This window comes from Bufo bufo, chromosome 2, assembly GCF_905171765.1.
Source record: "Bufo bufo chromosome 2, aBufBuf1.1, whole genome shotgun sequence".
Lineage (NCBI taxonomy): Eukaryota > Metazoa > Chordata > Amphibia > Anura > Bufonidae > Bufo > Bufo bufo.
This window is the reverse complement of record NC_053390.1, coordinates 526,616,778-526,688,866: the sequence shown is the minus strand read 5'-3', so window position 1 is coordinate 526,688,866 and position 72,089 is coordinate 526,616,778. Positions and strand designations below refer to the sequence as shown.

At 45.0% G+C, this 72,089-nt stretch overlaps 1 protein-coding gene across 1 annotated transcript; it reads left to right on the top strand.

The window, feature by feature from the left end:
• Positions 1–43,270: 43,270 nt before the first annotated feature.
• LOC120990957 (myb-related transcription factor, partner of profilin-like) lies at positions 43,271–69,917 on the top strand. Its single transcript, XM_040419847.1, has 4 exons — positions 43,271–43,679; positions 43,789–43,943; positions 44,337–44,600; positions 69,825–69,917. The coding sequence occupies exons 1-4, from the start codon at positions 43,271–43,273 to the stop codon at positions 69,915–69,917; spliced, it is 921 nt and encodes a 306-aa protein (XP_040275781.1).
• Positions 69,918–72,089: the final 2,172 nt, after the last annotated feature.

The following is a 72,089-nucleotide window of genomic DNA, read 5'->3' as shown; positions in this document are numbered from 1 at the left end:
GTCACTGTGAAAGACAAGCTTGAAATACTTCAATAATTTTATGGTTTAAAAAAACACCAATTTTGGACAAAAAACAACATTTGCAGCCTTTGCTGCATCTGTCAGTGTGAAATACAGGCATTAGATATTGGTGTTCTATTCTGTTATTAAAAAAAATACCCATTTTGGGCAAAAATATTAATTTGCAGCCTTTGCTGCATCAGTCAGTGTGAGATACACGCTAGAAATACTGCAATAATATTCTGGGTTTAAAAAAACACTTAGTTTAGGCAATACCCAACATCTGATGCCTTTGCAGAATGTGTCAGTGTGAAAGAGAAGCTTGAACTACTTCAATAATTTTCTGTGTTTAAAAATATACAAATTTTGGACAAAAAACTAAATTTTCAGCCTTTGCTGCATCTGTCAGTGTGAAATACAAGCTTGAAATACTGCAATAATATTCTGGGTTTAAAAAAACACCCATTTTTGGCAATACCCTACATCTGGGGCCTATGCTGCATTTGTTAGTGTGACATACAAGCTTGAAATACTGCAATAATATTCTGGGTTTAAAAAAACACCCAGTTTAGGCAATACCCAACATCTGATGCCTTTGCAGCATGTGTCAGTGTGAAAGAGAAGCTTGAAATACTTCAATAATTTTCTATCTTTAAAAATATACCAATTTTGGACAAAAAACTAAATTTGCAGCCTTTGCTGCATCTGTCAGTGTCAGATACAAGCTTGAAATACTGCAATAATATTCTGGGTTTAAAAAAACACCAATTTTTGGCAATCCTCTACATATGGGGCCTATGCTGCATTTGTTAGTGTGACATACAAGCTTGAAATACTGCAATAATATTCTGGGTTAAATAAAACACCCATTCTTCACAATACCCTACATCAGGGGCCTATGCTTCATCTTTTAGTGTGAGATACATGCATTAGATACTGGTGTTCTATTCTGTTATTAAAAAAAGACCCATTTTGGGCAAAATAAAAAAATCTGCAGCCTTTGCTGCATCTGTCAGTGTGAAATACACGCATTAGATACTGGTGTTCTATTATGTTATTAAAAAAACACCCATTTTGGGCAAAAAAAACTACATTTGCGGCCTTTGCTGCATCTGTCAGTGTGAGATACACGCGTTAGATACTGCTGTTATATTCTGTTATTAAAAAAACAGCCATTTTGGGCAAGATCCTACATTTACGAAATATGAGGAGAGCATCAAATAAGGGACGTGGCCCCGGTCTTGGTGCTGCTGGTGGAGCTCCTGTTGCAGGGAGGGTACGTGCCAGCTACACGCACAAGTGAAACACCTTCCTCAGGTGCAAGTAGGCGATAGAACCTTCAGCGGTATTTGGTCGGGCCTAATGCAGCTCTACGAATGATGAGGCCAGAACAAGTACAGGCGTTAGTAGATTGGGTTGCTGACAGTGCCTCCAGTTCCTTCACATTGTCTCCCACCCAGTCTCCTGCTGAAAGATCAGAGTTGGCACCTGCAGCCGATGTCCATCAGTCTTTCACCTCACCCCCTTGCAAATCAGCCAAGCAGTCTGAGCCCCAAGTCATGCAGCAGTCTCTTCTGCTTTTTGATGACTCTGCTAGCAGGGTTTCCCAGGGCCATCCACCTAGCCCTGCCCCAGAAGTGGAAGAGATTGAATGCACCGATGCCCAACCACTTATGTTTCAAGATGAGTACATGGGAGGACCACCGCAGCACATCTCGGATGATGAAACACAGGTGCCAGCTGCTGTGTGCAGACCGACAAGGGGGGCGGTAGTCGCACAGAGCCACCAGCACAGCAGAAGAGGGAGAAGGGTGCAAAAGCGGAGTGGACGTCCCCTAGACAGTACGCCTGCTACTGCCCACCGCAGCAAGGGACCGAGCACACCAAAGCCAGCTCCAAGGAGTTCCCTGGCGTGGCAGTTCTTTAGACAATGTGCTGACGACAAGACACCAGTGGTTTGCACGCTGTGCAATCAGAGCCTGAAGCGAGGCATAAATGTTCAACCTGAGCACAACCTGCATGACCAGGCATCTAAGTGCAAAGCATGAGCTGCAGTGGAGTAGACACCTCAAAAACCAAGAAAGGTCTCTGGCAACTCCTGCTTCCTCTTCTGCTGCAGTCTCTGCCTCTTCATCCACACTGCCACCTGCCATCCTGCAAACAGAGGATCTGCCAGCAACACCACCACCTGGGTCACCAAGAATCTCCACAATGTCCCACGGAAGCGTTCAGCTCTCCATTTCCCAAACACTGGAGCGGAAGAGGAAGTACCCCCCTACCCACCCGCGATCCTTGGCCCTGAATGCCAGCATTTCAAAATTACTGGCCTTTGAAATCCTGTCATTCCGTTTGGTGGAGACGGAGAGTGGCTGTCCCACAGTACGTCGTGCCCAGCCGTCACTACTTTTCTAGGCGTGCCATCCTTTCCCTGCACAACCAAGTGGGGGACAAAATCAGGTGTGCACTGTGCAACACCATCTGTGGCAAGGTCCACCTAACTACGGATACGTGGACCAGTAAGCACGGTCAGGGACGTTATATCCCCCTAACAGACACTAGGTAAATGCAGTGGCGGCTGGGCCTGAGGCGGATGGCAGTTTGGCGCATGTCCTTCCACCACCGAGGATTGCAGGGCGCTTCAGTTTGCCTCCTGTTGCTTCCTCCTCCTACTCCACTTCCTCATTCTCTACCGGCTCCTCATCCGGTCAGCATAACACCTTCACCACCAACTTCAGCACAGCCAGGGGTAAACGACAGCAGGCAGTTTTAAAACTTAAATGTTTGGGGGACAAACCCCACACCGTGCAGAAGCTGTGGACGGGCCTTGAACAACAGATCAATGAATGGTTGGTGCCAGTGAGCCTCAAGCCCGGCCTGGTGGTGTGCGATAATGGGCGAAATCTCGTAGCAGCTCTGGGACTAGCCGGTTTGACGCACATCCCTTGCCTGGCGCATGTGCTGAATTTGGTGGTGCAGAGATTCCTTAAAAATTACCCCGATATATCAGAGCTGCCGCATAAAGTGCGCGCCGTCTGTACGCGATTTCGGCGTTCTCACTCTGCTGCTGCTCGCCTGTCAGCGCTGCAGCGTAACTTCAGCCTTCCAGCTCACTGCTTCATATGCGACGTGCCCACTTCACCACCAATGACTGGGCCTCCATGCGAGACCTGTGTTTCTTGTTGCGCTGTTTTGAGTACTCCACCAACATGGCCAGTGCCGATAATGCCGTTCTCAGCGTTACTATCCCGATTCTATGCCTCCTTGAAAAAACGATTCGGGCGATGAAGGAAGAGGATGTGGCACAGGAGAAGGAGGAGAAAGATAGATCATTTCATAGGGTTTCTGGCCAGTCATTCACAAGTGGCTCCGAGGGTGGGTTCCTGCACCCACAAACGCCAGGTACACAATTGTCCATCCAGGGCACAGTTCTGGAGGATGAGGAGGTAGAGGGTGAGAAGGAGGAGGAACTGTGTTCACAGCAGAGTGGCACCCAAACCAGCTCATGGCCATCACTGGTGCGCGGCTGGGGGGATACAGAGGACACAGACAATACACCTCCCACAGAGGAAAGCTTTTCATTGCCTCTGGGCAGCCTGCCACACATGAGCGATTACATGCTGCAGTGTCTTCGCAACGACCGCCGAGTTGCCCACATTCTAACTTGTGCTGATTACTGGGTGGCCACGCTGCTGGATCCTCGTTACGTGGACAACCTACCGTCCTTAATTCCCTCACTGGAGCGTGATCGTAAGATGCCGAGTACAAGCGCACGCTGGTAGATGCGCTGCTGGTGGCATTCCCACCTGACAGCAGGGGCACAGTGGAATCACAAGGCGAAGGTAGAGGAGGAGGAAGAAGTCGCCAACGCAGCTGGGGAACCTCCAGCACCTCAAAAGGCAGGGTTAGCATGGTCGAAATGTGGAAAAGCTTTGTCAGCACGCCACAACAACCAGCACCACCAGCTGATATGGAACATCTTAGCAGGAGGCAGCATTTCACCAACACGGTGGAGCAGTATGTGTGCACACGCCTACACGTACTGAATAACGGGTCTGCTCCCTTCAACTTCTGGGTCTCCAAATTGGGCACATGGCCTGAGCTTGCCCTTTACGCCTTGGAGGTGCTGGCCTGCCCTGCAGCCAGTGTATTGTCTGAATGTTTGTTTAGCATGGCTGGAGGGGGTTATCACAGGTTATATTTCCCAATGTTTTGGGGTGTACCCTAATTTAAAAAAATTAAAATAAATTTCAAATCAAAAACCTGTGTAGGCTAACTCCTCCTCCTCCACCGCCGCTTCCACCTACACCGCCACATCCACTGCCTCCTCAACCTCCTACTCCATATGGACCTTGTCCTCCTAGATCAAGATTATTATTTTAAATTTTTATGTATTTTATGTTATTTGAAGTCATTTCCCTATCCACATTTGTTTTTGCAGAGCACTTGCCATGCTCTTAACCACATTTTGCTGGCATTTGCAGCCCTCTAGCCCTTTCCATGACATTTTTATTGCCATTTTAGTGCTCAAAAGTTCGTGTCCCTATTGACTTCAATGAGGTTCGAGTTCAGGGTCAAGTTCAGGTCAAGTTCGGCTCCCAAACTCAAACTTTTTTGTGAAGTTCTGCCGAACCCGTCGAACCCGAACATCCAGGTGTACGTTCAACTTTACTTATGGCGACTGAGCTGGCTGTCCAAAACTAATGCAAATCCAACCTCGGCAATCACTTAGTGCCGTCACAAGAATATCAAAAGGGACCCTCTTTTTTTTTTTTTCAGCACTCTGATGTAACTCCTCTCAGTAGTAGATATATATAGATTGTGTATACTTAAACAGCACACTGGTTCGGGTTCTCGTCACCCTCTGATCCACAGCAGGTTTTGTCCTCTCCTCAGTCAGATGCAGCACCCAATCTCAGTTACACGCCACCCCTGCCACACAGTGTGGTTTCCAGCTTGCACTCTGTGTATCAAAGTCAGGACACAAGGTCTGAAGACCTCCACACCATGCTTGCCTCCACTCCGCTCCACTGGTAGAGATAGAGGTGCCCTTTCTGCCTCAGGCGGTGGACCCACAGCAAGCACTAATAGCCGCTGCTGCACTCTTCCTGCAGTTCTCCATCCGCCACTGCCGGATGAGGCCTACATGCCCCCCATGAGGTTTAGAAAGTAAAGAGAGACTGAAGTCCCAGCCTCAGTACATGGCGTGCATCTCGCTCTCAGCGGGTCTCGGTGGTCCCGGAAGCGTCGCTACGTCACGACACTCACATGCGCCTCCTTTGCATTTTCAACGAAATCTCTTCTTTGACCACAGGAAATCTATTTAACTGCATTCTGCAGCAGCATGACACTAATACAACTGACAAACTTTCTGGGGTATGTTATGCTTAATTTTTCTTGTTTTTTGGGTTTAGTGGCTCTTTACATGAAAACATGGGCAACCCCTGTAAATGTGCTAAAATAACAAAATATACTTACTTCTTTTCTCCCCTGCTTCCTTCTGCACTATTTTCCAGACCTCTTCACAGATCTTCCTGGCTTCAGTGGTGACATTATGTGCATAGAGGTTACAATGCAACAAATGACTGACATCAGTAGCACATGGGACATCACTGCTGAGGCCAGTGACTGGTGGCCTGTGTGCACTAAACATCATTGTCAAACCCTGGAAAACAAACAGCAGTGGGGAGGACTGGAGCGCAGCGCAGGAAATGGCAGGGGTAATTATATCTTCTTTTGTTATTTTACCACATTTACTGGGACTGTTTTTATTGACCTCAGACAACCCAGTTAAAGATTGTGCCTACTTTACCACCCAAAATAAATTGAATAAAAAGTGTTCAAAAAGGCGTGCAGCCGCCAAATGGTATTAAAAATATAGATTAGCCAGCAAAAATTTATAATTGAGAATTTTTTTCTAGCTTCCCCCTACATTGTAACATAAAATTGTGCCATTAGAAAGTACAATGGAAAAAAAACTACGAAAAAATAAAAATGCTATGTTTCCTAGAAGGCTGAGAGAAAAAAAAAATTTAAACAGAAAATATGTTTTTTTCTGAGATGACATGATTATCTTTTTGGTAACTCTGAACATGACGTGTCACTTCATTAGAGTATTTGTCAGTTTACTGTAGCTAGGAAATTCTAGTCACATCCGTTATGTAAATTGTGTAATTTGTTTCACATCTTCTGTAAAACCACATCTATCACATGTACTCTATATCATGACATCAACAGCAAAATATGTTGGAAATATATGAGGCATACTGAGCTGTTGTAATGACCGGCGTCACGCAAAGGGAGGGAAATGGGAAGGCCCTGTCCAAGGGAGAGGGAAAGGTGGTGACCCCTGACTCACCTTGCGGCTGGCACCTGACTGCCCTGACGTCCCTAGACGGGTTCCTCACCCGTACGCCGATCACGTGCCTAAACCCTGGCTTTCCCTAAGATGAACCCTGTGTAGTGAACAGGGCGGTGGGATCACTAGTCCGCACCACTGACACTAAGAGGAAAACACCAAGGAGAGGACAGACAATACAGACAAACATATAATCCCAGGTGGGCGACAACAGCAGACCACCAAGGCCCAACAGGGATCCGGAGGGTAACACTCTGGAACAACAACCAGGGATCTCAGCTACTCAGCTCCAGTGTGTCAGTATAGAAGTCCAGGCAGGAAGCTCTATATCTGGCAACCAGAGAAGTGGGAGATGGGAATATAAGGAGGTTGGGATTGCTGGACAAGAAACAGCTGAGGAGGAGAAGCTACGGATCCCTGAGTGAGCCAAAAAGGATTGCAAGGCAAACCCAGAAAGCTACCATTACGAAACAGCACTGTCTTTGTACATCGAACGCGCAGCCACCCGCTGCGACTTCCTGACCCCGGGTATAACGGAGTCAGACGTGGCTCTTGACACCCTCGTGACAGCTGTGCACTGTTGGAAATAAGAAGACAAAACATGAAAGGGGTAATGGTACACTATTTGGTGCCCTAGGAAGAGCAGGCAAATTGTATCCCAACTCCCTCCCCGAATTAATTCACTTTGACCCAAATTTCTAATAAAGAGATTTAAAAATCTCTTATATACTGTATATAAAAATTAGTTTCTGTCTGTCTGTCTGTTCTTCACCAGATTTGGCACACAGGTACATCAGGTGTCCGGGAAGGTTTTAGACTGAGTTTCAGCTCTCTAGGATGTACAGTTCCTGAGATATTCCCCAAAAATGACCCACATTAGCCAATACAAGCCTGCAAGTCTTTCTCTTCAAATACCAACTGCCATAAACAAGGTTTTACTCCAGGTTTCCATAACAACCCAGCCATTAGCGGTCACTGTTAAAGTCACTGTTAAAGGGGTGGGCACTAGGAAGGTCACTGTTAAAGGGGTGGCCACTATGAAGGTCACTTTTAAAGGAGTGGTAAATGCTAAAGGGGCGGTCACTGTTAAAGGGGTGGGCACTGTGGAGGTCACTGTTAAAGGGGCGGCCACTGTGGCCAAAGGAAAGCTTATTGGATCTTAACATCAGGAATACTGATGTATTTTTATTAATTGCTGTTAGTTCTTATTATCTCATGTTTTGGTTTATATTATAATTCAATATTTGCCTTAGTCATTGTACTGTTTTTCACAATATGCTTCACTTGAAAACCTCAATCTAGTTTCTCTCTTTTTTATCCTATTCACACTATGCGGTAATTTCTTTTTATGTACCTGCTGATGTCATTTAAATATACATTCGCAATACATTCGCAATAGGCGGTTTTATATAATGCAGGTCATTGACGCATAGATGCATAGTATATATCTATATCTATATATAGGAGGAAACGGACAGCACTTCCAGTAGAAAAAATCGTGTTTTATTCAGCCACAGTGGCACAGTGAGGCAACGTTTCGGCTCGCAGAGCCTTTCTCAAGCATCAAACATAAGTGTAACACAAAGTATAAATAGGCAAACATGATTAGAGGGTGGAGCAATCAATGAACATGATCGTTACAGTTAAAAATTTATAAAAAGTTTAAATTTCGCGGGAGTTCCAAAGATCGCGGGAGTTGCCACTCTGTTCCGCAATTTCCTTTGGTGCAGCTTTCGACGATAAGAATAGTTAATCCATTACTGTAGAGATTTTCTTCTGTATGGCCATACAATATTATCGGAGGCTTTTCAATGCAGATACATCACTTGTTTCACCATGCGCGTTACGGGTAGATTCACTCTCCCTTCCTCAGTGTACCTGCATTGAAAAGCCTCCGATAATATTGTATGGCCATACAGAAGAAAATCTCTACAGTAAAGGATTAACTATTCTTATCGTCGAAAGCTGCACCAAAGGAAATTGCGGAACAGAGTGGCAACTCCCGCGATCTTTGGAACTCCCGCAAAATTTAAACCAGCTTGCTGTATGGAGCGACTGAATAAGCCGGCAAATATTTAAAGCTCCATTGAAGCAATAGGGAGACAGCAGACGCTAGACGGTAAGCCAAACATCGATTTAAAGTTTTCTTCAATCCAAAGCTCATATCGAGCTTGAAAGGATATGCTATAAGAGACTTTTCACATTATCAGGATTCCTGTGGACACTTTATGAACATGTTGCGCTCCCAGTGAATACACCTACAACATTTTCAGTGACATTCAGTTTCCCAAATTGGGATAGAGCGCTAGAAGATAATACCCCCTCTTTCCCAAATAACAGCATATACTTTAAGTTTTTTGGTGAGATATATATTATTCAATTTATCGACTCTATTGAGTCATATGAATATAGTGTCGATCATATCTACCATAATATATGTGACTGTAATGTTATTGTTCTTATAAATTTTAAACGGAAAATGCAAATGTGATCGCACACTACATCCAGCACTCTGCCCTCCATGCTGGATGAGACATTGGTTTATATTTTGGCCAAAGCATAGTAAGCCACTCACCGCGTCAAGGTCGTCTCATGAGTGGTCCCTAACTCTTGTTCCTACCTGTTCATGGGCCATGACAGCCACATAAAATCCAGGGAATGCAGGTCAGCATGCAAGCCAAGTACACTTTGCTTGTAACCCCGTCCGGTGCCATTACAGCTTTCATCGGATCCAGGGATGCAAGTACCAACATGCATGCTGAACCCACCATATACTTCTCCTGGAGCCAGATGGCTAATGGTAGGTTCTATACAAGCAGACTCAGTTTTATACTGACTTTAAAACCAGCCTCAAGGACAGATTAACTGGTCAGGTGTGCAATGACTCCAAGGAGATCGCCACGCCTCCAATATATACTACATATTTTTTTTATTATTATTATTTTTTTTTTTCTTATAAATTTTATTACTTGTATTTTATGGGGATTTGATAAATATTTTCTGCACATGTCAATCTGGTTGCCAAGTGTATGAGTGCTCGCTCATTTTCCTATTACTACATTTGCCTTTTAAGAGAGGGTGGGGTGATTCCCTCTATATGAGCTTGCAGCACCATACCTTAACTACTTGCTAGTGAGCCACCACAACCTACCACTATTCATTAACAGATTTATTTAACCAATCACTGGCAACAGGAGTCGTCCCAGAAGATTGGAAATTAGCAAATGTTGTGCCGATTCACAAGAAAGGTAGTAGGGAGGAATCGGGCAACTATAGGCCAGTAAGTCTGACATCAATAGTGGGGAAATTAATGGAAACCATACTTAAGGAGAGGATTGATGAAAAACAGCATGGGTTTACTTCAGGGAGATCATGTCAAACTAATCTTATTGATTTTTTTGATTGGGTGACTAAAACAATAGATGGCGGAGGTGCAGTAGACATTGCTTATCTAGACTTCAGTAAGGCTTTCGATACTGTCCCACACAGAAGGCTTATCAATACATTGCAGTCTTTGGGCTTGGACTCCCATATTGTTGAATGGATTAGGCAGTGGCTGAGGGACAGGCAACAGAGGGTTGTAGTCAATAGAGTATATTCAGACCAAGGTCTTGTTACCAGTGGGGTACCTCAGGGATCTGTTCTGGAACCCATATTGTTTAATATCTTTATCAGCGAAATTGCAGAAGGCCTCGATGGTAAGGTGTGTCTTTTTGCTGATGACACAAAGATTTGTAACAGGGTTGATGTTCCTGGAGGGATACACCAAATGGAAAAGGATTTAGGAAAACTAGAGGAATGGTCAAAAATCTGGCAACTAAAATTTAATGTGGATAAGTGCAAAATAATGCACCTGGGGCGTAAAAACCCAAGAGCAGAATATAAAATCAGTGATACAGTCCTAACCTCAGTATCTGAGGAAAGGGATTTAGGGGTCATTATTTCAGAAGACTTAAAGGTAGGCAGACAATGTCATAGAGCAGCAGGAAATGCTAGCAGAATGCTTGGGTGTATAGGGAGAGGCATTACTAGTAGAAAGAGGGAGGTACTCATGCCGCTCTACAGAGCACCAGTGAGACCTCATTTGGAGTATCGTGCTCAGTACTGGAGACCATATCTCCAGAAGGATATTGATACTTTGGAGAGAGTTCAGAGAAGAGCTACTAAACAGGTACATGGATTTCAGGATAAAACTTACCAGGAAAGATTAAAGGACCTTAACATGTATAGCTTGGAAGAAAGACGAGACAGAGGGGATATGATAGAAACTTTTAAATACATAAAGGGAATCAACAAGGTAAAAGAGGAGATAATATTTAAAAGAAGAAAAACTGCTACAAGAGGACATAGTTTTAAATTAGAGGGGCAAAGGTTTAAAAGTAATATCAGGAAGTATTACTTTACTGAGAGAGTAGTGGATGCATGGAATAGCCTTCCTGCAGAAGTGGTAGCTGCAAATACAGTGAAGGAGTTTAAGCATGCATGGGATAGGCATAAGGCCATCCTTCATATAAGATAGGGCCAGGGGCTATCCATAGTACTCAGTATATTGGGCAGACTAGATGGGCCAAATGGTTCTTATCTGCCGACACATTCTATGTTTCTATGTTTCTATACATCCACATGCGGTCAATGGCCAAACTTGGCGTCTATCACCTACCAATGTGCAGGCGTCAGGTTGCGTCTCAACAGTGTGATGTCATGCCGTGCCCGAGGTAGACGTCCCGCACATCACCTCCCCATTCGGACACAGTGAGACCGGAAGTAACTGCCGGTATTCCAACGCACATGCCCACATGAAATCATGTCCGAAAGCGCCATGTTGGATACTGGCAAAGTCACCCAAAGTTGTACAATTCTTGTAATAACGGCCCGCAGGAAGCAAAGAAGGACGTGGACACTCCTATTCAAGGGGGTACAACATCCTAATAATGGGCATGCAGTATAAGCCCGATCGACACTACCGTGTCAATCGTGTACTCAGGCGCCGCCCCATACATGCCTCCTGCCACAGCCAAAAACAGGGTTCTCCTGACAACTTGGGATATGTTCTACAACTTATAGAAATATCTATCGAGGCTCAAACTGGGCCATAGCACAAACAAAAGAAAATAGCTATAACATAGTAATACTGGACAGGCATGGGATAACGATGTTTATCCATATAGTATGCTATTATCTTCTCCATATTGTTCCCGTTCTTGTATCAAAAATTCTTTAAAAGAAAAAGAATAGGATCATGAGTAAGATCTTATATGAACACTTATGTATAACATCCATCACCACTACAGGACTAAAACAGAACAGAAAATACAAAAAGACATTATGGGGCAAACCAACCCCTTACGAATAAACCCCTAAGTTATAATCTATATTCAGACCATGGGGTCTCAAGGTATTTAATGTGTGTATCCAAAATAATTCCTTCTTTTTTAATAGCAAGATTATATTACCTCCACGTCTGGGTAGGGGAATATGGTCAACGAACCAACATTTTAATTGTTTCTCAGAATGATTCATCTCTACAAAGTGTTTGGGAATGGGTAAATCCTGGCGTTTCTTCCTGATAGTGAATCGGTGGTTATTTAAACGTTTTTTGAGATCAGTTGATCAGTTTGAGATCAAGATCACTGTTATATATTGTATTGTGCTACGTCACATTATATTCACTTTTTATACATTTTTAACTGTAATGATCATGTTCATTGATTGCCTATTTATACTTTGTGTTACACTTATGTTTGATGCTTGAGAAAGGCTCTGCGAGCCGAAACGTTGCCTCACTGTGCCACTGTGGCTGAATAAAACACGATTTTTTCTACTGGAAGTGCTGTCCGTTTCCTCCTACATTCTCTGGGTAAGCAGTGACACCCTTGGACATAGCACCCGCCATCATCTGTGAATTGGTGCTGCCATACAGTTTCTTTTTATACACCTTTTTGAATGTGATTTCAGGATTGACAGGATGATTGGTGCCCCACCCGGTAACTGAAGTTTGTACCCGCCCCCTCCCCTGTGGCTGAGGGATGGGTCCAGAATACAAAACTTCTGTATCCGGCATTACATCCAGTTACGGTTAATAACTTAACTGTCCGAGAAGCGTCAACTGCACTGGTATGGTTGGATGTGTCCTTCCTTATGTGTTAATTTGTTACCTTGATTAAAGAAAGAGCAACACCACAACAACAAGAGTGCTGGAACTAATCTTTATTGTTTATGATCTCAGGTCTGACCTGTTTTGCTCCGTGCACGAGGGGTTACAAGTTTAAGATGAGCTGGATTTTCACACATGAATCTGATATTTATATGATCTATTGGCATATTTAATGACCTTCATATTTATCATATGCATTATGCTTATGGTTGCCACCCGTACGGGATTGACCCGGACAGTCCGGGTTTGTAATCCTGTGCCTGGGTACAAGCCTTTCTCAGACCCGGGCACAGGATTCATTTCAAACTGCAGTGCAGACTGTCTGACTTGCTCGCTCAGGGTCCTGACAGCTGGCGGTGAGTGGCGGTGAGCTGTGACCGGCTCGAACCTGAAGAGGATGAGGCCGCCGGTCAGGATGTATTGGAAGCCGGATAGCTGGGGGCTGCGGGTGGTCAGGAGCACGAAGACGCTGCTGAAGGAGAGCAGCAAACCCTCGCCCCACAGCATGGCGGCCACCCGGGACTGAGCTGCTCTCACTCCCAGATCAGGCTGGATAACAATGAGACGAGCTGCGGGCCTGTGCTCCTCCCGTCCCTGGCTCTTCTGCTGCGCTCCTTTTCTATCACGACACCTCCCCTTTTCGCCGGTCTCCAATACCGGGCTCAGAAAAGCTGCCGGACTCTCACACAACACTCTACGGTCCGGGAGATGAGGGCCATAATCCTCTAACTGGGGGTCACTAATGGAGGCATTATTCTTAATGGGTGCCACTAATGGGGGTATTACTCTTACTGGGGGGCACTAATAGGGGGCATTATTAATTCTGGGGCGCACTAATAGGGCCATTACTCTTACTGTGGCACACTAATGGGGGCATTACTATTACTGAGGGGGGAGGTCTCACATATATTTCATTTGAGACTCCCTGGTTTGCTGTGTGTTTTTTAATTTATTTTATAATTGTCCAATAAAGCTATATTTTGTTATGGTGTGCATCGGTTATGGCATGTACTCTTTTATTGGTCCTACCTCACATCTAAAACTGATGAAACATTAAAGGGAACCTGCCACCATAAAAATGCAGTGTAATCTTATAGTAGTTCGGCTCTCCGCTGGTTTAGGATTAGGTAAACAGTAAACTGACTGTTCTATCATTGGTCACTAAACACCCGGCCCTAGGTCAGACACACCTAAAGCATAAAAATAGTGGACTAGTGAGCAGGATATGTACCTGATATTCAAGTTCAAAGCATTGTGCCCGGGTAAGTTGTCAGATATATGGACATCCACCACAGTCCATGGGTCGATCTGTTTCATTCTGCAGCCCAAGGTATGCTGGTGATTAGTATGTCTTTTAGTCTAATTAGTTAATTAGTATATATATACACTCACCTAAAGAATTATTAGGAACACCTGTTCTATTTCTCATTAATGCAATTATCTAGTCAACCAATCACATGGCAGTTGCTTCAATGCATTTAGGGGTGTGGTCCTGGTCAAGACAATCTCCTGAACTCCAAACTGAATGTCAGAATGGGAAAGAAAGGTGATTTAAGCAATTTTGAGTTTGGCATGGTTGTTGGTGCCAGACGGGCCGGTCTGAGTATTTCATAATCTGCTCAGTTACTGGGATTTTCAAGCACAACCATTTCTAGGGTTTACAAAGAATGGTGTGAAAAGGGAAAAACATCCAGTATGCGGCAGTCCTGTGGGCAAAAATGCCTTGTGGATGCTAGAGGTCAGAGGAGAATGGGCCGACTGATTCAAGCTGATAGAAGAGCAACGTTGACTGAAATAACCACTCATTACAACCGAGGTATGCAGCAAAGCATTTGTGAAGCCACAACACGCACAACCTTGAGGCGGATGGGCTACAACAGCAAAAGACCCCACCGGGTACCACTCATCTCCACTACAAATAGGAAAAAGAGGCTACAATTTGCACGAGCTGACCAAAATTGGACTGTTAAAGACTGGAAAAATGTTGCCTGGTCTGATGAGTCTCGATTTCTGTTGAGACATTCAAATGGTAGAGTCCGAATTTGGCGTAAACAGAATGAGAACATGTATCCATCCTCTGATGGCTACTTCCAGCAGGATAATGCACCATGTCACAAAGCTCGAATCATTTCAAATTGGTTTCTTGAACATGACAATGAGTTCACTGTACTAAAATGGCCCCCACAGTCACCAGATCTCAACCCAATAGAGCATCTTTGGGATGTGGTGGAACAGGAGTTTCGTGCCCTGGATGTGCATCCCTCAAATCTCCATTAACTGCAAGATGCTATCCTATCAATATGGGCCAACATTTCTAAAGAATGCTATCAGCACCTTGTTGAATCAATGCCACGTAGAATTAAGGCAGTTCTGAAGGCAAAGGGGGGTCCAACACCGTATTAGTATGGTGTTTCTAATAATTCTTTAGGTGAGTGTGTATATACAGTACAGACCAAAAGTTTGGACACACCTTCTCATTCAAAGAGTTTTCTTTATTTTCATGACTATGAAGGCATCAAAACTATGAATTAACACATGTGGAATTATATAAATAACAAACAAGTGTGAAACAACTGAAAATATTTAGACAAAAATTTGTTTTTGCAAACAGTCGGTTGCTGCTGTGTATAGGGTTTCCACCCCGGGTAGTATATTAGCAAAAATCACAGCAGATAAGTAAGATATTCTTTCTGTTTCTTTTTTTATTTTTTGTTTCAAAAATAAAGTATAATAACATACGGCAGTACGTGTGTAAACGTTTTCGGCTATGCAAAGCCTTCCTCAGACACTGTGCCGCAGTGAGATGTGGATATGATGGTGAAGAGAGGGTAAAGTTTGTGCCAATGGAAACGGAGCTATGCTCCAAATACACCAAAATTTTGGTGTACTTGGAGCATAGCTCCGTTTCCATTGGCACAAACTTTACCCTCTCTTCACCATCATATCCACATTTCACTGCGGCACAGTGTCTGAGGAAGGCTTTGCATAGCCGAAAACGTTTACACACGTACTGCCGTATGTTATTATACTTTATTTTTGAAACAAAAAAGAAAAAAAGAAACAGAAAGAATATCTTACTTATCTGCTGTGATTTTTGCTAATATACAACTGAAAATATGTCATATTCTAGGTTCTTCAAAATAGCCACCTTTTGCTTTGATTACTGCTTTGCACACTCTTTGCATTCTCTTGATGAGCTTCAAGAGGTAGTCCCCTGAAATGGTCTTCCAACAGTCTTGAAGGAGTTCCCAGAGATGCTTAGCACTTGTTGGCCCTTTTGCCTTCACTCTGCGGTCCAGCTCACCCCAAACCATCTCGATTGGGTTTAGGTCCGGTGACTGTGGAGGCCAGGTCATCTGGCGCTGCACCCCATCACTCTCCTTCATGGTCAAATAGCCCTTACTTTCAAAGTTTTCCCAATTTTTCAGCTGACTGACTTACCTTCATTTCTTAAAGTAATGATGGCCACTCGTTTTTCTTTACTTAGCTGCTTTTTTCTTGCCATAATACAAATTCTAACAGTCTATTCAGTAGGACTATCAGCTGTGTATCCACCTGACTTCTCCTCAACGCAACTGATGGTCCAAACCCCATTTATAAGGCAAGAAATCCCACTTATTAAACCTGACAGGGCACACCTGTGAAGTGAAAACCATTTCAGGGGACTACCTCTTGAAGCTCATCAAGAGAATGCTAAGAGTGTGCAAAGCAGTAATCAAAGCAAAAGGTGGCTACTTTGAAGAACCTAGAATATGACATATTTTCTGTTGTTTCACACTTGTTTGTTATGAATATAATTCCACATGTGTTAATTCATAGTTTTGATGCCTTCAGTGTGAATCTACAATTTTCATAGTCATGAAAATAAAGAAAACTCTTTGAATGAGAAGGTGTGTCCAAACTTTTGGTCTGTACTGTACAGGGAGTGCAGAATTATTAGGCAAGTTGTATTTTTGAGCATTAATTTTATTATTGAACAACAACCATGTTTTCAATGAACCCAAAAAACTCATTAATATCAAAGCTGAATATTTTTGGAAGTAGTTTTTAATTTGTTTTTAGTTTTAGCTATTTTAGGGGGATATCTGTGTGTGCAGGTGACTATTACTGTGCATAATTATTAGGCAACTTAACAAAAAACAAATATATACCCATTTCAATTATTTATTTTTACCAGTGAAACCAATATAACATCTCAACATTCACAAATATACATTTCTGACATTCAAAAACAAAACAAAAACAAATCATTGACCAATATAGCCACCTTTCTTTGCAAGGACAATCAAAAGCCTGCCATCCATGGATTCTGTCAGTGTTTTGATCTGTTCACCATCAACATTGCGTGCAGCAGCAACCACAGCCTCCCAGACACTGTTCAGAGAGGTGTACTGTTTTCCCTCCTTGTAAATCTCACATTTGATGATGGACCACAGGTTCTCAATGGGGTTCAGATCAGGTGAACAAGGAGGCCATGTCATTAGATTTTCTTCTTTTATACCCTTTCTTGCCAGCCACGCTGTGGAGTACTTGGACGCGTGTGATGGGGCATTGTCCTGCATGAAAATCATGTTTTTCTTGAAGGATGCAGACTTCTTCCTGTACCACTGCTTGAAGAAGGTGTCTTCCAGAAACTGGCAGTAGGACTGGGAGTTGAGCTTGACTCCATCCTCAACCCGAAAAGGCCCCACAAGCTCATCTTTGATGATACCAGCCCAAACCAGTACTCCACCTCCACCTTGCTGGCGTCTGAGTCGGACTGGAGCTCTCTGCCCTTTACCAATCCAGCCACGGGCCCATCCATCTGGCCCATCAAGACTCACTCTCATTTCATCAGTCCATAAAACCTTAGAAAAATCAGTCTTGAGATATTTCTTGGCCCAGCCTTGACGTTTCAGCTTGTGTGTCTTGTTCAGTGGTGGTCGTCTTTCAGCCTTTCTTACCTTGGCCATGTCTCTGAGTATTGCACACCTTGTGCTTTTGGGCACTCCAGTGATGTTGCAGCTCTGAAATATGGCCAAACTGGTGGCAAGTGGCATCTTGGCAGCTGCACGCTTGACTTTTCTCAGTTCATGGGCAGTTATTTTGCGCCTTGGTTTTTCCACACGCTTCTTGCGACCCTGTTGACTATTTTGAATGAAACGCTTGATTGTTCGATGATCACGCTTCAGAAGCTTTGCAATTTTAAGAGTGCTGCATCCCTCTGCAAGATATCTCACTATTTTTGACTTTTCTGAGCCTGTCAAGTCCTTCTTTTGACCCATTTTGCCAAAGGAAAGGAAGTTGCCTAATAATTATGCACACCTAATATAGGGTGTTGATGTCATTAGACCACACCCCTTCTCATTACAGAGATGCACATCACCTAATATGCTTAATTGGTAGTAGGCTTTCGAGCCTATATAGCTTGGAGTAAGACAACATGCATAAAGAGGATGATGTGGTCAAAATACTCATTTGCCTAATAATTCTGCACGCAGTGTATATATATATATATGTTATATATATATTATAATGAGCAAATTTAGGACAAAGCCTGGGTAAGGTTTTATAATAACTAAATAACTAATGCCAACCAAGGCAATGAGACCTATCTTGACCCAGGTGTTACTTAAAACTTCACATTTATTTCTGAATGTACTAAAACCTAAATCACAATAGGTGAATGAAAAAGCTTGTCTTTATTAATTTCCTACAAATCAAAAACCTAAGGTTAAAATTACAGTCTCAACTTCACAGGAATGGACTGGATGACATTGAGGAGGAACGGGAGAGTGCACTATCTCCCACCTTCTCACTAGTAAATCACAGTGTCGCCGTCTGCAGGGCTGATATTAGCTCTATACTGCTGTCTTAGGCAGTGTAAAGCAGAGGGGACAAAAGTGACATCAACCCTCTGTATAGGGAGAACAATGGCTCCCACACACACAGCTAATCAGCTGAAACAGCCAAAAGCACCACAGTTTCGGCAGACACTATTAGATGTGTATCATGATTGATTGATTGATAACTGTGCTATTAGAACAGCCACAGTTTAACCACTATGAGAACAGAGACCGCACATTAAAACAACAAACTGCCCCCCGACATGTTTCGCCAGATAACTGGCTTCTTCAGGGGAAATGGGCAGGAAAATGAAGGGCATGAAAACCTTTTGCTGCCCATTTCCCCTGAAGAAGCCAGCTATCTGGCTCCCGTTCCTCCTCAATGTCATCCAGTCCATTCCTGTGAAGTTGAGACTGTAATTTTAACCTTAGGTTTTTGATTTGTAGGAAATTAATAAAGACATGCTTTTTCATTTACCTATTGTGATTTAGGTTTTAGTACATTCAGAAATAAATGTGAAGTTTTAAGTAGCACCTGGGTCAAGATAGGTCTCATTGCCTTGGTTGGCGTTATTTTTATATACAGTCGTGGCCAAAAGTTTCGAGAATGACACAAATATTAGTTTTCATAAAGCTTGCTGCTAAACTGCTTTTAGATCTTTGTTTGAGTTGTTTCTGTGATGTAGTGAAATATAATTACACGCACTTCATACGTTTCAAAAGCTTTTATCGACAATTACATGACATTTATGCAAAGAGTCAGTATTTGCAGTGTTGGCCCTTCTTTTTCAGGACCTCTGCAATTCGACTGGGCATGCTCTCAATCAACTTCTGGGCCTATTCCTGACTGATAGCAACCCATTCTTTCATAATTACTTCTTGGAGTTTGTCAGAATTAGTGGGTTTTTGTTTGTCCACCCGCCTCTTGAGGATTGAACACAAGTTCTCAATGGGATTAAGATCTGGGGAGTTTCCAGGCCATGGACCCAAAATGTTAACGTTTTGGTCCCCGAGCCACTTAGTTATCACTTTTGCCTTATGGCACGGTGCTCCATCGTGCTGGAAAATGCATTGTTCTTCATCAAACTGTTGTTGGATTGTTGGAAGAAGTTACTGTTGGAGGGTGTTTTGGTACCATTCTTTATTCATGGCTGTGTTTTTGGGCAAAATTGTGAGTGAGCCCACTCCCTTGGATGAGAAGCAACCCCACACATGAATGGTCTCAGGATGCTTTACTGTTGGCATGACACAGGACTGATGGTAGCGCTCACCTTTTCTTCTCCGGACAAGCCTTTTTCCAGATGCCCCAAACAATCGGAAAGAGGCTTCATCGGAGAATATGACTTTGCCCCAGTCCTCAGCAGTCCATTTACCATACTTTCTGCAGAAGATCAATCTGTCTCTGATGTTTTTTTTGGAGAGAAGTGGCTTCTTTGCTGCCCTTCTTGACACCAGGCCATCGTCCAAAAGTCTTCGCCTCACTGTGCGTGCAGATGCGCTCACACCTGCCTGCTGCCATTCCTGAGCAAGCTCTGCACTGGTGGCACTTCGATCCCGCAGCTGAATCCTCTTTAGGAGACGATCCTGGCGCTTGCTAGACTTTCTTGGACGCCCTGAAGCCTTCCTAACAAGAATTTAACCTCTTTCCTTGAAGTTCTTGATGATCCTATAAATTGTTGATTGAGGTGCAATCTTAGTAGCCACAACATCTTTGCCTGTGAAGCCATTTTTATGCAACGCAATGATGGCTGCATGCGATCCTTTGGAGGTCACCATGGTTAACAATGGAAGAACAATGATTTTAAGCATCACCCTCCTTTTAACATGTCAAGTCTGCCATTTTAACCCAATCAGCCTGACATAATGATCTCCAGCCTTGTGCTCGTCAACATTCTCACCTGAGTTAACAAGACAATTACTGAAATGATCTGAGCAGGTCCTTTAATGACAGCAATGAAATGCAGTGGAAAGTTTTTTTTGGGATTAAGTTAATTTTCATGGCAAAGAAGGACTATGCAATTCATCTGATCCCTCTTCATAACATTCTGGAGTATATGCAAATTGCTATTATAAAAACTTAAGCATCAACTTTTACAATTTCCAATATTTATGTAATTCTCAAAACTTTTGGCCACGACTGTATATATATTATATATATTATATTTATGGTCAGAGCTAGAGATAGCGAGGAGCGGGGAAGAGGGAACCCTAACCCTGACCATAGTGGCTGGGGTGTGCCGGGAGCCACGACCGCGGGTACGCCAAGTAAAGGGGGCATACCCAAAAGGTGAGAGTGAAAGAAAGGGGAGGGAGGGAGGGGCACACCGCAGAAACGCCAGGCTGAAGGGAGGCTAGCGCGGGGCTAAATACTGCATGCCCCTCCCACAAATACAGGCTGAAGCCTCATCCTTAACTATTTATGGTCAGAGCTAGAGATAGCGAGGAGCGGGGAAGAGGGAACCCTAACCCTGACCATAGTGGCTGGGGTGTGCCGGGAGCCACGACCGCGGGTATGCCAAGTAAAAAGGCCAAAGACTCAGAATAGGTGAAAATAGATTTATTTGAAACATTACAAGGCTAATGTACAGAAAGCCTGGGAAATTTCTGACTGAGGATCTGGTATATATCGGGCAAAACAAGACGAACGCCAACGCCCCATGCAGCGGATAACATGTGCGGGGACATGATGTTTAGAAGCCGCCGTCGCTGCCCCAATGCGGAAAGAATGACCTGAAATAGATCTTGGGTCGTGACCCAAACCCTGCATCAGAGACCGAATGAGGGACAGGAATTTTGATGTGGTAAGCGGCTTACTTCCACAAGGCAGAAGAGGGGAGTCTAGCGGAGAGTCCATGAAGCAGGAAGACATCTGCCACAGAACCTTGACCGGGCACCATTGATTATTGGAAGGGAAAAACCTAATCTCCGTAGGTGGACCAGTCTGGTTGGTTTTGGAGGACAGGAGATAGAGGACAAAATGGTCATTGTTCCAGACAAGGCGGCGAAAAAGCTAATGAGAGGGGGAACGAAGCTGAAGGAGCGAGCGAAGGAAACAGCCGAGAATGAAGAAGAAAAGCGAGAGTAATGAGACAAATCAAGATACTTACCAGATGAAGCCTAAGACCAAAGAACTGGAGATGCGATTCCGCTTGCGGACCGGCAAGCTAGAGAAAAAGACCCAGACCTTCAGAAGAGAAGAAACGGAACACCGCCCTCAGAGGGACCGAGCTTAACCTGAACTTACCTTAGAGAGGATTTTAACCCTCGACTGAACTCAAGATGAAAACGGACCGAACCTACGATCTGAAGATAACGCACATGAGGACCAGTTAACCGACAGCTGGGAAGAAAACGGGAGGCTATCTCCCGAAAAGAAGCAGCGACAGGTGAAGACACAGAAGAGGACCATAATGACAGTCGACCCTGCCGGCCCAGGGAGCAACGCGAGCCTGGAACGTGACCTGGGGGCTCAGAGTCATACTGACTGAAAAACAAGAAGCATAGACAACCCGCACCCGTGACCCACAGGGTGATCCAGGAGAAAATATGGACCCTAGGCGAACTAGGGAAACAGAACCTGGGTGACCCAGGAGGAAAGAAGAACCCTAGGCGAACTAGGGAAACAGGACCTGGGCGATCCAGGAGGAAAGAAGGACCCTAGGCGAACTAGGGAAACAGAACCTGGGCGACCCAGGAGGAAAGAAGAACCCTAGGCGAACTAGGGAAACAGGACCTGGGCGATCCAGGAGGAAAGAAGGACCCTAGGCGAACTAGGGAAACAGAACCTGGGCGATCCAGGAGGAAAGAAGAACCCTAGGAGAACTAGGGAAACAGAACCTGGGCGATCCAGGAGGAAAGAAGAACCCTAGATGAGCTAGGGAAAAGAAAAGGGGGGGGGACCTGGGCGATTCGGGAGATGAAGACGTGAACCGGGCGAACCGGTAAGAGACGGCCCTGGGGGATTCAAGACCATGAAGAGGACGAACCTAGAGAGAGAGAGTGAGCCCGGGCGATCCGGGAAAGACCAAGCCAATGATAAGTAATGTAGAGAGGACGCAGTGAGCCGGCAGAACTCGGGAGAACCGAGAACCAGGGGGGAAGGAGAGGACAGAAGACCTGAAGTGAGCCGATACGTGGAAGGAAGCTAGAACGGAGGCCTGGACGAACCCAACAACACCGGTTTAGGGAATCTAGGAACCTGGAGGCCGAACCACCTAAAGTGTCGTGAGGTGACAAGAGGAACAGGTGACAAGAGGAACATGAAATTCTGTACGTACCGGGGTATCCTGAGAGAGGCCGGGAGTAGTGGAGAGCCAAACGCTGAACACGCCAGGAGGAAGCAGAAGGGCGGACCTGGAAGTGAGGTAGCTGCTGAGGATGACCGGACCAGACGGCACGCCGCAGAAACACCAGGCGGGGTATCCTGAGAGAGGCCGGGAGCGGAGGAGAGCCGAATGCTGGACACACCAGGAGGAAGCAGAAGGGGTGGACCCGGAAGTGAGGTAGCTGCTGAGGATGACCGGACCAGACGGCACGCCGCAGAAACGCCATGCTGAAGGGAGGCTAGCGCGGGGCTAAATACTGCATGCCCCTCCCACAAATACAGGCTGAAGCCTCAGCCTTAACTATATATATATATATATACAGTCATGTGAAAAAATTAGGACACCCTTTGAAAGCATGTGGTTTTTTGTAACATTTTTAATAAATGGTTATTTCATCTCCGTTTCAACAATACAGAGAGATTAAAGTAATCCGACTAAACAAAGAAAACTGAAGAAAAGTCTTTTCAAGATCTTCTGTAAATGTCATTCTACAAAAATGCCTATTCTAACTGAGGAAAAAGATAGGACACCCTTGCCCCTAATAGCGAGTGTTACCTCCTTTGGCTGAAATAACTGCAGTGAGACGGTTCTTGTAGCCATCTACCAGTCTTCGACATCGGTCTGAGGAAATTTTACCCCACTCCTCAATGCAGAACTTTTTCAGCTGTGAGATGTTTGAGGGGTTTCTTGCACGTACAGCCCTTTTCAAGTCACCCCACAGCATCTCAATGGGATTCAAATCTGGACTTTGACTTGGCCATTCCAGGACTCTCCATTTCTTCTTTTTCAGCCAATCTTTGGTTGATTTACTAGTATGTTTTGGGTCATTGTCATGTTGCATGGTCCAGTTCCGCTTCAGCTTTAATTTTCTAACTGATGGTCTCACATGTTCTTCAAGCACCTTCTGATACACAGTAGAATTCATCGTGGATTCTATGATGGTGAGCTGACCAGGTCCTGCTGCAGCAAAGCAGCCCCAAACCATGACACTTCCACCTCCATGCTTCACAGTTGGTATGAGGTTCTTTTCTTGGAATGCTGTGTTTGGTTTACGCCAAACATGTCCTCTGCTGTTGTGTCCAAATAATTCAATTTTGGACTCATCTGTCCAAAGAACATTATTCCAGAAGTCCTGGTCTTTGTCAACTTTATCGCTGGCAAATGTCAGTCTGGCCTCGATGTTTCTCTTGGAAAGCAAAGGTTTCCTCCTTGCACACCTCCCATGCAAGTTAAACTTGTACAGTCTCTTTCTGATTGTAGAGGCATGTACTTCTACATCAACAGTAGCCAGAGCCTGCTGTAGTTCTCGAGATGACACTTTAGGGTTTTTGGATACCTCTTTTAGCATCTTGCGGTCTGCTCTTGGGGTGAACTTGCTGGGGCGACCAGTCCTGGGCATGTTGGCAGTTGTTTTGAAAGCCCTCCACTTGTAGACTATCTTCCGGACAGTGGAATGGCTGATTTCAAAATCTTTTGAGATCTTTTTAAATCCCTTCCCAGACTCATAGGCTGCTACAATCTTTTTTCTGAAGTCCTCTGACAGCTCTTTTGCTCTCACCATGGTGCTCACTCTCACTTCAACAGTCAGGAGCACACCAAACTAAATGTCTGAGGTTTAAATAGGGCAAGCCTCATTCAACATGCAGAGTAACGATCTACTAATTATGTGCACCTGGTGTGATATACCTGTGTGAGATCTGAGCCAATTTAAGAGGGAATACATGTGAGGGTGTCCTATCTTTTTCCTCAGTTAGAATAGGCATTTTTGTAGAATGACATTTACAGAAGATCTTGAAAAGACTTTTCTTCAGTTTTCTTTGTTTAGTTGGATTACTTTAATCTCTCTGTATTGTTGAAACGGAGATGAAATAACCATTTATTAAAAATGTTACAAAAAACCACATGCTTTCAAAGGGTGTCCTAATTTTTTCACATGACTGTATATATATATATATATAAATCCAGAAAAACGGGCGGCACTCCAAGAGATAAAAGAAAGTGAACCTTTATTCACCCAGGTGGTGCAACGTTTCGGCTCTACACTTGAGCCTTTTTCAAGCAAAGATACAACTCAAATCACAACATTATATACAGGTGAAACAATTAGCATATCGACATGTGATCACACTCCACCCAGTGGGTGTGTTACAACTCATAACAATCAAATGTGAGCACAAAATGTAAACATCACAAAAAGACAGTAAATAAAGTGCAGATCAGTTAAGGAATGTATATAACATACATGTCATATATATGGTGACTGGAGGCACATGCCACAAATATCTGAACACGGATTGATCTGTCCGATCAGTGCAATATAATGTGATATATTATATATACAGGAGGGAACGACGGAGATGAGGGGCGATCGAACAAACATACCAAGAGGGCGAGGTGGTTCCTGTCATGCCGCTGTTCGGCGTTGTTTACTATTCAGTGCGCAGACGTAGCGCAGCACCAATCAGGGATATGCAAGTCGCAGGCGTCCGGTGTCATCAGGCCAGGCTGCAGCGTCATCTCCCTCAGTCAAAACGTCTAGCCCCAGGCGCATGCTCAGTGGGGAGAAACCTGCTGACGGCGCCATCTTGCTTAAGGGAAAAGGATCACTATAACAAAGCATTCAGTGTAGTGCATCAGTCCCACATCATAACGGATATAGGCAACTCAGAAAGACAGAGGTCACCTGGTAACCAGGGTGTCCATCTGTATTTATCCAAGTGAAGCCCCATCCCGACCACGGAACCGCGGCCCATGCAGGGATACCACCAGGGTTACTGAGAGCCATCCTATCCGAGAGGGGTCTCCTCTTGTGGGCACACAGATGCCACAGAATGCAGATAGCGTATACATATCGTGTCGCCCAGGCTTGCTGTCTTGATCGACCAATCCCAAGGTGCTTGTAAAATTAAAAAACATACAAAATACACAGGGAAAAAAATACAACCATCATAAATAGAAAAACAAAAGGACGAAACGTCCAAAATAACCCTCTCCTATACGGTATGCCGCGATCACCCCAATCAGATCTGTCATTCCTCCTGTAGTGAAGTGTGAGTAATCTGTGTAGAGAACAGAAAAAAACATTATTATAATTTAAAGCAAGAAAAACATTTTTGGAGTTATATAACTCTCTTAGTGTATACACGTGACACCTACTGGCATCCATCGTGACTCAGGAGGCAAACCATCCCTACAGAACATCCCCAAAATTATACTCTACATTTAACCCATGGGGTTTCAGGCTGCCCAACCTGTGGATCCAGTTGAGCTCCCTACGCCTCAATGCCCTCGATCTGTCCCCGCCTCGTCTGGGCTGGGGAATATGGTCCACTATCCAGCATCTCAGGTCGCTCTCCCTATGTTTGAGTTCCGTAAAATGCTTGGACACAGGTAGGTCCAGCCGTTTTTTACGGATACTCAAGCGATGGTTATTTAGGCGTGTCTTAAGTTCAGTGGTCGTCTCGCCTACATATATCAAGTTGCATGGACAGGATAGTACATAGACAACGTGACTAGAGTCACAGGTTAGGTGAAATAAAATTTGGAAAGATACCCCAGTGCCAGGATGTATGAAATTCCTCCCCTTGCGGATGTATTTGCAGTTAACGCAATTGAGGCAGGGATAACAACCCAAACCCAATTGCGCCAACGTGGTCTGTCTCAAGGATCCTTTTGAGCCAATATCCGCCTTGACTAACTGATCCTTCAAATTTCTGGATCGACGGTAGGAGAGAAGAGGTGGACGCTGAAATTCTGGGATGTCACCGAAGCATGAGCCTAGCAGGCCCCAATGCTTTTTTAGGATTCTATTAACTGAGGAACTATGCTCACCATATACAGAGATAAACGGAATCCTGTCCGCGTTGCGGACAGTTTTTCGTTTTGTCAGTAAATCCGCCCTTTCCAAATTGTGCACTCTGTTAATATGCTCTTTCAGCAATCGTTCGGGGTAGCCCCTATCCTGAAATTTCAGGGCCATGGAGCCCAAGGTCTCATCTAATTTAGTCTCATCCGACACTACTCGCTTGACCCTGAGAAACTGGGAGAAAGGCAATGATTGAATCATTTTCCTTGGATGGGAACTGTTGAAACAAAGCAAGGTATTAGTATCGGTGGGTTTCGTATACAATTCAGTATATAACACTCCTTCCTTGAGCACCACTTTGGTGTCCAAAAACTGGATCTCAGTCGTGGAGTGAATAAGGGTGAACTGCAGATCCGGATCATGGCTATTGAGAAAGCCATGGAAATCGACCAATTCAGCCTCAGAACCTGTCCATATGAGGAAGATGTCGTCGATGTATCGCCACCACCTCAGCACATGTCTGAAGTGGTGGGATAAAAAGACGACATCTTCCTCATAACAACGCATAAAAATATTTGCGTAGGTAGGGGCCACGTGAGACCCCATCGCCACGCCACGCTGCTGCAGATAGAATGTATCTCTGAACAGAAAGTAATTATACTGAAATATAATCTTGAGCAAATCAATGATGAATTCAGAGGCCTGTGGGGTATATGTGGACCCCATTAGCATTTTCTCCACTGCACGGATGCCCCTCTCATGCACTATTGAGGTGTATAGTGACGTAACATCGAATGATGCAAGTAATAATGGAGGCACCTGTGTTAAGTCAATGCCCTGAAGCTTGACAAGAAAATCAGATGTATCTTGTATGTAAGAAGACCCACCTGTTGAAAAATCCCGCAGGACTTTGTCCAAGAAGATGGAAATGCCGCTGAAGATGGAGTCACTGCCCGAGACAATCGGACGTCCCGGGGGATCGATGAGGGTCTTGTGTATCTTGGGCAGCACATATAACACCGGAGTGACCGGATGTGCTACCTCAAGATAATCACAAAGACCCCCATCGATGATACCAGCGGTCATGGCCTCCCTCAGACATCTGCGTATGATATCAGTGATCTTAAATTTTGGATCCGAATCAAGGGCCCTGTAAACAAGCGGGTCCCCCAGTTGTCGCATAATCTCACTTACATACTTGTCAGTGTCCATCACTACGACCGCACCCCCCTTGTCCGCAGGTTTCAAGGTAAGGGTGGGGTCGGATCTGAGGGACTTGAGAGCCTCAATCTCAGAGGTGGTCAGATTGGGGTATCTGAAGTCCAGGTCACCACTGGAGGATGACCGGAGCTCAGAAATCCCCCGTCGGACAACACTGATATAGGCATCCACTGCTGGTTCATTGATAATTGGTACAAAATTGCTCCTTTGGAATAAGTTGAGAGACCCCATGGTGAATTCACTCATCTGGGGCTTAACAACTCTATCCTTTTTGTGAGACCATATTGTTAATTTAATACGGCGGAAGAAAGAAAATAAATTAGATTCCAACTCAAACCAATCTGTGCGTGAAGTGGGACAAAATGGAAACCCCTTTGAAAGAACACTCACTTGAGCAGGGGTTAACTCTCTGGAGGATAAGTTGACTACAGTCATTTTCTCCTCACTGTGTTCGTCTTGGTTACCATGGGTCGATTCTTGTTGCTCCGTAGTCTGCCTGGTCCTCCCGTGTCTACGGCCACCTCTCCTGATTCGTCGGTGCGTCTCTCCGGTATTTGTGGATTTAGGTCTAAAAAAGACTGCTTTTCATTTGAAGATGCCTGGGTCGTTTTCCTCCACCTCCTCACGTCTCGCTGTTGAGTATTGTGTTGTCTCTCAGTTTGCCAATTGTAGACATTTCCTTTTTTATAGTCCTCTGTGTCCCTGCACCACTTCGTTCTTTTACTCTCCTCCGATTCCAGCTGGAACTGCTTCATTGAAGTGGATGTATCTTCCATATATTTGCTGAAATCCTCAGGGGATAAAAGAGACTGTAGAGCTGCCTCCAAGTCCCTTATTTCAGAAAGCAAAGTTGAGAGTTCATGTTGTAGATATTCAATATTAAGTAAAATAAAGTCCAGTGAGTATCGATTAGACAGAGCTTCAAATTTTTTGCAAAAAAGGGGATTGTTGTAAAAAAGATTAGGTCGGATGCTGGATCGCATCCCTCTGGGAATCTTCTGTGTTCTATGATATTCACCAAGTGTCGTCATATGTAGACGGAGGGATACCATACGTTTAGAGATAGCCTCAAACTTACGTTTTAGTTCTTTGGTAGACGGGGTGTTGAGGAAGGTGGCATCTCCGCCTATGTCACGCAGGATGCGTTCGGCATCTTCAGTCGTGTATACACAACCACTGGGTGAAGCAGGTTCAAAAGTAGACATGATGCAAAAAAAAGGAAAGGAAATGCTGGAAGATAATGCCGTGCTCAGCCAATAGGCCACAATATTCCAAGGAAAAAAGGCGGCACTGGTACAAGATCAGTTGAAGTTAGGGTGCACGTCCCAAGGGGAATAGGCTTCTTACCCCAATGTATAAATCCAGAAAAACGGGCGGCACTCCAAGAGATAAAAGAAAGTGAACCTTTATTCACCCAGGTGGTGCAACGTTTCGGCTCTTCACTTGAGCCTTTTTCAAGCAAAGATACAACTCAAATCACAACATTATATACAGGTGAAACAATTAGCATATCGACATGTGATCACACTCCACCCAGTGGGTGTGTTACAACTCATAACAATCAAATGTGAGCACAAAATGTAAACATCACAAAAAGACAGTAAATAAAGTGCAGATCAGTTAAGGAATGTATATAACATACATGTCATATATATGGTGACTGGAGGCACATGCCACAAATATCTGAACACGGATTGATCTGTCCGATCAGTGCAATATAATGTGATATATTATATATACAGGAGGGAACGACGGAGATGAGGGGCGATCAAACAAACATACCAAGAGGGCGAGGTGGTTCCTGTCATGCCGCTGTTCGGCGTTGTTTACTATTCAGTGCGCAGACGTAGCGCAGCACCAATCAGGGATATGCAAGTCGCAGGCGTCCGGTGTCATCAGGCCAGGCTGCAGCGTCATCTCCCTCAGTCAAAACGTCTAGCCCCAGGCGCATGCTCAGTGGGGAGAAACCTGCTGACGGCGCCATCTTGCTTAAGGGAAAAGGATCACTATAACAAAGCATTCAGTGTAGTGCATCAGTCCCACATCATAACGGATATAGGCAACTCAGAAAGACAGAGGTCACCTGGTGACCAGGGTGTCCATCTGTATTTATCCAAGTGAAGCCCCATCCCGACCACAGAACCGCGGCCCATGCAGGGATACCACCAGGGTTACTGAGAGCCATCCTATCCGAGAGGGGTCTCCTCTTGTGGGCACACAGATGCCACAGAATGCAGATAGCGTATACATATCGTGTCGCCCAGGCTTGCTGTCTTGATCGACCAATCCCAAGGTGCTTGTAAAATAAAAAAACATACAAAATACACAGGGAAAAAAATACAACCATCATAAATAAAAAAACAAAAGGACGAAACGTCCAAAATAACCCTCTCCTATACGGTATACCGCGATCACCCCAATCAGATCTGTCATTCCTCCTGTAGTGAAGTGTGAGTAATCTGTGTAGAGAACAGAAAAAAACATTATTATAATTTAAAGCAAGAAAAACATTTTTGGAGTTATATAACTCTCTTAGTGTATACACGTGACACCTACTGGCATCCATCGTGACTCAGGAGGCAAACCATCCCTACAGAACATCCCCAAAATTATACTCTACATTTAACCCATGGGGTTTCAGGCTGCCCAACCTGTGGATCCAGTTGAGCTCCCTACGCCTCAATAGCCTCGATCTGTCCCCGCCTCGTCTGGGCTGGGGAATATGGTCCACTATCCAGCATCTCAGGTCGCTCTCCCTATGTTTGAGTTCCGTAAAATGCTTGGACACAGGTAGGTCCAGCCGTTTTTTACGGATACTCAAGCGATGGTTATTTAGGCGTGTCTTAAGTTCAGTGGTCGTCTCGCCTACATAAATCAAGTTGCATGGACAGGATAGTACATAGACAACGTGACTAGAGTCACAGGTTAGGTGAAATAAAATTTGGAAAGATACCCCAGTGCCAGGATGTATGAAATTCCTCCCCTTGCGGATGTATTTGCAGTTAACGCAATTGAGGCAGGGATAACAACCCAAACCCAATTGCGCCAACGTGGTCTGTCTCAAGGATCCTTTTGAGCCAATATCCGCCTTGACTAACTGATCCTTCAAATTTCTGGATCGACGGTAGGAGAGAAGAGGTGGACGCTGAAATTCTGGGATGTCACCGAAGCATGAGCCTAGCAGGCCCCAATGCTTTTTAAGGATTCTATTAACTGAGGAACTATGCTCACCATATACAGAGATAAACGGAATCCTGTTGGGGCCTGCTAGGCTCATGCTTCGGTGACATCCCAGAATTTCAGCGTCCACCTCTTCTCTCCTACCGTCGATCCAGAAATTTGAAGGATCAGTTAGTCAAGGCGGATATTGGCTCAAAAGGATCCTTGAGACAGACCACGTTGGCGCAATTGGGTTTGGGTTGTTATCCCTGCCTCAATTGCGTTAACTGCAAATACATCCGCAAGGGGAGGAATTTCATACATCCTGGCACTGGGGTATCTTTCCAAATTTTATTTCACCTAACCTGTGACTCTAGTCACGTTGTCTATGTACTATCCTGTCCATGCAACTTGATATATGTAGGCGAGACGACCACTGAACTTAAGACACGCCTAAATAACCATCGCTTGAGTATCCGTAAAAAACGGCTGGACCTACCTGTGTCCAAGCATTTTACGGAACTCAAACATAGGGAGAGCGACCTGAGATGCTGGATAGTGGACCATATTCCCCAGCCCAGATGAGGCGGGGACAGATCGAGGGCATTGAGGCGTAGGGAGCTCAACTGGATCCACAGGTTGGGCAGCCTGAAACCCCATGGGTTAAATGTAGAGTATAATTTTGGGGATGTTCTGTAGGGATGGTTTGCCTCCTGAGTCACGATGGATGCCAGTAGGTGTCACGTGTATACACTAAGAGAGTTATATAACTCCAAAAATGTTTTTCTTGCTTTAAATTATAATAATGTTTTTTTCTGTTCTCTACACAGATTACTCACACTTCACTACAGGAGGAATGACAGATCTGATTGGGGTGATCGCGGCATACCGTATAGGAGAGGGTTATTTTGGACGTTTCGTCCTTTTGTTTTTCTATTTATGATGGTTGTATTTTTTTCCCTGTGTATTTTGTATGTTTTTTAATTTTACAAGCACCTTGGGATTGGTCGATCAAGACAGCAAGCCTGGGCGACACGATATGTATACGCTATCTGCATTCTGTGGCATCTGTGTGCCCACAAGAGGAGACCCCTCTCGGATAGGATGGCTCTCAGTAACCCTGGTGGTATCCCTGCATGGGCCGCGGTTCCGTGGTCGGGATGGGGCTTCACTTGGATAAATACAGATGGACACCCTGGTTACCAGGTGACCTCTGTCTTTCTGAGTTGCCTATATCCGTTATGATGTGGGACTGATGCACTACACTGAATGCTTTGTTATAGTGATCCTTTTCCCTTAAGCAAGATGGCGCCGTCAGCAGGTTTCTCCCCACAGAGCATGCGCCTGGGGCTAGACGTTTTGACTGAGGGAGATGACGCTGCAGCCTGGCCTGATGACACCGGACGCCTGCGACTTGCATATCCCTGATTGGTGCTGCGCTACGTCTGCGCACTGAATAGTAAACAACGCCGAACAGCGGCATGACAGGAACCACCTCGCCCTCTTGGTATGTTTGTTCGATCGCCCCTCATCTCCGTCGTTCCCTCCTGTATATATAATATATCACATTATATTGCACTGATCGGACAGATCAATCCGTGTTCAGATATTTGTGGCATGTGCCTCCAGTCACCATATATATGACATGTATGTTATATACATTCCTTAACTGATCTGCACTTTATTTACTGTCTTTTTGTGATGTTTACATTTTGTGCTCACTAGGGTTGTCCCGATACCACTTTTTTAGGACCGAGTACAAGTACCGATACTTTTTTTCAAGTAGTCACCGATACCGAATACCGATACTTTTTTTAAATGTCATGTGACCGTTTTGGGGGATCTGTGGATCTGTGGATGACGCACTGTCATGTGGGGGATCTGTGGATGGCACTGTTATGGGGGACCTGTGGATGGCACTGTTATGGGGGATCTGTGGATGGCACTGTTATGGGGATCTGTGGATGGCACTGTTATGGGGGATCTGTGGATGGCACTGTTATGGGGGATCTGTGGATGGCACTGTTATGGGGGATCTGTGGATGGCACTGTTATGGGGGATCTGTGGATGGCACTGTTATGGGGGATCTGTGGATGGCGCTGTTATGGGGATCTGTGGATGGTGCTGTTATGGGGGATCTGTGGATGGCACTGTTATGGGGATCTGTGGATGGCACTGTTATGGGGATCTGTGGATGGCACTGTTATGGGGGATCTGTGGATGGCACTGTTATGGGGGATCTGTGGATGGCACTGTTATGGGGATCTGTGAATGGCGCTGTTATGGGGGATCTGTGGATGGCACTGTTATGGGGATCTGTGGATGGCACTGTTATGGGGGATCTGTGGATGGCACTGTTATGGGGATCTGTGGATGGCACTGTTATGGGGGATCTGTGGATGGCACTGTTATGGGGGATCTGTGGATGGCACTGTTATGGGGATCTGTGGATGGTACTGCTATGGGGTGGGATATCTGTGGATGGCATTGTTATGGGGTGGGGGGATCTGAGGATGGCATTGTTATTTGGTGGGGGATCTGTGGATGGAACTGTTATGGGGAGGATCTGTGGATGACACTGCTATATGTCATCCACAGATCCCCCTCATAACAGTGTCCCCCAATACACCGGGCCCCGCCGCTCACCGAAGTATTTATAAACGTGAATCCTTATCCTGTTGTTAAGTTGAACTAACGCTGCCCTCTCCCATGTTCCCCTGTATCCCCCTGTATCCCCACAGCACTTACTTAAGCTTCCATAGCAGGCAGAGCGGACGGCACCAGTAACGTCACTCACTGACGTCGCGCGCCTGCTCCGCCTGCTTCACTCATAAAGTGGGCGGAGCAGGCGCTCTACGTCAGTGAGTGACGTTACTGCTGCCGTCTGCTCTGCCTGCTATGGAAGCTTAAGTAAGTGCTGTGGGGATACAGGGGGATACAGGGGAACATGGGAGAGGGCAGCGTTAGTTCAACTTAACAACAGGATAAGGATTCACGTTTATAAATACTTCGGTGAGCGGCGGGGCCCGGTGTAAGAGTACAGTGACTGCACCGGGCCCCGCCCATAGTTACGCCCATAGTATTCTATTTATGTATCGGGGCGGGGTATCGGCGGCTGAGTACCGCCGAGAAAACTCGGAATCGGTCCCGATACCGATACTAGTATCGGTATCGGGACAACCCTAGTGCTCACATTTGATTGTTATGAGTTGTAACACACCCACTGGGTGGAGTGTGATCACATGTCGATATGCTAATTGTTTCACCTGTATATAATGTTGTGATTTGAGTTGTATCTTTGCTTGAAAAAGGCTCAAGTGTAGAGCCGAAACGTTGCACCACCTGGGTGAATAAAGGTTCACTTTCTTTTATCTCTTGGAGTGCCGCCCGTTTTTCTGGATTTATACATTGGGGTAAGAAGCCTATTCCCCTTGGGACGTGCACCCTAACTTCAACTGATCTTGTACCAGTGCCGCCTTTTTTCCTTGGTATATATATATATATATATATATATAAAAAAGTAAAGTCCAGTGGGAGCACCAGCCAAAGTGTGGGTGCAGGTCCAACGAAGGGTAACGGCAATCCCCAATGGTATAGTAAAAGAAGAAGTGGGACTAAAAAAAACAGTAGTTTATTCACCCATAATATGGCAAATCTTGCGACGTTTCGGCTCACAAGAGCCTTCCTCAAGCATGGAAACAGTGAAAGTGAAGGCATATAAAGGCATTTACAAAATGTCCAACCCATTAGGGTGTGGTTACAATCAATTCAAATTACATACATCTGATACAAGTGAATAAATAAAGTGCATGTGCATAAAGTGACATAATCCACAACTATTGGGATACCATCCCTTTAGTGTGGAGCAAGGTGTGTACAATGTTTTGTTTCAATTAAGTTCACAATTATATAAATAAAAATATAGTGAATATGGATCACAGAAATACGACCTTAGGTAGCAATGGGGCCCGCATATACCATCGCGTTCGTTGCGCGTCTCCAACTCTTCATTGCGCATGACCACACTGACAACATCATATGAGTCATAGTGCAAAGGTCTTACGCATGCGTTCTATGTGTTCAACACAAAACCGCCATTTTACTTAAGGGTAGCATGCCCTGTAGTTCCGTACATGTTCTATGCCTAACTGTTGTCTGGACAAAGTAATTATTGAGCAAGGTATAAGACCGCAGTAGGGATCTCCTACATGTCCCAGCAACTGGGCCGGGATCCCGATCTTTCGAGCGGGACACCGGACCAGCGGGCCGCGAGCGTCAGAGGGGAACATTTCCATGATCCCCGCCAACAGTCAAAGCCCATTCACCGGTAATTTAGCAGTCATAGGGGGATGATCCCTCTACCATTACAACAGCCGTATCTTATTAAAGGACAGTTATGTGTCTAGAGTGACGCATGAATAAAAGAACGCTGATGTCCACATTGGGCCGCATTGTCTCCAAAAGCCGAAGTTCAGGGATCCACATCCAATATTGTGAGAGTGTAAAATTCCTAAAAGGCAAAGAGAAATATATTTTAGTTTCTAGGATATATATTATGTTGCAGTTACATATTCGTCTTTCACAGTTCTCCTGCACCATTATACAGATATGAGAAAGACAGACCGCATACATACACAATATTGGATGTGGATCCCTGAACTTCGGCTTTTGGAGACAATGTGGCCCAATGTGGACATCAGCGTTCTTTTATTCATATAAATGTGGTTGCATAAGTGTGCACATCCTCTTGTAACTGGGGATGTAGCTGTGTTCAGAATTAAGCAATCACATTCAAAATAATGTTAAATAGTAGTGATACACCTGCCATCATTTAAAGTGCCTATGATTAACCCCTAATAAAGTTCAGCTGCTCTAGTTGGTCTTTCCTGAAATTTTCTTAGTCGCATCCCACAGCAAAAGCCATGGTCCACAGAGAGCTTCCAAAGCATCAGAGGGATCTCATTGTTAAAAGGTATCAGTCAGGAGAAAGGTACAAAAGAATTTCCAAGGCATTAGATATACCATGGAACACAGTGAAGACAGTCATCATCAAGTGGAGAAAATATGGCACAACAGTGACATTTCCAAGAACTGGACGTCCCTCCAAAATTGATGAAAAGACGAGAAGAAACTGGTCTGGGAGGCTACCAAAAGGCCTACAGCAACATTAAAGGAGCTGCAGGAATATCTGGCAAGTACTGGCTTTGTGGCACATGTGACCACAATCTCCTGTATTCTTCATATGTCTGGGCTATGGGGTAGAGTGCCAAGACGAAAGCCTTTACTTACAAAGAAAAACATCCAAGCCAGGATACATTTTTCAAAAACACATTTGAAGTCTCCCAAAAGCATGTGGGAAAAGGTGTTATGGTCTAATGAAACCAAAGTTAAACTTTTTGGCCATAATTCCAAAAGATATGTTTGGCGCAAAAACAACACTGCACATCACTAAAAGAACACCATACCCACAGTGAAGCAAGATGGTGGCAGGATCATGCTTTGGGGCTGTTTTTCTTCAGCTGGAACTGGGGCTTTAGTTAAGCTAGAGGGAATTATGAACAGTTACAAATACCAGTCAATATTGGCACAAAACCTTCAGGCTTCTGCTAGAAAGCTGAACATGAAGAGGAACTTCATCTTTCAGCATGACAACGACCCAAAGCACACATCCAAATCAACAAAGGAATGGCTTCACCAGAAGAAGATTAAAGTTTTGGAATGGCCCAGCCAGAGCCCAGACCTGAATCTGATTGAAAATCTGTGGGGTGATCTGAAGAGGGCTGTGCACAGGAGATGCCCTTGCAATCTGACAGATTTGGAGTGTTTTTGCAAAGAAGAGTAGGCAAATCTTGCCAAGTCAAAATGTGCCATGCTGATAGACTCATACCAAAAAAGACTGAGTGCTGTAATAAAATCAAAAGGTGCTTCAACAAAGTATTCGTTTAAGGGTGTGCACACTTATGCAACCATATCTTTTTATATTTTTTCTTCCCTCTACTTAAAAGATTTCAGTTTGTTTTTCAATTGAGTGGTACAGTTTATAGGTTGAAAAAGGTGGGAAAAGTTCTGAAATGATTTATCTTTGTCTCATTTTTTTACATCACAGAAACCTGACATTTTAACAGGGGTGTGTAGACTTTTTATATCCACTGTATATATATAATCTATTAGTAGTCATACAGATATAGCAGTAAATCACTGATAGAACCGTGGACATGACACCTAGTGTAAGCTCAGAAAGATAAGAGGTTTGGATAAATAAAACGCAAGTTGTAGTGAATCTTTTCTAACAAACTATACATCAATCTGCTTAGCATCTCCTGCTCTATAAACTGCTCCCCACAGATTACACTACTCTTTCATGGTGTTAGGTCCCCTTTGAGCCAGATACTTCTTATTTTCAGGTAGCACTAGATTACTGTAATTTACTGCAGGCAGTCCACTAAACAGCCTGGTCATCCAACATGACCACAGCAGCCAGGGTGGTCTTTCCTCTTAGTGGTTATACTAACCCTTGTGCTCTACATCCCCATGACACTGGTTACCTGTGACACAAAACTCTCAATGGTGGCACTACATACATTAAGATTAGCATTTTTAAGGAAAATTCCAGTTAAAATGGAACATAAACATAAGTGTTAGATTACCAGTGAGTTTTTTTTATTTTTTACGGGGATTTACTCTGAATGCTATTTACTGTAAGATCATTTTTACATTCCTCTACATAAATATTGTAAAAAAGTAGGTTAAATGTAAGTGTGCATTCACACTGGGTGCATACATCAAATCTAGTTCCATCTGTTGCTCTATTCCATACAAAGGCATCCCAAAAAAAACATGTACTCTGCAGAATACGATTATAATATGGTTGCCTAATAGAGACATATGCTGCTGTATTCTTATGTAGTCTTCCCATTGTGTAGCTCTGATGTACACCGTAAGCATGAATAGTCCTTAAGCACGTTTTATTTGATAAACAAAAATTTATGAGAGGTTTATGATGTTAGTGCCTGTTTTTCACATTGTAGCCGTAAGTGCCTGTTATCTTTATGACATACATTTCTCCATGCCAGGAGACGTGTTAGTCACATTATAACTGTACAGTACAGCAGGAGAGAGAATTGTAGGACTTATTTTTTAACAAGGTAGACCCTGTGACTAAATATCTTCTATAAGCACATTGTCGGGAAGTAATAATTCAATTAAGAATCCTCCTACACTCCAAAAACATACTGATAGGGAACTTAGATTGTGAGCCCCATTAAGGACAGTTGGATGCTAATGTCTGTAAAGAGCTGCGGTATATAGCAGCGCTATATAAGTGCATAAAATTAATAAATAAATTAGGTCCGGACACCTTAGGAGACTTTTTGAAGAGTATGGGTTTCTACAGTAAAATACCAGAAATGCATTTTCATTCAGACATAAGGTGCAGCAAATAATAAATGTTGGGCTCCACGTTTACCCCTATCTTATATACAGGGTGGCCCACGAAAAAGTAGCCCACCTCCAGCGATAGTATGACAAGACGAATGAGCAAGTGAATTGTTATTTTTTTAATTACCCACAAAAGATGCTGAAAGTGGTCCCTGTTCCGGTCTATGCATCTTTGGGCACATCGGATTATGTTGGCCGATACTGCTTGCAGCTCTACAGCAGTGATGCTGCAGAAACAAAAATGTCCTGCTCTTTCCAACAAGATGGGACAACATGCCACACCTCACTGGCACGGATTCATGAACTGTTGATGTAGGAGCAAACTGTGAGCAAGGGGTTATGGCCACCACGTTCCTCAGACTTGTCCTCATGCAATTTTTATCTGTTGGGAAATTCAAAACTGAAAATGTCCGCTAACAATCCACATCCCTGGATGAACTCAAGGAAAATATCACAAACACTATCAGCAACTTTACAAGTAGTAGCAGCCGACATAATCCGACGTGCCCAAAAATTCGTGGGCCACCCTGTATTACCCCTTCTCAACATAGAGAAGGAATACATGATGACCTTTCTATGTGTGTCATTCCTATGCAATGACCTATTTGCGTATATTCTCCTACTAGTGACATCACTGTGTGCATTATTGCTATTTTGTGACATAACTGTGTAAATTATCTACAATATGTACAATAAAGTGACTTCAACTTTTACATTATCCTTGTGCATCAGGGAGGCCATAATAATCATAAAATTCATGTACTGGAATTGCTGCAGAAGGTGGTCATGATAGAGCGGGGCCCAAGTCAATTTTGCTATGAAGCCCCACGGTTACTTGCTATGCCCCTGGAATGTACATTACATATAAAGATTCTGCAAGCAGCTACATTCGGTCAGGGAGCTGTCAGAATGGCTAGAGCTGCTGCACAGATTTAGGGGGTCATTTACTATACTGAAATACTCCTAAATTAGGCTTATTTCAGGCGCAGATGCTTAGTTGCTGTTTTAGGCGTAGAAAGTGGATGCGCTGAAGTTATGCATGCGCCTCTTCATAACTTTGGCGGATACCCCGCTGGCTACAGGCTTTTATTATGACCGGCGTCTAAAACGCCGGTCCTAATAAATGTGCCCCTTAATTTCAACAGAACTTAAAGAGAACCTGTCACCTCACCACCTGGTGGCAGGGCTGTGGGAGTGCACATAGGCCAGTGCCTTTTCCTATATTGTGTAAGCACGACCACCGCTGCTGGATTACAGGGTGGTCGTAACCATGGAAATGAGCAATGTATAATGTGACTGAAAAATGAATCAAGACAGCAAAGGAGGCAATATGGACAATAACAATACATTAGTAATTGCCTTGTATTAAATTTCTGTACATGATAAATGCAATTTGCTGAAGTGTTTTTGCCCAAAGAAAATTTAGTCCTCCTTTTTTTTTGTTTTTTATTTAGTTTTGTTTGGATGAATCAATATAAAAGTGTTTGTGTGCTTCAGGGTATTAAACATTGATATTTTTAATTTAACATATATATTGCTATATCACATTTTTAATAAGAGGAATTAATGAAATTGCTGGACCAATTGAGGATCATGAAACCAGCCATGGAATGCCCAGTGTATAGGAGACAAAGACACTCCTTTGTGAGTACAGAAGACTGGACGCAACAAAATAGTCTCCCATTTGAAAGGCTGACCTTTCTCCCCTGGCAACTAGAGATGAGGGAATTTTTCAAAATTCGAATTGCCGTTTCGCCCAATTTTTTGGAAAAAATTTGGTTCGATCCGAATAAATTCCCAGCGAATTACGTTAAAAAACTGCTATTTCCTGGCTGCAGAGAGCCTTTATAGTGGTGTAGAACACCTTGCAGTTACACACATATGGAGTCTGCTTTGGTAGTGAAATAATACTGTGAGTTCGTATGACATGCAGATGACAGGCGTCACTCTTAGAATCACTGCACACTTCACTTATTTGGGCACTTATTTGGGCAAAACTGACCAAATAGCTCATGTATGAACTCAGCCTTACAGGTCGATGTTAGCGCCAAGACACTCCGTGTGCTGTCCGCATCCGTTGCTCCGTTCCGTAGACCTGCAAAAATGATATATCATGTCCTATTCTTGTCCGTTTTGCTGACAAGAATAGGCATTTCTATAAAGGACCAACCGTGTTTTGCGGATCCGCAATTTGAGGACCGCAAAACACGGCACGTTTGTGTGAGCAAGCCCTTTATCTGAAGATATGCTAACAAATCAGAGGCCTTTGGCTAAAACTTCTCAAAGGGGTATTCCGGTAGGTGAAAGTTATCCTGCTCTATCCATTTCTATGGAAGTTCCGGAGATAGGCGAGTACAGTGCTTGGCTATCTCTGGAACACCCACAGAAATGAATGGAGCGGCCGTGCGATTGTGCGACCGGCCACGCAGGTCATTTCAGGGGAGCAGCAGGGGGTTTGCCGGGGGTACAGGGCCCTGTTCTTGTGATTGGTGGGGGTCCCACCGGTAGTACCCCCACCAACCTGATCTGATAACTTTTTCCTACCGCAATACCCTTTTAAAGGTATATAACTAAATTAGTACATACTGTACATCAGCTAATGATTTAATACCTTGTGCAATCCATCTTTAAAAGGAGATGTTAGGATTAATATGATAGTTCCAGTCTGGCTCAACATCTTCCTCCTTGAGTCAGCCTCCACACATTAAAGTGGTTTTCTGGGAGTTTTATACTGATGTCCTATCCTCTGGATAGGTCATCAATATCTGATCAGTGGTGGTCTGACATCCGGGACCCTCGCTGATCAGCTGTTTGAGAATGCAACAGACCTTCTCACAGTTTACCAATCAGAGCGCTGTACATTGTATAGAGCTGCGCCGAGGCCATGTGACCAATGAATGTGATGTTACCTGGCCTAGGGAAAGCTGAGAGAAAGCTGTGGCACTACTGCCTTCTCAAACAGCTGATCGGCGCGGGTCCCGGGTGTAGTGATGGACGAACATCGGCCGGGATGGTTCGCGAACCCCAAGTTCGCAGCGGGCCCCATTCACTTCAAAGGCAGGCAAAGCTGGAATACCTCACAAATAGTCCCACAACATGGACAGTGACATACCAGATGTATTATTCGAATTTGCGATCTCCATTACAGAGGGAAACATTTTTTCTCCCCACAGCATTTAAAGGGGTTCTACAGTTTTCAAACCAGCACCTGGGTCTGAATACTTTTGTATTTATATGTAATTAAAAAGTTAGCAAAGCCACAGAGTTATTCAATAAAATGTGTCTGTGTAGCGTCACCTGCTGTTTGCTTTTTTTCTTATTTCTTTGACCTGCTCACTGAGATGGTTGCACATGCTCAGTTTCATCCTTCAACTGGCTCCTGAGCTGGGATAGGGAGAGCATGGACACGCCCCCTTAGCTGCAGCAGAAAAGACACTCCCTTTGAGCGGCCAGCTTGATATCAATCTAGCAAAGCATTGAATAGGGAGATCTCTGGATCCATGTGAGGTACAGGGCTGGTTCTAGCTTTGTTAGAAAGAGGTTGTCATGTTCTATATGATGTCTGATTAGATTTTTTTTTACATTAGTCATGGGATAACCCCTTTAAGGATAAAACAGGGTCAGTGTCTACCTGCTTCCACATCAGAGGATCACACAAATGTGTTTACAGTCACTCCAATAACTGTAGAATGGTAGAACATGTCCTATTCTTGTCCGTTTTCTGGACAAGGATTGGAAATTTCTACAGAAGTTTAAACATAAATGGAGACATGCATTGGGCTGGGATCCGGCTTTTAGCGTATCTGCCATTTACAGACAATAAAACACGACCGTGTACATGAGCCCTAATATGTATATTTACTCATATTCCTATGTAGACCTACAGCCTGTCCACCTCATGCTGTGAGTATAGACTTTATCTCTAGACCTCCATACATTTCCATGGGATTAAGTGATTTGCTTGTGTGAAGATTGGTGTTTATCTTATTAAACAATACCACAATGGCCCAGTTGACCCAACATCTGGTATTAGCATAATTGAATTGGATCAAAAAATAGATGTTCCTATCACCACACAGCCTCCCAGATTCAGCTGATTCTGTTGACTCTTGGTTTCTCCATCTGGGACGCTGGTCTGGGGCTTGTATCCTGAAAGCTTCTTGCCTTAAAGAGGACCTTTCACCTGTATAAACGATGTTAACTAAGTATGCTGCCATATAGAGCGGCGCCCGGGGTTCTCACTGCACTTACTATTATCCCCGGGCGCCGCTCCGTTCTCCCGTTATAGGCTCCGGTACCTTTGCTTCTTAAGTTATAGTAGTCAGGTCTTCTCTTGTCCTGTGGGCGTCTCCTTCTCCTAGGCTGCAGCGCTGGCCAATCGCAGCGCCCAGCTCACAGCCTGGGAGAAAAAAACCTCCCAGGCTGTGAGCTGTGCGCTGCGATTGGCCAGCGCTGCAGCCTAGGAGAAGGAGACGCCCACAGGACAAGAGAAGACCCGCCTACTATAACTTAAGAAGCAAAGGTACCGGAGCCTATAACGGGAGAACGGAGCGGTGCCCGGGGATAATAGTAAGTGCAGTGAGATCCCCGGGCGCCGCTCTATATGGCAGCATACTCAGTTAACATTGGCCCAGATTCAGGTAGATTTGCCCATTACTTACACCTGAGCCGCTCAGCTGAATTTCTCTGCGCTGGAGCAATTTTGCCAAATTGCCACCTCATTCAGGAATCGTTTGTTCATTTAATTTGCTCCTGTTTAAGGCAAAGCTGAGGGCGCAAGGCCGTGCAAGTCAAAGTGGGTGTGCCCCTATGTAAATGAGGAATTTTCGGCTCAGCAGAGGTTTGCTAGCATAATTTCAGGGCAAATCCTGCTCAGCTGCTTGCACTGAGCAAATAAATAGGAGCAGACTTGCGCAGGTTCTTTGCTGAATTTCATCCTGCTTTTTCCTACCCCCCCTGAGCAAGGAAATTCAGCCCTTTTGCAAGACATGGCACCTCCCAAAGGGACCAAAAAAAGGAAGCCCAACTTTGTGGCTGCAGAGATGGACATCCTGATTGCTGCACTCCAGCAGCATAAGGAAGTCCTATATGGTGCCCAGCGGGCAAATACCACCATTGCCCAAAGGAGGGCTATATATGAAGCCATTGCCCTGGACATCAATGCCCTGGGTAATGAAGTGCGTACCTGGGATGACATCCAGAAGAAATTAAATGATATGAGGCGCAGGGTCCGTGAAAAACTGGCTCTTATCAGAAAGCATACCGGTGGCACGGGAGGTGGTCCGCGATGTATGATCCGGCTCAATCAGGAGGAGCAGCTTATTGCACAAACGTTCGTGCAGGAGCAGGTGGAGGGACTTGAAGGGTACGACTCCACTGTTGGGAACTTGGGGACTGGTAAGTTATTTTTCTTTCATATCTGCTGTGCATCATGGGAGGGGGTACAAGTGAACATATGAGAAGTGTGTTGCACCAGCAAAATATGTCGTTTTGGTGTCATCCACAGGTGGTGATGAGGAAGAAGAAGCTGGGCCGTCTTCGGCTGCGGCTCGACCCAGCCCATCCAGACCAGAGCCAGGGGTCCAGTCAGGCCCCATGGACATTCTGGCTATGCTGGTCCAGGAGGAGATCATACCGGGGCCAAGTATGGAGGAGCAAGTGGTATTGGAGGAGGATTCCTTTTTCCTCATCCAGGAGGACTCTGGCTCCCTCCAGGAGGATACCACCATCCCTGTGCAACCCACCACCCCCCCGCCCAGCACGTCATCCCCCTCCAGGGCAAGCCCCTCCAGGGCAAGCCCCTCCCTTGTGGACCCCTCCCCTTCTCCCTCTGTCCGTGGCCGAGCCTCTCCTCCCAGGAAGGCTCTGTCCAAAACGAGGCATATATCCTCCAGCCTCCGTGACGGTCTGCTGGAGGAGCAGGCCCTGCAGACCCGCCATATAGGGGCCATGGTGGGAGAGGTGCGTCGTCTGGCGGACAGCATGGCATCCACCTCCACCTCTATGCAGCATGCCCTCACCCTGCATGAGGACCGGGACAAACATGTGGCACAGAGCCTGGGGGAAATTAGTGGCAACTCTAAGGCCATAGTCACCTGCTTGGTGGCTCTGGAGACCACACCAGCTTTGTTAAGCAGGATGACAGCTGCGGTGCAGGCCAACACCGCTGCAGTGCAGGAGGAGGCGAGAGTTACCCGCCGGCATCAGCGGGATACCACCACCCGCCAAATGCGGATGTTGGCCCAGACCAACACCATCCTTGCCCGCCTGGCCAACGCCATGGAGGGCATGCAGCCACCACCTGCAAGGAGTGTGGAAGTAGGGGTTGATGCTCCTCCCCCCCCTCCTCCCCCCACCCCTCCATCCCCACCCCATGCCTCCTCCGCACCACGGAGATTGAGGAGCCAGAGCCGGGGCACCCTTGGGCCAAAGAAAAAAACAAAAAAAAAATTTTATGTCTACATTTTTTTGCTCAACACAATATGATTTTTTTATTATTTTTCTATATGCTCAGGGTATGAGATTTTTTTTTTTTTATATGCTCAGGATATGAGTTTTTATATTTATTTGTAGTCCCTACACACGGTGAGGAGTGTATACTACAGTGTGACTGGTGTGTGAATGGGGGGGGGGGTGGCACTCCTGCTGGAAAAGGGGTGTCACCCTCTGCCATGTGAAAGGTGTATGAATGGACAGCAACATAATTGGAGCCTTGACGCGGCGTTGCTGCTCCCTAATACCATGGGGTATTGTTGGGTCTAATCCAATTGGGGGTGCATGTGTCGGGTGTGTGCTAGGGACTACAGTGGTGTACATACATGCATTATACTTGTGACAAGATCAGGGTGTGTTTAATGTGCAAAGAGACGTTCCACAAGACCATTCCGGATTGCTCTTCCCTCAGAAGATCCGGTAGTGTTTCTTGGGGGGGGGGGGTTGCATGGTTCGGGGGTAAGGTCATTGCGTAGCTCAATGTGCATGCCCCTTCTTTGAGCTAAATTGTGGAGAATACTACATGCCCCTACGATTTGGCATACAAAGTTGGGTGAATACAATAGGGTCCCCCCTGATTTATCCAGACATCTGAATCGAGATTTAAGGATGCCAAATGTGCGCTCCACCACCGCACGGGTACGTGCATGGGCTTCGTTATATCTTTCCTCTCCTGGTGTTTGAGGGTTACGAAATGGGGTCATCATGTGAGGTCCCAGGGCATAGGCAGAGTCACCTGGAAGGGAAAAGACAGGAGGATGTTAGTCGTGCATGTGCCCCTTGTGATGTGTGCATCATGGGGGGGGGGCAGTCATACCTGACACCCATGTCACTCACCAATCAGCCAGCTGTCTCCATACATGTTCTGGTCAAACTCGGTTGGGATGGGGCTGTGTCGGTAAATAAAACTGTCATGGCTTGACCCTGGGTGTTTGGCACGGACATGCCATATGAGGCCATGTGCATCCACAATCATCTGCACATTTATCGAATGCCAATGTTTCCTGTTGCAGTAGATATGCTCGAGGTGCCGGGGGGGGGGGGGGGGGGGGGGCGTAGTGCCACATGGGTACAATCTATTGCACCCACAGTGCGTGGAAATCTGGCTAATAAATAAAAATCACTGATTGCCTTCTGCCGCACGTCAGCCGTGGTTGGTTTGATAAATTGTGTGCCCATTCGTCTGAGTATTGCAGGGATCACTTGGTGCACACACCTGCTCATGCTGGATTGGGACATCCCCGCCACCACTCCACCTGTGCGCTGAAATGAGCCAGTTGCCAAAAAATGAAGGGTTGCCACTACCTTCACCAGTGGCTGCACTGCCTGTCCCCGATGGGTCGGGCTGCTGATGTCATCCTGCAGGATTGTTACCAACTCAAGGATGACTTCAGGGCTAAAGCGAAACATGCGATACACCTCAGTATCAGTCATCTGAAAAAGGTTGTAGCGCCCTCTGTAAATCCTCTCCCGTGCCCTCCTACGAGTCGGCTCAGTCAATAGAATATCAAGAACCATAGCTGCCCCTGGCATGTTGGTGCACAGATGTGAGGTCCCGAAAATGTGGGTGCTCTGCTTGTTCAGATCGTCTGTCTAGGTGCTGCTGAAGTTGCGCGCTCCTTCAGATGACATTTGGCCATCTTTTGCTAACTTGCCCCTGCTTTTAACAGGAGCAAGTTTGCCCAGGGAAAAAAGCTTGCACGCTTCCAGCGCAAGATGCGCATCACACGCGCATGTTTCTGAATCATCGGCAGTACCTAATTTGCATATTCGCTGAGGGAATTCCATGAAGGCGCAACTTACACCCCGCGCAAAATTGCACGAAAATTGCGCAGGAACAGCTAGTCTGCGTGCGCGGGAAAATGGCCACATTTCAGGCTTAACTGGTTTACAGAATCAGCCGCAAATTTGCATAGGAGCAAATCAGTACTTGCGCGGCGCAAATCACACTTGTTCCCGCGCAAGTGCTTCTTGAATCTGGGCCATTGTTTATACAGGTGAAAGGTCCTCTTAAACTATCAGCCTGGCGTCCACCGGCATGCCACGCAGATAGGAAGACTGTTGTAAACGTCTCTGTGTGGTTGGTGATTCAACCTGCTTGGTCGCTGCATCATAAATTTTGGTAATGCTATGGCTGCTGTGTGTTTAATCCATAAAGTCGGGTTCCTATAGAAGCACAGAAAAGCATAGTAAATTTGTGGTCGTGGCAACCAAGTACGTACCTAGCCCTACCTGGGACACCCTACCCCTAAGCGGTTAGAGTTGTGCCGCAACCGCGTCGTGGAGGGACGCCTGAAAGAGGGCATCCCCTTTGAGAGTAACAGGTGAAAAGGGTGGGTGGGAGGGAGAACTCTGCACGTCGTACAACTGTGGGAGGGCGCCGGCCACTGAAGTAGGCAGCCAAGCCCCTCCCACAAATACAGGCCAATGAATCGGCCTTACACTTGTGGTCGTGGCAACCAAGTACGTACCTAGCCCTACCTGGGACCCCCTACCCCTAAGCGGTTAGAGTTGTGCCGCAACCGCGTCGTGGAGGGACGCCTGAAAGAGGGCAAAAAGACATACTGATTGGCAGAAGTATTTTATTACAACGTCATTACAAAACCAAATTCTGAAAGGCTGCTGACATCTCAGTTTCGGGGCGAGGTATGTAACGGCTGAAACACGACGAGTGCCAACGCCCTAATTTCTGAATGACATGCGCAGGCACTTGATTTTTTGATGCCGCGGACGCGGCACCTATGCGGAACGAATGTCCTGAAATTGTGGCAGGGTCGCCGCCCAAGCTGGCCACGAGGGACCGTACATGGGATACAAACTGGTGGGTGGTGAGTGGAACCACCCCGAAGGGCAACAGTGGACTGTTTGGCCCAGACCCTGACAAGGCTGACCGTAGTTGATGGAGCACCGTGACGGGGCACCATTGGTGAGATGTGGGAAAAAAGGACACCGGGACTGGGGGGCCCACCTGTGAGGTCTTGGACGTCTTTAGCAGTAGTATATACCCTTCGGTGTTTTGGACCAGCTGGCCGACCGTGAGGAACCTGCTACTGCCAGGAGAACAAGTGAACTCCCCAGGTCTTAGGAAGCCGTAAAAGGCTAAATAGATGGCGGATTTGAGTACCAAGCTGGGCAAAACCCCAAAGGATTACTGTCCAGGACGTCGGATAATATACGGAAAAGGGGTCCGGTGACCGCTTGTCTACGCACTTGGCCTTGAGGTCCACATTTGCTCAAACCCTTAAGTGCGGCTTTGACAGCATGTATGGAGAACACTGACGCTCGTTCGGGATGGCTAACGGAGAGGAAATGTTGCACTCCCGCCAGATATGACCTCATCGTATTGTGGGAGAGCTTATGTACTGAGTGGCAGTAGCCAATGAACGCCAGGATGTACTCTGCAAAACTAAATTCCCCCTGAGGACATTCCCCCTGAAACCTGCAAAACGCCTTCCACCCGCATTCCACCCGCCTTCCACCCGTCTCAAGGTGGTTGGTTACGCTAGCATTAAGGACTCGTGAGGAGGGACGGTAGCGCCTGCTGTATCTGCCTCTGGCATGACCTGTAAGAAAAGGGAGAAATTAGCCCTCGACAAGGCGTCAGCAGCCAAGTTTTGCGCACTTGGCACATGCGCACTATAAACATGGAAATGGTAACGTAGAGAGAGTTGTACTAACCGTCTAAGGAAACGCATGATGTGGCTCGATTTTGACAACCCACTGTTTACAATATCTACCACAGCTGTATTGTCAGTCACAAACAGAACAGACTGATTCGCCCAAAGATTGCCCCATATGTGGGCGGCTACCACAATGGGGTACAGCTCGAACAGCACCGAGGTTTGGAGGAACCCTGGGATCTGTACCACCTCGGCAGGCCATTCGTCTGCAACCCAGTGGGTGCCAAAAATGGTGGCAAACCCTGAGCTTGCGGCCGCATCTGAGAAGACTATAGGAGACCGACACGACAACTCAGGTACGAATAGGGACACCCCATTCCACCGGCCCAGAAAATGATCCCACATGTGGAAATCCGCTAAGGCCTGACTGTCCAGACACACTGGGCTGTCCTGCTCCGGGGCAGTGCCCAAGAGCGCCAGCAGGCGGGATATGAACGTTCTGCCCTGCGGAATGATGCGCATGGCGAAATTTAACATGCCCAGTAGTGACTGTAAATCAGTCTTAGTGACCACGGTTGTGACTGCAAACCTATGGATGACTTCTCTAATTCTAATTAGTTTATCCGCAGGCAACCTAGCTAACATGTGCTGGGAGTCTAACTCGATGCCCAGAAAGGTGATCACTGTGGACGGGCCCTCTACTTTCTTGGGGGAGACCGGGACACCTAACTGGGAAAAATACCTCAGCAACTTCCCCAGCCCTAGGGGGATTGCCCCTGGCCTCTCAATCAGTAGGAAGTCATCTAAGTAGTGGATGACAAATTCACAGTGAATCTTGTGTACCAAAACCCAGTGGAGGGCCTGAGCCAACTGATCGAAGAGCCACGGGCTGCTCTTAGAACCGAAGGTGAGTTTGGTGGAGAAATAATACAGGCCTTTCCACCAGTATGTCTACAGAACCGGGATTCCTTTCGGCTGACTGAAGGTTCCTGCACTCGTATGTGCACTCTGGAGTCGTGATTAACCCCGTATGGAAGCCCTCGTGAAACCCTGACACCAGGAACTGTACAAACCCTGGATTGTGGTGACCACGCAAGTACTCCTGTAAACAACTAGTATTGACCACACTCATGTAATTCTTCATCGATTTTAATGAGCATGCTACTCGGGGATGGGCCCTGAAACAGTTGGTGCAGATATGTAACAGATGGCATTGCCCGAAATTACAAGACGCGTAATTATAATTGTTACATATCTGGGCCCTTCCTAGCTGAACAATGGGTCGGCCTAGCTTATCCACCGAACTGGGGGTTCTGAAAACGTCGAGTGGCCCAGCTGACGAGCTGGAGGGGTATGACGAAGTGTTGACAGCTGACTTATGGCACCACTCTACAGAGTGGAAGATAGACTGACAGGCAGAACAGGAGGGAGCTTTCAGGCCTGCAAAGTGTCTGCAGAATAGCTCTGTGTCTAGGATGGACCAATCTGTGACATGTTGGAATTGAGAGAGAGCAGCTGCCGCTTTGGCTGAAAAAGAACAGTGATAATCGTAGAACGCGTTCCCTCCATACCTATGACCCAATTCTGTGACCCGGAATAGGTACAGGTCAAGTTCCTCCCTCCTGTCCGGCCTGGCAGTACATATGACATCCCTGAAAAGGCTAAATGCCATGACGAACTCCGGGATGGTTAACTTGCGGTTGAGCCTGTGGTCGCGGCTTCTCAGCACCACCGAGACTTCCCCGCAAGCTATGACCTTGTTGTCAGACAGGTCCCTGGAGGCTATCAGTAGTGAAGCGAGATTGACATCCCTACCCTCTAGGATGTCTTTCCTGATGCTGATCGGGACAAAATGAGATGGAGTCACGTTGGGGATGGCCTGGACAGTACAGATCTCCCTTACAGCAGAGGTGGTAGCAACCGGAACCTCGGGGGAGGAAACTGGGAAGACTGAGCTGTGAGCCTCGACTGACTCCAATCTCGCCTGCATGGAAGTGACAGCAGATGTCAGACTGTTCAACATAACGTGCAACTGAGCAAGCGACGTTTGCATCGTGGTCGCGGGGGGATCATTACTACTGGGCACCAAGGAGTCTTTCCATAGCCGATATAGTTCCGCCTTTCTGGCAGATGCCGGGAAAGGGACGCCCCGCTTCGTCAGCTCCGCCATAAGCCTGGGGATGGTTCATGCACGCAGGGACGGTATACTGCCCCCAACGGACATTCCAGCTACGTTCTCGTCCACTGACGCCTCGACGATATCTGATGCGTGTGACATCACAGCTGTGAAAACAGTAACGTAAAGTGACCGGCTAAACTGGATGACCACCAGTATCCGTGAAACTGTTTAGTAACGTAAGAAAAGGGTGTACTGTCCCTGTGTAGTAACGCACACTAACACCAGAAGAGCCGTGAAGGAGTGGCCAGGAACCGCCACCCAAAAGTGCACGCAAGGAGACATGATGTACTTACCAACTCAGAACTTTATACACTGACCCCCGCGGAAGTTTATGAAAATAGAACAACCTGGATGTAAAATAGTGCATGAGACACAACCCTGCTAATGGCCAGCACCTCCCCGTCCCCCAACGTGTACCCCCACTACCTTGTCGACAAGCCAAAATCAAAATGAGATCAAGACCAATTTCTCTGTTTTTAATCTCTTTCGGACCTGGGAAAAACAAACAACAAAACAACAAAAAAAAATAAACAGTCAATGCGTAAGACTAAAACTGATAGAACGTGAGCTGTGAGCTAAGGGTTGACTGATGGATGGGAGTGGCTGTTGACTGATGTTGTCCCACCCCCCGGCTGTACCTGGCGTTCGTGACGGACCCCTACCTATCTAAGCGGCACGGCGGCCCGTGCCAGACTTTAGTGTAGGCGAGGAGCGGGGCCATTGCATCCCCCACCACGCTCCACGGCAACCGCGTGGGGAGCGCGGAGCTCCCTGGCACCGTGGACCAGGGTGGGGGGTGTCCTTTGGGCAACGGCTCGCGCCCCACACCAACACGGTTTGGGTGCCACGTGGAGAGCTAACGCGGCTCCCTGATAGAGTGCCCAGTGCGGGGGGAGCCCCCTCCTCCCAAGGGGCCGACCCGCCCGCCGGCTGAGCACTTCTACCGCGTGGGGAGCAGCGCAGCTCTCTGGCATGAAACCGGCACAGGGGGGCCCCCAGACAATGAGGGCCCCACCTCGCCGATAAATGGAAATTGCCGCGTGGGGGGCCTCACCGCTCCCTGGTAGTGCGCCCAGTGCGGGGGTGCCCCCCTTCGTTTGAGGGGCCGACCCACCGCCGGCTGGGCACATCCACCGCGTGGGGAAACGGCGCAGCCCCCTGGCATAGAATTGGGACAGGGGGGAGGCCTTATGTGACGCAGCCTCCACCCCTCACCAATTTAAGGACGTGCCGCGTGGGGGGCCTCACCGCTCCCTGGCAGTGCGCCCAGTACGGGGGTGCCCCCCTTCATTTGAGGGGCCGACCCACCGCCGGCTGGGCACATCCACCGCGTGGGGAAACGGCGCAGCCCCCTGGCATTGAATTGGGACAGGGGGGAGGCCTTATGTGGCTCGGCCCCACCCCTTTGTCGGACAAGGAGGAGCCACGTGGTGCTGCCCCGCTCCCCGGCAGGGCGCTCGGTGCAGGGGTGCCTCCCCTCCGCTTGGGGGGCCGAACCACCGCTGGTTGAGCCCGCCCACCACATGAGGGAGCGGCGCAACACTGGCTAGGCATCGGAGGAGGTGGGCGGGGGGGTACCTTTCTCGACCATGGGCCCCGCCCCCCGCCGGTAAGCAACCGCCGTGCTAGTAACCCGAGCGGCGGAGGAGGGGAGCGCTGTCTCCGTCGGGCTCCGCCCCCTCCGCCGGAGACAGAGCGTGCACTGCTGCCGTGGACGGGGCAGGAGGGAACCTTCCCTCCGTCGAGGTGCCGCCCCCCGCTGTATCGATTTGTGCCGTGAAGTGGTTCGGAGCATGGGGGCCCCTGCTTACCTAAGGGCCGACCGCCGACCGGACGTCCACTTACCCAGCCTGCTTGACTCGGAATGCCAGGTACGAGCGCACGCTTCCTGCGAAACTCTGCACATCGTACAACTGTGGGAGGGCGCCGGCCGCTGAAGTAGGCAGCCAAGCCCCTCCCACAAATACAGGCCAATGAATCGGCCTTACACATGTGGTTGGAAACCAACTGTTTCAGATTGATAGACAAAACCTGCGGGGTAAAATATCTGCCCATTAACGGCATATCCAAATCAAAAATGTCACATCCGAAAAAAGAGCAGCCCGACATCGGCCACTTCCCCCTTTCCTGGCTGTGTGTGACAGGGTCTCTTTCTTGGAAATTTTGGAAATTTTCCTGCAGATTTTGCTCACATTCCACAGTGGATTTCGGTGCGGATTTACCAAAGATCTAACCCTACGCATTGCAAACAGTGAAATATACATTGGAAATCTGTAGCATAAATTAAACCAATCAGATTCTATCTTTTATTTTGGACAGCTCCTTTGGAAAATGAAATGAGGAATCTGATTGGTTGCTATGGGCAACTAAGCCAGTTCTACTTTACACCAGTTTGATAAATGACCCCCTTAATTCTTCTCTGTACCAATCCTGATTCCTATTCGTTTTGAATGTGTACTCTTTGTGGAAGCTTCCATGCTGATTTTTTTTAGATGAGGTATTGGTCATTTCAAAGACAATGTATAAGAAACTGGTTATACTAAAATCTTGTTAATGTGATAGTTTGGTAGATCGCTACTTATTGGCACCAAAAGAAAAGTCCACTGGAATCTGTGTAAATTCAGATGTAGCAAATGGACTTGAGGGCATGGGTGTGCATATTACACCTCAAATCTGTCATTACGCTCCCTAACTTACTATTGTTAGGGCAGCTTTTAAATGCCATAGTGATTAGGGGCCTTTCTAGTGACAAGTATATTGTAGAGTCTCCAGTCAGTCAAGAACGGGTTAATACTTGGGACCACTGTGGCTGACTTCACAGTTAAAGTGCATGAGGTAGGTATCAATAATAAGCCCCTGTAGTAACTATGGCAACTGTGCTGCTGATGTCATAGATGCATAGGTCTATGACATAAAGAACCCACAGATGAAGGTCCCATAACAGAAGGACAAACGGCCATTTGCAGAGCCATGCTTGATGTGTCTGGAGACCTGGAGCTTCACCATCTGTAGAGGGAGGAAGGTTACGCCCGCCTAGCCAGTCAGATCAGCCCTATCGCCTAACCAGCCAGATCAAGTTCAAAAAGTTGAGAGGTATGCTGACACGTGAATTAGGCTTAAAGGGGTTGTCTCACTTCAGCAAGTGGCATTTCTTATGTAGAGAAAGTAAATACAAGGCACTTACTAATGTAGTGTGATCCACCATATTGCCTCCTTTGCTGGCTAGATTCATTTTTCCATTACATTATACACTGCTAGTTTCCATGGTTACGACCACCCTACAATCCATCAGTGGTGGTGGTCATGCTCGCACACTATAGGAAAAAGCACTAGCCTATGTTAGGTCTTACGGTACCAAGCACCAAATATGTAGGTCAGCACTTTTTCCTATAGTGTGCAAGCACGGCCACCACTGATGGATTTCAGGGTGGTCATAACCATGGAAAAGAGCAGTGTATAATGTGAAATGTGGAAAAATGAGTCCAGCCAAACGAAGCAATATGGATAATGACAATAAATTAGTAAGTGGTTTGTACTAACTTCCTCTACATAATAAATGCTATTTGCTGAAGTGAGACAACCCCTTTAAGATGACCCTGTGGTCAGGCCGGGAAATACAAATATACACTCCTATAGCAACCCAGTGGCACCACACAATTTTGTTGCAACGTGCTGACATAGGAAGCCCCTTTCGTCTCTTAAACTCCTTAGATGCTATGGGTGCTATTGTTTGCAGCATCCAAGGCATTAAACAGCCAGGCCTGGAGCCTAGTTTTCAGTCAAAACTGGCCTCCCACAGCGACCACACAGGAACAACTTCTGCTATTATGTCAATTGGCTGGAACTACATAGTTCCCATGATGTAATAAAATGTCACAGGGTGAGAAGGGGTTAACAAGTTATGGTAAGGCTGTATTCACACCTGTGTTGTGTTTTCTGTCATATGAAAAGGTAACCAGTACATTGCTGCCACCTAGTGGAGGTGTGAAATAAATTTTAGTTACAAAGGAAAAAACGGCCCCATTTCCACACTGGAGAAATGCATCTACTGTAGCTACTAATTAGTGGAAATTACACAAGGCCATTAAGCCTTTCAGTGCAATCTTTTCCGGGAGCTGATCCCTAACATGCTGAACCGACATGTCTGAATTCTGTTACAGTACAATCCTAAACGCTCTAAGCTCTATAAAGCCTCATTCACACCTCAGTGTTCCAGGTATGTGCGCTGTACATGTTCTCCACGGACAGCTCACGTCCTCATTCATTTTAATGTGTGTATTCACAGATCAGAGTTTTAGGACGGTCCGTGGGTCTGTGTTTTCAGCACGGATAAATGCTCTACTTTGTCCGTGTTCACGGATCCATCATGCCCATTATAGTCTATGTATCCGTGAAAACCACGAATGCAACACGGATCCATCAGTGTTTCAGGGATCATTAGGAAGAGATGCTTTGAAAATTATTTTTCAGCTGTGCAGTGTCAGTGAAACACGGATGACACATGGACAGCAAAATATGCACACACGGACCACACGTGGAGGCATCATGGCCTCCTTTTCACAGATTTAAGCACGGATGTGTAAATGAGGCTTAAGGCACACTGTCAGTTTTTCGTGGCCATTTTCCAACCATTTGTGCATCCATTTTTTGTCTGTCTGTCCGTTTTTAATGCCCGTTTTGCATCTGTTATTCACGGATGTTAAAAATGGCTTTTTTTTTTAAACAAAGATCCCAACCCCTGCAGTGCCCTCAGTGTACATAATACCCCCCAGCAGTAATAATGTCCCCCATAGTGGCCCCCAGCAGTAATAATATCCCCCATAGTGCCCCCCGGCAGTAATAATGTCTCCCATAGTGGCCATTAGCAGTACTAATGTTCCCCATGGTGGCCCATAATGTTTGCCATAGTGACCCCTGCAGTAATAATGCCCCATAGTGGCTCCCTGCTGTAATGTTTCATTTCAGCAAAAAAAAGAAAAAAATATATATATACTCACCTCATCCTCTTGCTCCTCTATTGAATGAAAAGGACCTGCCGAAGGACCGGCGCTCAGCGTGATGACGTCATCGCACGCTCCCAGCGCGACAGATCCTCTTTAATCAAATTTTTGTGTGCAAGTGGATGAGGTGAGTATCACAATATATGCACCACTGGGCTCTCTATGTCGCGTCCCAGGTGTAGGAACGGCCGAGTGGTATAGGGTGGCCTAAAATGTCCCTTTATATGAGGTGTGAGTGTCACGGTGCTCCTACCTGGATATGGCTGGACCAAAGGCGTTGGCTCCGAAGCAAACAAATAGGGGGAATAGTTGAGGGATAAAATAATAACTTGAGTCCAGATCTTGAGATGCAGTTCTAACTTTGCCTTGGTCCCAGCAGGCTTTAGCATTAAGACTCTGGCAGGCAAACTCTTCACTGCTACATTTGTTGCTCTCTGGCTCTGCTGTACTATCAGGCTGGCTGTATAACTTTGCTTCTTCTTTATGCTGCACAACACTTAGTAGTCTGACTCTATGTTTGGCAAGGAAATACTCCTCCTGGCTCCTGAGGCTTCAAGCTTTGGCCTCCATGTCCAGCAGAGCTGAGGGTGCTCTGGATGGCTTGGCTTGGGCATGTTCAGGAGAGACGTACCCAGCACACCCTTCCTTGGCAGGGGGTAAGCTGGAACTGACTCTCACTAATCCCCACCCTTCCTGCAGAAGGTGGGACTGGCCCCACGAGAGGGTTTAGAATGGAATGGAAAGCTCCATTCTACCTAACTATAGCTCTGCCGTATTTGCTGCCACCTGCTGGTAAACCAGTCAAATTGCATTTAAACACAACAGTTGCAAACATTAGAAATGCACAGTGTAGTGGACCTGAAATAAATACACAAGATGACATGATATTAGCACATTAGAGATAGTAACGGCGTGAAGAAGTGGTAATGCCACTCTGGGGCGTTACATATACACTGCTCGTTACCATGGTTATGACCACCCTGTAATCCTCTCTGGTGACCAGGACTGTGGAAACTCACATAGGCTGGTGCTTTCTCCTATAGTGTGCAAGCAGGGCCACCACTGATGGTTTACAGGGTGGTCGTAACCATGGAAAAAAGCAGTGTATAATGTGATGGAAAAATGAATCCAGACAGCAAAGGAATTGAAGTTGAATAGGTCTCGATTCGTCATGGCCGCCGCACGGACATTGCCCGTGCATTAGGGACCGCAAATTGCAGTCCCCAATGCAAGGAATGACCGCACAACTGCCGTGTGCATGAGGCTTAAGGCTGAGTTCACATGTATTTTAAGCATCTGTTATGCACATGTTGTCTTCGTTCTAGCCATTTCTGTCTACGATCCGTTATTTTAGACTGCAAAAAAAACCTGGAATTTTTTCCCTCTAAAAGACGGAAATGGCTAAAAAGGATGCAACACGTGCATAACTGAGCATAACGGATGCTTAAAATACAGAAGAACGGAAAGCTAAACGGTGATGTGAACCTGGCCTAACAGGCACTCCAGCACTAAGGTAATCCTGACCGGTTTGGAGCGAACGGTTGGTGCCTTAAAGCGAGATCTGACTACATGTTGGAGGCGGATAACAGGTCCATCGTATGTGGAATATAGACGTGAGACAGCTGCCTTTGTATATGCAAAGCAAAGCAAAGTGTTGCTGAAAATTCACGTGTGGAATATAGACTTGTGAGAACTGTCTCTATACAGGCGTAATATGGACTTGTGACAGCCACTTTTGTAGCAGAACATGAACTCGGCTTTTTGCTTTTTTGGTTCTAAGTAACAATTACTTTCATACATTGCTTTAGATATAGCGCGGTACCCGTATCTTGTTTTACTCCAGCACTAAGATCCCGTTGGAGATTTTGCCACTACTTTTAAAAAAATCAGGATTTCTGTCACCTTTATATACTGCCCTGAGATAAGGCAGCACAAATAGCTGACAAACCCCCTTTAATTTCTTCCTCTCCATGGCATAAAATGTAAAGATTATTTGGATTTCATTCACACTTGACATAAGTGCAGGAATTCATAAAGATTAGTATTTGAAAAGAAAAAGTGATCAGGAAGGTAATGTCCCCTTTAACTGTGATGTTGACATCACCATGGCAACTGCAGTAAACAGACAGAAACAGCTGTTGGTCGGCTTGAATCTAAAAATCATCAGTTGGCTCCTTGGGAGATGAAACTGATTTTATCGTTAGTGATGAATTTCGGAGACACCCGGAGGAGCTGCTTTTACGCCCACTGCTCACGGTGGGATTTCTGGGGTAAGATACTGAGATATATCTAACTGTTATATTCAGGTGCAGGATATCTCCGTATAAATACAATAAAACAGGAAAAGATGTTTAGCGTTTTCCCTAAATTTGAACAGTTTATTATGTGTCTAGGGAAAATAGGACTTTTGGTCAGGTCTACAACACTTGTGGTGAAGTTACCTAAAAAAAAGTTGAAGTATAAAGAATGGCAGACACTGCAGATGATTGCATTAGGGCCTTATTGGCACAGTCAGTGTTTGGTCAGTGATTTCCATTAGTGATTTTGAGCCAAAACCAAGTGCGGGTCCAAAACACAGAACAGGTGCAGATCTTTCCCTTCTACCTTATGTCTGTGTAGGATGCACTCCTGGTTTTGGCTCACAATCACTGATGGAAATCACTGACCAAACACTGACTGTGTGAATGAAGCCTTAAAATGTGAAAATTCTTGGCGTCTTTAAACTCATCTCATGTAGTTGCCTGTAAGTGAGGTTCTTCATGTGCATTGCGGCTTTAGTCCTCATGCACACGACCGTTGTTATAGGCATTTATATTGCCGGCGCCCGTTCCATTCCGCAAAATGCAGAAGGCAACACGGGCGGCTTCCGTTTTTTGCGGATCTGCGGTTTGAGGACCGCAAAAAATGGCACGGTCGTGTGTATGAGGCTTTAGCTTGTGAAACCAGCTTTTTTGGATTGAACCCTTAAATGCAAATCTTGCTCTATTACTACAGGCACAGTCATATAAATATCGGAAAAACCCTCCCAAAAAGGGTAATTTTTAATTCAGATAGTTGGTTGGGCTGGTATGAGTTAATTTGCACTCTCCCCTCCAAGCCTTAGGGTGCCTGTACACAGGTGTAGGGTAAGGTACCTGGGACTAATGTAATTGTAATGACCAAGAATAAAAATAATTGGTCAGTTTTAATGCATAGGAAATGGTGTTAAAAAAAACTAATATAAATGTTGCAGAATTGTTTCTTTTTTTATAATTCCACCCCATTTGAAATTTGTTTCCGCTTCCCATTCACATTGTATGCAACTATAAATGGCGCCATTAGAAAGTACATCTTGTACTGCAAAAGACAAGCCCTGATACGGCTATGTGAATAAAAAATATAAATATGCTTGATACTTTTATTGCCCAAATTGCTGTTGCAGAGATATCTTAATGAATATGCTAATTAGGGTCTCGGGGCACGATTTGTGAATACTTTTTATACTTCTTTTTGCGACCCTTTAAGAATCTCCATTGGGCTGAGACTACATGTACATTTTTTATGTGACGACATCAACAAAATCACAGAAAATGACAGAATGTTGGAAATTTGTGAGTATCAGAAGTTGCAGTTGTCCAGTTCACTTAGCAAATGAAAGGAGAGGTGTGACAAGTTACAATGGACATCGGGGTCACTCGTTGTTTGATACAAGATTGAGACACGGGGTCCATCCTGATAGACAGTAGGTGTTAAAGAGTCCAACAACTACTGGAATATTTATGTCATGTTTTCTTTTTAATTCAGACACAATCTTCAGTCTCCGCAGTGTTCACAGAGAACCTTCTCACGAACCACAGGAGAAAACATCAACAGGCATTACATATATTCTCAGTGTATAGTATATTCTTAAAGAGCGTCTGTCAGCATGATCAACCCTATTAAACCAGGCATGTTGCCTGGTAGGGTTGATCATGCCATTAAAATGATACCTTAGTATCTTTGTATATAGCAGCATTCCTTAAATATCAGTTTTTTTTATTATTATGCAAGTTGGCTCTTTCGAGCAGAAGGGAATGGCCAGAAGCCTTGGAGCTCCGCTTTTGAAATGTCCATCTCCTCTCCTGATTGACAGGGCCTGACATCTTGCCTAGCCCAGGATTTTCGTGCCGCTGCTGTGACTCAGTTCTTGTGGACCTGATCTTCTGCTTCCTGAGCAGATTCCGACTGCACATGCACCGAGACACGTCAGTCCACCCTGAAGTGAAGGCACCATGTTCGGTGCCTTCACTTCCAGGTGTAGTCTTGCATCATTGGAGCATGCACTTTCTGGATCTGCACTGTTTGAGAAGTGGCAGCAGATCGATGTGCACAAGTGCCGAGTCACCGAGTCACAGTCCACGTCCCTGCCACAGCTCTGTTTACTCTGTTTTTATTGCAATATGTCCTCAACATGTCCTCAATATTGGAAAATAGCTGTCGTAAGTAATGTCACTGTCATGTGACTTAGGGCTCATGTATGCCGGCCTTGCCTCTGTTGCGGTCCACATGCACTACTTTTTTGCTGTGTAGAGGCACGGACAGAAAACCCATGGAAGCACTCTGTAGTGCTTTCATGGGATTCCAATCTGTGCCTCTGTTCCGCACCATATTTTCCGGCGTGTACATACAGTAAGTGTAATCTATACAGGGAGTGCAGAATTATTAGGCAAGTTGTATTTTTGAGGATTAATTTTATTATTGAACAACAACCATGTTCTCAATGAACCCAAAAAACTCATTAATATCAAAGCTGAATATTTTTGGAAGTAGTTTTTAGTTTGTTTTTAGTTTTAGCTATTTTAGGGGGATATCTGTGTGTGCAGGTGACTATTACTGTGCATAATTATTAAGCAACTTAACAAAAAACAAATATATACCCATTTCAATTATTTATTTTTACCAGTGAAACCAATATAACATCTCAACATTCACAAATATACATTTCTGACATTCAAAAACAAAACAAAAACAAATCAGTGACCAATATAGCCACCTTTCTTTGCAAGGACACTCAAAAGCCTGCCATCCATGGATTCTGTCAGTGTTTTGATCTGTTCACCATCAACATTGCGTGCAGCAGCAACCACAGCCTCCCAGACACTGTTCAGAGAGGTGTACTGTTTTCCCTCCTTGTAAATCTCACATTTGATGATGGACCACAGGTTCTCAATGGGGTTCAGATCAGGTGAACAAGGAGGCCATGTCATTAGATTTTCTTCTTTTATACCCTTTCTTGCCAGCCACGCTGTGGAGTACTTGGACGCGTGTGATGGAGCATTGTCCTGCATGAAAATCATGTTTTTCTTGAAGGATGCAGACTTCTTCCTGTACCACTGCTTGAAGAAGGTGTCTTCCAGAAACTGGCAGTAGGACTGAGAGTTGAGCTTGACTCCATCCTCAACCCGAAAAGGCCCAACAAGCTCATCTTTGATGATACCAGCCCAAACCAGTACTCCACCTCCACCTTGCTGGCGTCTGAGTCGGACTGGAGCTCTCTGCCCTTTACCAATCCAGCCACGGGCCCATCCATCTGGCCCATCAAGACTCACTCTCATTTTATCAGTCCATAAAACCTTAGAAAAATCAGTCTTGAGATATTTCTTGGCCCAGTCTTGACGTTTCAGCTTGTGTGTCTTGTTCAGTGGTGGTCGTCTTTCAGCCTTTCTTACCTTGGCCATGTCTCTGAGTATTGCACACCTTGTGCTTTTGGGCACTCCAGTGATGTTGCAGCTCTGAAATATGGCCAAACTGGTGGCAAGTGGCATCTTGGCAGCTGCACGCTTGACTTTTCTCAGTTCATGGGCAGTTATTTTGCGCCTTGGTTTTTCCACACGCTTCTTGCGACCCTGTTGACTATTTTGAATGAAACGCTTGATTGTTCGATGATCACGCCTCAGAAGCTTTGCAATTTTAAGAGTGCTGCATCCCTCTGCAAGATATCTCACTATTTTTGACTTTTCTGAGCCTGTCAAGTCCTTCTTTTGACCCATTTTGCCAAAGGAAAGGAAGTTGCCTAATAATTATGCACACCTAATATAGGGTGTTGATGTCATTAGACCACACCCCTTCTCATTACAGAGATGCACATCACCTAATATGCTTAATTGGTAGTAGGCTTTCGAGCCTATACAGCTTGGAGTAAGACAACATGCATAAAGAGGATGATGTGGTCAAAATACTCATTTGCCTAATAATTCTGCACGCAGTGTATTGTCTATATATAAGGTAAGTGTAGTCTATATAGTGGATGCATAGGGTAAATGTAGTCTATATAGTGGATGTATAGGGTAAGTGTAGGCTATGCAATCTGCATATAAGAAAAGTATTGTTTATATAGTGTGTATATATAGGTTAAGTATAGTCTACAGAGTGTGAATATGTGGTAATTATAGTGTATATAGTATGTATATAGGGTAAGTATAGTCTATATAGTATGTATATACCTATGGTAAAAGTAATCTACACAGTATGTATATAAGATAAGTGTAGTGTATATGATGTCTGTATATAGTGTAAAGGTAGAGTATATAGTGTATGGATAGGGTAACTATAGTCTATGTAGTATGTATATAGGTTAAGTGTAGTCTATATAGTGTGTGTATAGGATAAGCAATGTATACAGTGTGTGTATAAGGTACTTGTAGTTTATATAGTTTATATGTAGTGTATATAGTGTGTGTTTAGGGTAAGTGTAGTGTATATAGTGAATGTGTAAGGTAAGTGTACTCTACATAGTGTGTACATAGGATAGGTATAATCTATATAGTGTGCTTATAGGATAAGTGTAATCTATTTAATGTCTGTATATAAGGTAAGTGTAGTATATATAGTTTATATAGGATAAACCATTTATATAGTGTCTGCATATAGGATAAACATAGTGTGTATAGTTTATATATAGGATAAGTGTATTGTATATAGTATATCTGCATAGTGGAGTCTATGTAGTATGTATATAGCTTAAATGTAGTATTTATGTTTTGTATATATGATAAGTGTAATCTTTATAACTAGTCTGTATATTAGGTATGTGTAGAGTATATAGTAAATGTATAGTGTATATAGTGTTTGTACAGGGTAAGTGTTGTTTAATTTAAATATTATCTGTATATAGGGTATGTGTAGTATATATATATATATATATATATAAATATATATTATATGTGGGGTAAGTGCAATATATATATTGTATGTATAGGATATGTGTAATTTATATAGTGTCTGTATATGGGGTAAGTTTAGTGTATATAGTGTATGTATATGATGTGTAGTCATTATAGCCTTACATATGGTAAATGTAGTGTATATAGTGTGTATATAGGATAATTCATCTATAAAGTGCCTGTATATAGGGTAAGTGTTGTATATATAGTGTTCGTATAGTGTATATAGTGTGTGTATAGGGTAAGTGTAGTGTATACAGTTTATGTGTAAGGTAAGTGTAGTCTACATAGTGTGTACATAGGATAGGTGTAATCTATATAGTGTGCTTATAGGATAAGTGTAATCTATTTAATATCTGTAAAAAAGGTAAGTGTAGTGCATATAGCGTGTATATAGGATAAGCAATCTATATAGCGTCAGCATACAGGATTATTGTACTGTATATAGCATATGTATAGTGTAGTCTATGTAGTGTGTACATAAGTGTAATCTTTATACTTAGTCTGTATATTGAGTATGTGTAGAGTATATAGTGTATATATAGTGTATGTAGTGCTTGTATAAGGTAAGTGCTGTCAATATTCTGTGTATAGGGTATGTGTACAGTATATAGTGTATGTATAAGGAAAGTATAATGTATATAGTGTACTCTATGTAATGTATATATAGAGTAATAATAGTCTAGTGTATATTTACAGTAAGTGTAATCTATATAGTATATATATCAGGTAAGTGTAATATATATATATATATATATATATATATATATACTGTGCATACACAGGGCATGTGTAGTCTATATAGTGTATGTGTATGTATAGGATAAGTGTAATTTTTATAGTGTCTGTGTATGCAGTAAATTTAATGTATATAGTGTATGTATATGATATGTGTAGTTAATATAATGTGAGCATACGGTAAGTGTAGTGCATATAATGTGTGTATATATGATAATTAATCTACATAGTGTCTGTATATATTGTAAGTGTAGTATATTTAGTGTATGCATAGTGTATATAGTGTTATATAGGGTAAGTGTAGTGTATATAGTGAATGTGTAGTCTACATAGTGTGTACATAGGTATAATCTATATAGTGTGTGTTTATAGGATAAGTGTAATCTATGCAATGTCTGTATATAAGGTAAGTGTAGTATATATAGTGTGTATATAGGGGTAAGCAATTTATATAGTGTCTGCATATAGGATAAATGTAGTGTATATAGTTTATGTATAGGTTAAGTGTATTGTATATAGTATATCTGCATAGTGTAGTCTATGTAGTATGTATATACTGTAGCATAAATGTAGTATTTATGTTTTGTATATATGATAAGTGTAACCTTTATAACTAGTCTGTATATTAGGTATGTGTAGAGTATATAGTAAATGTATAGTGTATATAGTGTTTGCACAGGGTAAGTGTTGTTTAATTTATATATTATTTGTATATAGGGTATGTGTAGTGTGTGTGTGTGTATATATATATATATTTATTTATTATGTGGGGTAAGTGTAATGTATATATTGTATGTATAGGATAAATGTAATTTATATAGTTTCTGTATATAGTGTATGTATATGACATGTGTAGTCATTATAGTGTTACATACAGTATGTGTAGTGTATATTGTGTGTGTGTGCGTGTGTATATAGGATAATTAATCTATAAAGTGCCTGTATATAGGGTAAGTGTAGTGTATTAAGTGTATGTATAGTGTATATAGTGTGTGTATAGGGTAAGTGTAGTGTATACAGTTTATGTGTAAGGTAAGTGTAGTCTACATAGTGTTTACATAGGATAGGTGTAATCTATATAGTGTGCTTTTAGGATAAGTGTAATCTATTTAATGTCTTTAAAAAAGGTAAGTGTAGTGTATATAGTGTGTATATAGGATAAGTAATCTATATAGTGTCAGCATATAAGATTAATGTAGTGTATATAGTATATGTATAGTGTAGTCTCTGTAGTGTGAATATAGGTGTAATTTTTATACGTCTGTATATTGAGTATGTGTAGAGTATATAGTGTATATATCGTGTATATAGTGGTAAGTATAGGGTAAGTGTTGTCAATATTGTGTGTATAAGGTATGTGTACAGTATATAGTGTATGTATAAGGCAAGTATAATGTATATAGTGTATATTTAGGGTACATGTACGCTATGTAATGTATATATAGAGTAAGAATAGTCTAGTGTATATTTACGGTAAGTGTAATCTATATAGTATGTATATCAGGTAAGTGTAATCTAGTATATATATAAATATACTGTGCACTCACAGGGTAAGTGTAGTCTATATAGTGTATGTGAAAGGTAAGTGTAGTCTACGTATAGGGTAAATGTATGCAGTGTGTATATAGGATCAGTGTAATTTATATAGTGTCTGTATATAGGTTAAGTGTAGTGTATATAGTGTATGATATCACTTCCTGCGTAATATCCGTAAAATGTTACACAGTAATGGGAGAAAAGTTCTGTTATAAATTTTACATTTTAGAAAAATCAAAGCTTGGCCTCCGCCACATAATGCACCAAAAACAAAAAAGCTTTTCCTCTGCAGTAACTGACTATACAAACATTGCATGGTGTACCAGTTGCACTCAATATTGTTATAACATTACATGGGTTGAATTCTATTTCATATATTAAATTCACATCTGTTTTGTTAGCCCTTTTGCAGTGCTTAATCCCTCCTTGTTTAGGTGGGTCCCTACAATAACACGTTATACATAAAACAGGATATATTGAGTGTAACTGGTGTTATCACTTGCAGTGTGCTCTTACATTATTTTATATACAGTAGTCAGTTGTTATAGAGAAACACCAATATACTGCTTATCAGTTTGGCTTTTCAAATTAATAGTGCAAATCAGTGTAAATCATGTTATTAAAAAAAAAAAGAGTCTTAGTGTAGGGACCTATCTGAATGAGGTCGCCTTGACGTGGCAGATGGGCTCACACAATGTCATCAGATTGTGTGCTAAGAACCTCATGTTTTTAAAAGTGTGGGTGACAAGATTCTTCTGAGAGTTTTTGAGCTTCCATATGTTAAGGAATTAATCAGTTGTCCCTCTTGAAGCATAGATACGTTCATAGATTTAGATGGCATCATTTATTTTTATTAAGGCTACGCCATGAGTGGGCAGCATGGTGGCTCACTGGTTGGCACTGGTGCCTTGCAGTGCTGGGGTCCTAGGTTCGAATCTGACCAATAACAACATCTGCCTGGAGTTTGATGTTAAATATCTTTTATTAAAGAGCAAAATAGAATTAGGCACCGATGGTACATTGCAATATCATAGAAATCATGAAAAGCATCAAACGACACTGACACAATACATAATCATGTACACATCATGGGTGAGATACATCAGAAGGGCAATCAGATAGATGGCAGTCAATACCAACCAGGTATATAGGATCTCAGCCCAGGAGGAAAACAGACATAAAAATGTAAAATAACTAAGTAGAAACAGGCACAAATGGTACAGTGCAGTATCATGGGAATCATGTAAAAGCAACAAACAACACTTATATATCGTATAAGCATATACCAGCGTGGGTGAGATGCATCAGTAAAACATTCAGGAAGAAAATGGACCAAACCACCCATAAATAGAGGATCTCATCCCTGGGGGATACCCAACACAGAAATAGACAAATGACAAGACAAAGACAAGGGAAAGAAGGGAGAGGGGCATAATTGCACTAACAGGGGGGAGGGGGGGTGGAAGTAATGAGTGACAAGGGGGGAGGGGGGTGGAAATAATGAGTGACAAGGGGGAGGGGGGGTGGAAATAATGAGAGTGACAAGGGGGGAGGGGGGTAGAAATAATGAGAGTGACAAGGGAGAGGGGGGGAATAATGAGAGTGACAAGGGAGGGGGGGAATAATGAGAGTGACAAGGGAGGGGGGGTGGAATAATGAGAGTGACAAGGGAGGGGGAGGAATAATGAGAGTGACAAGGGAGGGGGGGAATAATGAGAGTGACAAGGGAGGGGGGAAATAATGAGAGTGACAAGGGAGAGGGGGGAATAATGAGAGTGACAAGGGAAGGGGGAAATAATGAGAGTGACAAGGGAGAGGGGGGAAATAATGAGAGTGACAAGGGAGAGGGGGGGAATAATGAGAGTGACAAGGGAGGGGGGGAATAATGAGAGTGACAAGGGAGGGGGGATAATGAGAGTGACAAGGGAGGGGGGGAATAATGAGAGTGACAAGGGGGGGAATAATGAGAGTGACAAGGGAGGGGGGGGAATAATGAGAGTGACAAAGGAGGGGGGGAATAATGAGAGTGACAAGGGAGGGGGGGGGGAGAGTGACAAGGGAGTCCCCAGAGCCAGACTGCAGCCAGAGAGCAGATCATCTTATTGTCCTGGTGGTAAGTAGACAATGCAATATGTTTATTATGTAATTGTTTAGTTATTAATACTACATTGGAAACTAATTTACCTCACATTTAGGGTCCATTCACACATCCGTGTGTGTTTTGCGGATCCACAAAACACGGACAGCGGCAATGTGTGTTCCGCACTTTGCGGACCGCACATTGCCGGCACTATTGCGGACAAGAATAGGACATGTTCTATTTTTTTCAGGATTGTATGGGTTTTTTCAGAAATATATGGGTCCGCAATTTCGTTCCGCAAAAAGAGACGGCTACAAGAAGCTGGATTAACCCTAAGGGAAACATAGCAGTTCTTTTAATTTAAAAGCTGAGAAAGGGGTGGAACATGATATGGGCAGATCATCTGATAAGGGGGGGGGCGTCAATTTTTATCTTGCCTAGGGCGGCAAAAATCCTTGCACCGGCCCTGCGCCTGAGTGCTCTATAGAGAGCCTCAGGCGGCTGCAGCACTCCTGGTTACCTCCCGAGTTCCTCCTTTGCTGACTGCTGCTCTGTAGCCTGGCCGAGCTCTCCTCCTCTACCTCCTGGCTGTCACTCAGTCCGGCCGGGTACCGCGCGGTACAGGAACAGGGGATTCAGTTTCCTTTTCCCGGCCGGACTGACAGGAAGTGTACACTGAGTGCTCACTTCCTTTCAGTCCGACCGCGGCCGGGAACAGGAAACTGAATCTCCTGACCTGTACCACGCGGTTCCCGGCCGCACTGAGTGACAGCCAGGACTGGAGGTAGAGAGCGAGGAGCTCGGCCACGCTACAGGGTCCAGGGAAGGAGCCGGAGGACTGAATTAACTTAGGAACTTATCTAAGGTAGGGTAGGGAGTAAAAAAAAAAAAAAAAACAGGGAGGGGGAGAGTAAGTAGGACATTTGTTGAAAATGTTCAAATTTCATGCACATTAAATGCAACAGCAGTATTTGCACTGTAAACCTCCTTTTTTATTTATATAAAGTGTGGGTGAACTTAAACTGTATGGCTATACTGTGGTTCCTGTAGGCTTTGCGTGTGTAAGGTGGGGAGGGCAAGGAGGGGGGGGCCTCCATGTCTATTTTGCTTGGGGCCCCCAAATTCCTTCAAACGGCCCTGGTCACAGGAATCCTAATATAGAATCCAAGGGGACCATACTTTGAGGTATTTAGCAACATTCTCTTCATCCTTTGCCATGAGCTCCTCCTTTCTATGGATTTTATCAAAGGTATTGAGCCAATCCCTAAAGTGTGGAGTGTTAGTAGTCTTCCAAAATCTAGGTATGACCAAGCGAGCGGCCTGCACAAAAAAACGCAATAGGCCCTTTTTCAGGGTAGATATGGAACCAGGGAGTATAGAAAGCAACCATTGTGTAGTAGTGCCACTAACTCGGTCATATAGATCATTTAATGTCTTCCAAAAGGGAGTTAACCGACTACAGTGCCACCATATATGGGCCATGGTACCTGTCTTTTGCTCACAACGCCAGCAAGTGCTCGGACAGGACGGGTGTCACGGCTGAGGATGGGGGAAATCCTCAGCCGTGAGCTGACATGTGCTGTAGGCCTACTCGGCCAGGAGAACAGGATAGGGAGCAGGTCACCTCCTACAGCGTCCCTACCCTGACCCTAACTCCTTAATGCATGGGCCAACCTTAAAGGTAGGAGGACCCATGCGCAGGAACCTCGGATCCCTAATTCACCCTCCGTCCGGTCCCTGCGCTAGGAGTCAGGGTAAGACGACCTACTCCTCCTAGGCACGGAGGAGCAGGAGTCTCAATGGCCAAGCTGTTGGGAAAAGGGGAACTCATACAGCCTTACGGGAATGACAGGCGAACTATTAGTTCCACCAACCTGTCACAGCCTTGCTGACTGGATCCCTGCGCAAACAGGAATCCAGAACCTTAAGCTGCACCAAACACATAGAAAGGTCCCAACAGAACATAACATACAACATCAACACACAGCAGACATAAACATAAGGACAATATCTTTATGACCACAGGGGTGGCTCTCACTGGCAGATCGTAACACAGGAGGCTGCTCCAGCAAGCATGGCTGAAACAACCCACAGAGCCATGCTAACAGTGAGGCTAAATAGGCCAGGAAGCCACACCCCACAGTCGGACACACCCAGTGACACACACACACACTGGGAAGGAAGTTAACCCTTCCAACACCCGGGAAGGGAAAACACAACATTAAAGAGAAAGTGTCCAACAGTAGCAACCCACTGTGGTTGTTGCCGCTGGCCACGACATGGGTGGCAACCGTGTCCTGGGGAATAGCCCAGAGGCCGGGACACTGCCACCACATGTACAGACAGCCAAACGTTGCCACGGGCAACCACAGTGCAGGAAAAGTGTCAGTGCACACAACACACTACACAGAGTGCACACAGACAAACAACACAGTGAACACAATACACACACACCTAACATAGGGGTTGCTAGGTGCAACCGCATGCATAGCAGGAAAGCTGCCACAAGCAAGCGTTGTCAGCGGCAACCACAGGTGAGGCAAATACCACTGCCCTCACCTGTGATTGACAACAAAACCAAACCGCTGACAATCGCATGCGGTTGAAGAGTCACGGTCATAGCCATGGCCGTGACAACGGGTAAAAGGAGGGCAAAAGATCAGGAGTCCTATACCACCTAGACATGATCTTAAAATTCTTCTCTTGTAAGTTGCAGCTTATGGATGATTTGTATGATAAAGCGAAAGCCTTCCCCCATTGTTCATTGGAGAAGGATTTACCCAACTCCCTCTCCCACGCTCTCACATAAGGCAAGGAAGAAGGAGGCCCTCCTCCCTCCTGAAGCAGCCTGTAGACCAGAGACACTAAATGTGTGGGTGGTGAAGATTGTAGACAAAGGGATTCAAAAGGAGTGAGATCCCTGGCCAGTGCTTCCATGGGGCCTAACTTAGAAATAAAGTTTGTCAAGCTAGAATAACTGAACCAGGCACCCTGGGAGTGACTCTCCAAGAAAGAGTCCAATGGGCAAATGGCTTTATTCACAATAAGCTGAGACACCCGCGTGTTTTCCTCACTCTGAAGACCCAGTAACGTACGCCTTCTTACTCCCAATGGGAAATCAGGGTTGTTAAATATGGGGGTCATGGGCCCAGGGACCGAGGAGAGACCTAAAGAAACAGCGATTCTGTCCCACACTTGCAGTATACCTGACGTTATTGGGGGGAGGCGCAGGGATCTTTTAGCCTTAGGTATCCATAGCAAATTCTGGGTAGGATAACCCACCTCCCTCCTCTCAAACTGAATCCAACGTTTGGATAGCCCACAATGGAACCAATCCAACACATAAGATAGAATTGCCGCACTATGGTATTTTTGAAGGTCTGGGACCCCTACGCCACCCCTCGACTTATGCCGGATTAAATGAGGCCAACCTAGTCTGGGGGCTGAGTCTGCCCATATAAACTTCAGGAACAATGTTCTGATGGCCTGGAAGAAACCGCACGGGAGAGGGATAGGAATAGTGCATAATAAATACAGTATCCTCGGAAGAACATTCATTTTTAGTGTATGAATTCTCCCAAACCATGATAACGGAAGGTTCTTCCAGGCCATCAGATCCTTTTTTATTTCTTTTAACAGTGGGGCAAAATTTAGAGGGAAGAGATCAGAAATCTTGGAGGGAATAGCTATTCCAAGGTAGGAAATGTATCTGGGTGACCATTGAAAGGGGAATGAGGCCTGCAGTGTATGAACCAAGTTAGATGGTAGCGTAATGTTAAGTATTTCAGACTTGTGGAGGTTGACCTTAAAGTTGCTGAGATCGCCGAAAGCCGAGAACTCCTTTAAAATATTGGGAAAGCTAACTAATGGGTCAGAACAATAAATTAGCAAGTCGTCTGCATAAATCGCAATTTTGGACGCCAAATCCCCTATCTGAAGGCCCTTGATGGACTCATTAGCTCTAAGGGCCCTAGCCAGGAATTCCATGACCATGACGTACAGCAGGGGGGAAAGTGGGCATCCCTGCCTTGTACCGTTGTGTATCTGGAAAGGGCCAGAAAGCGAGCCATTGACTCGGACTTGAGCTGTGGGATTGCGATAAAGAGCAAGAATTCTACACATCATGTTAGGGCCTATACCAAAGGCCCTCAAAGATTCACTTAGAAAAGTCCAATCAACACGGTCGAACGCCTTTTCTGCATCAACTGACAGAAGGCAAAGTGGAGATTTGGTCGCATTGACTCGGGCTAGCAGAGCCAAAGAACGGATGATATTATCCCTGGATTCCCGGCCCGAGACAAAACCAGTCTGATCCACGTGAATCAAAGGTAGGTAAGGTTTTAATCTATCTGCCAGAATTTTAGCATAAATTTTCACATCAACGTTTATTAAGGAAATTGGGCAGTAATTGCTACAGATCAAAGGGTCTTTCCCTTGCTTAGGGATAACACAGATGTGAGCCGTCAGGGCCTGTGAAGGGAAAGAAGAGCCTTCTGCTAAAGAGTTACACATTTTGGTAAAGGGGCAGGAGATGTCCTCAAGGAATTTTTTGTAAAAACGGGGCGTGAAGCCGTCTGGGCCAGGGCACTTCCCAACAAATAGCCTATTAATGTTGCATTTTACTTCATGGACTGAAATTTCTTCTTCCAGTAGGTCCCTGTGCTCTCCCGAGAGTTTGGGGCCCAACAGACCCGATATGTAATTCCTCATTTTTTGTGTTTTGAGGTCTAAGTGAAGATCAGTAAACTTCCCCCTCAGGTTATAGAGCTCCTCATAATATGTTTTGAATTCTCGCAAAATATCCCCTGTGGCATGGGTGCGCCCCCCCCCCCCCCGCTTATTTAGGGAGGTAATATAGGAGGAGTTAGGTCTAGGTCTCAGAGCTCTTGCCAGCAATCTACCACACTTATTCCCCTGGCCGAAGAAGAGCTTTTGGAGTCTATCTCTGGCTCCCAGGTATTTCTAATTATTTTCTTAAGGG

Bases quoted from the DNA above. Each gene is read 5' to 3' on its own strand.
- LOC120990957 (XM_040419847.1), top strand. From the start codon at position 43,271: ATGGCACCTCCCAAAGGGACCAAAAAAAGGAAGCCCAACTTTGTGGCT. The intron at 43,680-43,788 runs GTAAGTTATTTT...TGTCATCCACAG, and splicing joins TGTTGGGAACTTGGGGACTG to GTGGTGATGAGGAAGAAGAA. The intron at 44,601-69,824 runs GTAGGGGTTGAT...TGTAAGTTGCAG, and splicing joins CACCTGCAAGGAGTGTGGAA to CTTATGGATGATTTGTATGA.